Source organism: Dendropsophus ebraccatus, chromosome 9 (assembly GCF_027789765.1).
Source record: "Dendropsophus ebraccatus isolate aDenEbr1 chromosome 9, aDenEbr1.pat, whole genome shotgun sequence".
NCBI classification, from domain to species: Eukaryota; Metazoa; Chordata; class Amphibia; order Anura; family Hylidae; genus Dendropsophus; species Dendropsophus ebraccatus.
This window is the reverse complement of record NC_091462.1, coordinates 110,456,066-110,527,298: the sequence shown is the minus strand read 5'-3', so window position 1 is coordinate 110,527,298 and position 71,233 is coordinate 110,456,066. Positions and strand designations below refer to the sequence as shown.

General features: G+C 47.0%; 4 protein-coding genes across 9 annotated transcripts in view; 2 read left to right on the top strand and 2 right to left on the bottom strand.

The window, feature by feature from the left end:
• ATXN2L (ataxin 2 like) overlaps positions 1-8,697 on the top strand; it is a 15,198-nt gene extending 6,501 nt beyond the window's left edge. The window contains exons 4-23 of the mRNA XM_069984374.1: positions 740-811; positions 897-1,047; positions 1,160-1,284; positions 1,383-1,474; positions 1,554-1,754; positions 1,864-2,039; positions 2,223-2,324; positions 2,411-2,578; positions 3,659-3,745; positions 4,156-4,220; positions 4,481-4,740; positions 4,907-4,976; positions 5,261-5,407; positions 5,522-5,591; positions 5,742-5,917; positions 6,533-6,662; positions 6,748-6,860; positions 7,107-7,316; positions 7,404-7,602; positions 8,113-8,697. Coding sequence (XP_069840475.1) covers positions 740-811; positions 897-1,047; positions 1,160-1,284; positions 1,383-1,474; positions 1,554-1,754; positions 1,864-2,039; positions 2,223-2,324; positions 2,411-2,578; positions 3,659-3,745; positions 4,156-4,220; positions 4,481-4,740; positions 4,907-4,976; positions 5,261-5,407; positions 5,522-5,591; positions 5,742-5,917; positions 6,533-6,662; positions 6,748-6,860; positions 7,107-7,316; positions 7,404-7,602; positions 8,113-8,162 — 2,664 coding nt within the window. The 3' untranslated portion in view covers positions 8,163-8,697. The remainder of the gene's footprint in view (positions 1-739; positions 812-896; positions 1,048-1,159; positions 1,285-1,382; positions 1,475-1,553; positions 1,755-1,863; positions 2,040-2,222; positions 2,325-2,410; positions 2,579-3,658; positions 3,746-4,155; positions 4,221-4,480; positions 4,741-4,906; positions 4,977-5,260; positions 5,408-5,521; positions 5,592-5,741; positions 5,918-6,532; positions 6,663-6,747; positions 6,861-7,106; positions 7,317-7,403; positions 7,603-8,112) is intronic.
• A 3,760-nt stretch (positions 8,698-12,457) lies between these two features.
• On the top strand, positions 12,458-19,320 carry TUFM (Tu translation elongation factor, mitochondrial). Its single transcript, XM_069984367.1, has 11 exons — positions 12,458-12,528; positions 13,249-13,286; positions 14,862-15,021; positions 15,356-15,522; positions 15,603-15,707; positions 15,814-15,978; positions 16,948-17,080; positions 17,189-17,293; positions 17,414-17,565; positions 17,646-17,765; positions 18,894-19,320. The coding sequence occupies exons 1-11, from the start codon at positions 12,489-12,491 to the stop codon at positions 19,065-19,067; spliced, it is 1,359 nt and encodes a 452-aa protein (XP_069840468.1). The 5' UTR covers positions 12,458-12,488; the 3' UTR covers positions 19,068-19,320.
• Positions 19,312-40,988, bottom strand: CDKL4 (cyclin dependent kinase like 4). Of its 5 annotated transcripts, none has more exons than XM_069984370.1 (10): positions 40,922-40,988; positions 26,949-27,135; positions 26,628-26,749; positions 26,008-26,080; positions 25,283-25,373; positions 22,036-22,236; positions 21,063-21,151; positions 20,917-20,973; positions 20,579-20,698; positions 19,312-20,142 (listed from the first exon to the last, which is right to left on the bottom strand). In XM_069984370.1, exons 2-10 carry the CDS (start codon positions 27,114-27,116, stop codon positions 20,041-20,043), a joined length of 1,023 nt encoding a protein of 340 aa, XP_069840471.1. In that variant the 5' UTR covers positions 27,117-27,135; positions 40,922-40,988; the 3' UTR covers positions 19,312-20,040. The 5 variants fall into 5 exon arrangements, with proteins under 5 accessions (XP_069840471.1, XP_069840472.1, XP_069840470.1 ...); XM_069984371.1 differs by lacking the exon at positions 40,922-40,988 and adding an exon at positions 30,536-30,555; XM_069984369.1 differs by lacking the exon at positions 40,922-40,988 and adding an exon at positions 29,191-29,429.
• An 8,022-nt stretch (positions 40,989-49,010) lies between these two features.
• HMOX2 (heme oxygenase 2) lies at positions 49,011-61,659 on the bottom strand. 2 transcript variants are annotated; one of them, XM_069984366.1, is made up of 6 exons: positions 61,553-61,659; positions 56,738-56,855; positions 53,454-53,571; positions 52,147-52,638; positions 50,803-50,920; positions 49,011-50,344 (listed from the first exon to the last, which is right to left on the bottom strand). In XM_069984366.1, exons 2-6 carry the CDS (start codon positions 56,806-56,808, stop codon positions 50,220-50,222), a joined length of 924 nt encoding a protein of 307 aa, XP_069840467.1. In that variant the 5' UTR covers positions 56,809-56,855; positions 61,553-61,659; the 3' UTR covers positions 49,011-50,219. The 2 variants fall into 2 exon arrangements, with proteins under 2 accessions (XP_069840467.1, XP_069840466.1); XM_069984365.1 differs by lacking the exon at positions 61,553-61,659 and adding an exon at positions 57,059-57,158.
• Between the last annotated feature and the right edge of the window lie 9,574 nt (positions 61,660-71,233).

The following is a 71,233-nucleotide window of genomic DNA, read 5'->3' as shown; positions in this document are numbered from 1 at the left end:
GGCTGTTCCCTACTCTGTACTATGTCCCATCTGATGGCTAGCCTTTGTGTAGCAGGGCACGTGATCTGTATACTACCTGAAGATATGGATAGTATAGGTATCTCCCCACTGGGAGGCACCTCATTGGCAATAGGCTTTCCTCCCCTGGAGGGATATCTGGCTATTTCCGTGTTTTGGGACTCGTAACTGAGGCTCCACAGACCCTTCTTTTGCATATTTAAATGTATAGGGGGCAATGCATCAGTGGAGACTCTTCAGTGAGTACTCCACTTGATTTTTTTTTTTTTTTTTTTTTTTTTTTGTCGCTGGTCTCCCTGAGCTCAGGGATTTTTAATATGGATAGTATAGGGCCTATTATATTCTATGAAGCAGTGCACATGACTGTGGCTTCCATGGTCTGTATACAGTCTGCAGGTATGGATAGCACAGGCCCCATTGTATCCTATGAACCAGTACTTCATGGGCTGTGCATTTGCCCCAGAGCCTGGGCCACCCCTTATGTTATTATTTGGTGCACATTTTGGTCCGAGCTCCTCTGGTTTGTGTTGTGCTCACAGTCCATGACTGCTGGCAGCCCACAGGGTGACTCGTGAGGCCCGTCCACGCCTACAGGTTGACACACGTGGGGCCTTCCACAGGTCTGTGGTTTTTCCAGTCTTGCACAGGAGCCTATGTGAGTTCTCTGGAAAGTGACTCGCCAGCATCTGGTCGACAACCAATGTACCTTTTCTTCTGTCAGGGCTCTACGTGTGATGTAAAGGTGAAAAGTGGGACCACGTACCAAGGAGTCTTTAAAACTTTGAGCTCTAAGGTGAGAGGCAGTGATGGCTCCGGTCACGTTATCTGTCAGCGAGCCGCTCTGTCGTGTAATTTACACGCTTGTTCTGTGCTTGCAGTTTGAGCTGGCCGTGGATGCTGTACACAAGAAGACCGGTGATCAGGCCTCAGGCCCTAAACGTGAGGACATCGTGGACACCATGATCTTCAAGCACTCGGACGTGGCGCTTGTCCACTTCCATAATGTAGATTTCAGCTACGCTACAAAAGGTAGGAAGACACCTCCAGCTCTGTGTGTGTGTGGGTCCTAGTGATGTCATAGCTGGAAGGATAGACGCTGTGTAGTGGACATGCCTTACATGGTTTTCTGGATCATTTGCAGATAAGTTCACGGATTCTGCCATCGCTATGAACTCCAAGGTGAACGGAGAACACAAGGAGAAGGTCCTGATGCGCTGGGATGGAGGGGAGAGTAACAGCGACGACTACGACCTGGAGTCTGACATGGTAAGTGCTGTGAGGTGGAGATCAGATTGAGTATTACGGGGTCTTCTGCACTACAAAGCGTTTCAGGAGCAGGAGTTTACATTTTAACTCATTTGCAGTCTAATGGCTGGGATCCCAACGATATGTTCAAGTTCAATGAAGATAACTATGGAGTGAAGACGACCTACGACAGCAGCCTATCCTCATACACGTGAGTCACTCTTCCAGGACGGGGATACATAATCATCACTGTCATACCTTGTGTACTACCCTCATTCTCCATCTCACAGGGTCCCTCTAGAGAAGGATAACTCTGAGGAGTTCAGGCAGCGGGAAGCACGAGCCGCCCAGCTAGCCCGGGAGATCGAGTCCAGTCCTCAGTATCGAGCGCGGATAGCCATAGAGAACGACGAATGCCGGACAGAGGAGGATAAGCACAGTGCCGTGCAGAGGCCCAGCTCTGATAGAGACAGCCCCAGCCTCGGCTCCAGGTGAGTGATATCCAGTATAGACACTCTAGGGGAGGGTGAAGGCCATGTTTTCCCTCTTTATGGACACACCAATGATGACAGGTTTATAAGTGCTGTGTTTTTCTTGCAGAGATGGAAAATACAATCCTCTTCCACAGAGGGTCCGGGATGGATCCAGAGGAGCCCTGAGAACAAACTCCTCCAGAGGCGGCAGGTCTGGGATGGGAATTACCTCACGTACGACCCCTCAACATTATCCTGAAACTAGTTCTAGCCCAGTCTCTGAGCAGCGGGGTATCAATGGAGGTAAGACAGGTGACAGATCCGGTAATGGTGTTTTACCTGTGGTTGTGTCTGGTTTTGATGTTCCAGTAATGGCGGGTTACCTGTGGTTGTGTCTGGTTTTGATGATCCAGTAATGGCGGGTTACCTGTGGTTGTCTGGTTCTGGCATTTCAGTAATGGTGGAATCGTCTGTTCTCTTATCTAGGACCTTCCAGGATGTCCCCCAAATCCCAGCGCCACATCCGCTCTACCAAACCTCTGTCCTCTCCGTCCAGCCGTCCTATAGAAGTCTCCACTTCCCCATCAGGTGACTCCTCATTCTTTGCAGAGTTTTTAGTGTCTTCTATTGCTCCGAATCTTATTACTGAATGACTTGTTTCCTTTTGTCCGCAGCCTCCTCCCGCGTCTACACCCCCCTGTCACCAAAGTCTGCCTCATCTGCTAGTTCTCTGGACTCCTCTTCTCAGTCCTCAACTCCAGATCCCCGACCGGTGGCGGAGAGCAGCATCTCCGCTAAACCCGCGTCTCCTAAGAATGTCACTCCCAGCTTAATGGGGGAAGGTGAGGAAACTGCGGTGGCGGCAGCCTGTGACCTGCAGGCGTCTCCTCTATTACACGGCAGCAGGGGGAAATGATATGGCAACCAGTGTGTAGTCTCCATCTGTCCTGGTATCCCTCTACGATGAGGGGTACAGGGTCACAGATGCTTTATAATGTGTTCACATGATGTATGTGTTTTTATACTGTGGGGATGGTTCAGGGGTTACCTTATATTGTGATTCTTATTACGCTTTAATCTATGAATTATATTACACTTTTTTACATGTTGATTATAAACGAATAAAAGTTAAGATGATGTCTATGTTCATATCCCTGAGCTTGTGCCGTGGGAATATTATAGGTGGGGGGAATTATCCAGCTTTCAGAGTCTGACTCCGGACATCCCCACCATCCCCACCAATCAGCTGCTTTAAAGGGACTGTGTTGCTCCGCTCACTTTAGTAGAACGCTTAAAGGGGTTTTCCAGGCTTAGGAAAATGGTGCCTCTCCTGTCCTCAGTTTGGATGTGGGGGTTTTGCAGCTCACACACAACCCGAGGACACGGGTGGCGCTGTTTTTGCAAGAAAGCTGCATTTTCTAAGCCTGGATAATCCCTTTAAGTACCTTGTGCTTCCGCTTATAAAAAGTGATAAGGGTTTGTGTGCCAGTAAACACTGAGGAGGCCACTGCCCTTGCCCGAGGTCCCTACAGACAGCTGGGATGTTGGGAGTCAGATCCCCTCCAATCTAATATTGACGGCCTTTCCTGAGGTTTTTACAAAGCTGGATAACTCCCTCCTTTCTTTTTTTTTTAATGGTGTTGTGGCAGAGCGCCACCCCTGTCCATAGGTTGTGTCTGGCATTACAGTTCGGACCCACTCATACAATGTAATACCAGGTACAAGCCATAGGCTGGAGTGACGCCCCTAGACATAGGTCTGCTTTGCTTTTAAGTCTCTTGGGAAATCTGGTGTTGTCCGGGGGCGGGCTCCGCCAGGTTGATATATTAAAATTTTTTTTTGTCGGTTAGCAGTGTTAAAGATAGAATTTTTATCATGGATTTTTATTTTGTCTTAATTTATTTTCTTTTATGGTTTTTCAGGCAAAGATCCTCAAGCACCTGTGAAAGAGCCAAGCCGGACAGTGGAGCAGAGCTCCCTGTGTGAGGTGGCCAAGGCACCATGTAAAGGTTAGTGTCCTCTTTGTCTGCATGGTATAGACCTCCTCAGGTAGTCTCCCTATGCTGTCTCTGTGGTGTATGACCCTCTGTCTCCCTGTGCTGTCTCTGTGGTGTATGACCCTCTGTCTCCCTGTGCTGTCTCTGTGGTGTATGACCCTCTGTCTCCCTGTGCTGTCTCTGTGGTGTATGACCCTCTGTCTCCCTGTGCTGTCTCTGTGGTGTATGACCCTCTGTCTCCCTGTGCTGTCTCTGTGGTGTATGACCCTCTGTCTCCCTAGGCTGTCTCTGTGGTGTATGACCCTCTGTCTCCCTGTGCTGTCTCTGTGGTGTATGACCCTCTGTCTCCCTATGCTGTCTCTGTGGTGTATAGACCATCCAGCCCCCCGTGTCCTGACACTCACTGATCTGTCTCCTCACAGTGCTGCAGACTGAGCAGAAGAGGAATCAGCTGGATGAACTGCGCAAATTTGGAGCTGAATTTCGGGTGAGTTCTTGCTGGGAGGTGGAGCAGTAATTCTGGGAATATCTAGCGGCCTCATGACCCTTTTTTCTGCCAGGGTTGGCTTGTCCAATGTTTTTGGCATCAGTGTTAACACTCCAGTATGACTGCAAAGTGGACACTCCCTCTAAACTGAGTGAAGCTTTTAGATCTTTGCTCACACTGCAGTTCTGGTCCAGGCTGGTGACTACATTGTAAATTCTGGCTTTTCCTCTGACCTCCCTATCCTCTCTCCCCCTCTTCAGCTTCAGCCGAGTCCGTGTCCAGACGGCCCAATAGAATCTTTCCCATCGAGGCAGAGAGAACAAATAGAGACTAAGATGACTCCACCGGATCCCGTTCACTCTGAGCTCCCTGAATCGCGGGAACTGGTGCCGAAAATTCCTGAGCCGATTGAAGAGACCAAGGAGGAGCGTGTATGTGAGAGCAATGAGCGCCCGGAGGAGGCGGTCAGTCCTGCCAGCAAGACTGAGCCGGAGGAGAAGGAGGAGCAAGTGGTGTGCGAGTAAGTGTCATACTACAGGGGGCAAGGAGCGGCTACCACTATAGTATGGGAGGTTTATAGAACTCCTCCTGTCTGTATGGGTCCGCTCGCATAACCTGACATACTGGAGGGGCTTCTCTGGGGATCAGGGCTGACTCTTATTCTTAACACTTTCTTTCGTCATCAGCCAAGTAAAGAAATCCACTCTGAATCCGAATGCTAAGGAGTTTAATCCTGCCAAGTCCCTGCTGGCGGTGGTGAGTGCATATCTGATCCTCCTCATAAGGAATTGGGGCATGCTGGGAGTTGTAGTTTTGTACCTTCTGGAAAGCCACTGTTTGGGGAACATTGCTTAACAGTCTAAAGAGGAGTATGATGCGTATCCCCCGACCACTCTCGTAGACCGGTATAAGCTCATAGTGTATTGAAGATTCTTTACGTTTTAGTCTAGAAAGATATCATTTATATATTTTTAAACAAACATTATTAGTTTTAGGAAAGTATGACCCCCATGTAAAGTTGGCTCATGTATTTCTTTCAGAACAAAGCGACTAGCACGCCTACATCCCCCGGTCCAAGAAACCATTCCTCCGCTACCACCATCCCGATGCTGACAGCCGGCCAGAGCGGCGTCTACAGCCCGTACATCTCCTACCTCCCCCCTCTTCACATGAGCCCGGCAGTGCAGGTGAGCTCACACCAGGGGGCGCCTCCTACATCTTCAGAGCCCTGTACACACTGGGTCGGTGTGGACTCTGCAGGAGTCTGGTGTATCCCTACCCTCTTCTCTGCTCCATTTCAGGCTCCTCAGATGTATCCATACCCCGTATCCAACTCTGTCCCCGGCCAGCAAGGCAAATATAGAACTAAAGGTAAGGGGTCGCTGTCTGCATCACAGAAATAATCTGTTCATTCTGTACTGTGCTGGTGCATTGTGGGTAAATGCACATCATGTTGGTCTGTGGCATCACCTGACACATAACATCTTCCTCTACATGACTTTTCCCATTTCCTTCTTACAGGTCCCCCACAGCGATCCGACCAGCCCAACTCCGCACCCCCCATGATGCAGGCAGCGGCCGCCGCCGGTCCTCCCCTCGTGGCTGCCACTCCTTATCCTTCCTACATCTCCTATAGCCCCCAGCAGTTCCCTGGACAGCCGACTATGATGCAGCCCATGGCTCATTACCCTTCACAGGTAGGTGGGACCACGGTGTGGAAGACAAAGTGGAGAAGACTATAGATTGTATATGAATGTGCATTGTGGTAGACCATAGACAGAATAACTGTATATAACATGGTGGTACAGGTACATCACAGTATCTAATCTGATAGTACATAAGAGAATAGTTGGTATACTATGCTGTGTATATAATGTGCCCTGTGCCATTGCTTCTCAAACTTTCTACTGGAGCCTCATCCAACAGACAAAATGATTGCTGGGCCTCACCAGACTGACCAAGAGGATGCAGGGGCCTCACCATCTCTAGTAGAAGTCCATGCAAATGTAAAACCTATCGCTCAGTCGGGGTATCAAACTGTCTCCTAATCTCTAAGTACAAAATGAGTCAATAATGCTCCTAAAGCAGAGATTGTTGGAGTCAGGGAAAGGATTGTGCAGATCATAGTCACTTCTGTGAGAACTGCCTCCCCAGCAGCTAGGGGGCGCCTCACAGTTTGAGAAGCACTGCACTATGCTATACTGTGATGAAGTATATTATGAAATAGACATAAGTATATTGCGTCATAAACCCTATATAACCCCATTCTTCAGCCCTATGTGTCTTATTCACATGACTTCTTGGTCTTGCAGCCGGTATTCGCCCAGATGCTGCAGAGTAATCCTCGCATGATTGCGTCCGGAAGCCATCCCCAAGCCTTAGTATCTTCCTCCAACCCTCAGTACCAACCCACCGAGCAGCCTACGCCCCAGACTCTATATGGTGAGTGCCCACACCCTGACGTGCTTCTATAAACTGATAATATACAGAAAATGTATCCTGTTTAAAACCCATGTTGTCATTTCAGCAACTGTCCACCAGTCGTACTCCCATCATGCACCTCAGCTGCACCCACAGCCTGCCAGCACCCCCACCCAGAGCCAGCAGCAGTCTCAGCATGCCAACCCCAGCCCTGTGCAGGTGAGGCCTCAGGTTTTTATTATAATGGGTACAGATGGCACCAGTGTTCTGGGTTACGATTACATGGGGAATCTGCAGCGTTTCAGCTTTTGTAAAACTACAATTCCCATAACGTCTGGCCAGCTAAGGCTTTGGTGTTCCGGGCATGATGTAGTTTTGCAAGAGCTGGAGGACTGCCGCTTCCCCAGCCCTGACTTGATCCTGTACATGTACCCATCCTGTATCTGACATTGTTCCCTTCTCTAGCACCAGGGTGGACAACCTCCGCATCTAGGCAGCGCTCAGCCCCAGCAGAACCTGTACCACACAGCAGCCTTGACGGCGACGCCACCCTCTCTGACTCCTGGACCCACCGCACAGTCCCCACAGAGCAGCTACCCACAACAGGCAGTGTATGCAATCCATGCCCACCAGCAGCTGCAGCACGGCTATACTAATATGTCTCATGTGGCCCAGGTTGGTATCCTCACCACTCCTTACAGGACACTTCTCCAGTCCTTACATGAGTCCCTCAGAACTGAATGTTTTGTATTTGTTTCCCAGGCACATGTACAGACTGGTATAACTGGAGCACCACCTCCCCACCCCGGAGCCCCTCACCCACAACATCCCGGTGCCCCCCACCCTACACCAGTCATGCTCCTGCATCCCTCACAGACTCACGGCGGCCCCCCACAAGCAGCAGTTTCACAGACCGGTGTATCCACACCTTCTCCGTATACATATATACCACATCCCCAAGGTAAGTAAAGCTTCAGCATCGGGGCAGATAGACTGAATAGAATAATAAACAGAATAAACTCTTCCAGCGTCATCTTGTGTCTAGAAGTCTGTGTGGTTTAGAGTTATAATTAAGATTGCTCTATAATCACCATGGTAACAGACTACAAACAAACCCTGTGTAGTCTGATCCTGCACCCTGCGAAGAGTCCTTTTACTCAGATTTATTTGACAGATTTTTTTTTTTAAGCCAAACCCATGAACAGACTATAAACAGGGAACATGTCATAAATGAAAGATTGAGATTTCTCCTTTTCAAATCCATGCCTGGCTTTGGCTTCAAAAATCTGTCAGATTAATTTGTGTCAAAGGACCCTTAATCATAAGACATGACTACAGCATCAAACCACAGTGTAGTCTGTTACCATGGAAACACATAGGCTTTCATCGCTGCTAAATAAATTACAAAAATCTCTTGATACCATTGTTGGATTGTGTGACGTCATGAATTCCTGTATTCTTCTCGTTCCAGTTCAGTCTCATCCGTCCCAGCAGCTCCCATTTCATCCTCCCGGTAACTGAGCATCTTCCTGAACTGTGATTCCAACCTCCACGCAGTCATAACCCTATAGCCGCCAGCCCTGCCTCCGGCCGTCGCCCCCGTCCACGCTGTCCAGGACCCGGCTGAGGCAGAGCGCCGGGGGTCCAGGGCCCCGCACAGAGACTTCCTGAAGCGCTGGATGCAGCATTGTGGGGGTCTGCACCCTGAGTGCGGGGGGAGGATGGTGCAGCTGGAGGCAGCCTGTCCCCGCACGGCAAAGGTTTTAGTTTTTGGTTTAATAACGCAGCGGAGGGGGGAGGGGCGGCCCCTTCCTCTCATAGAGACTGGAAGAAAAAAAGCAAGATTTTATTTTTTATTTATAACCAAGAATCAGGCAAGTTTTCAAGACAGTCCTCTTCCATCTCCCGAACCCTTCTCCTTCATCTCCCCCATAACTTGAACGGAGTGATGGACTACTTTTACTTTTTATTGAATAAAATATTTAAAAAAATAAGAAAAAAACTTCCAAAAAAAACATAAAATACCAAAAACAAAAAAATAAAGTTTTAAACTAAACTTCTGCATCTTTTTGATTTGTGAAGAGTCCGGCAGCAACACCTGGATAATAGTCCACAGCGGCAGGTAAGGCTGCTGTCAGCTGACTGTCCGTTATACACGAGGCCTGGCCAAGCACTCCTGGACTTTCTATGGGGAGGGGGGGAAGCTGCAGCCGGACTGCTCTGGTGGGGGTGGGTTATCTACTACACGCTTCACACACCAATCCTAGGGTTAATAGAAATTAGGAAAACTATAGCTAAATTCTTCTAAAAACTGCTCGGCCCTTGTCCTCTGGCTGTGTGTGGTATCGAGGCTCAGCTGTACCGAAGAAAATGGAAGAGAGTTGTAATACCAGCAAGTTATGCTCCTTCATGGGGGAGGGGGGGAGGGGGCAGCATTTATCAAACATGGCACATATGCAGTGAGGGACCCCCCCCCCCCCTCGATGATCATACATCTATCACCTATGTGTTAGTAAGCTTACACCTGCAAAAAAAAAAACAAAACTTTTGCCTGAACTTGCATGCAGCATTTCAGTCATGACAATAGCCGCCATGTGAATTGTGAGATTCTAGAGAAGCTTTTCCCCTTCTAAATCTACTGTTAGAAGTAAATTACAAATCTATATAAATTTCTATTTAAAAAATCTCAAGTCTTCGAGTACCTATCAGCTGCTGTATGTCCTGCAGGAAGTACTGATAAGTACTGGATGACTGAAGAGTTAGTAGTATATTATAAATCTATATAACTTTCGGACGCGTTTATTTTGTCAAATTATCTGGAGTCCGCCTTTAATCTTACAAACTGTACATACATTGACCTGTGGTGCAGATTTAAGAGTCTTCCCGCTTAAGACGCCTACCTCATCCACTGTGTAGGGGTTGTCTGGTTTGGAGAATGGAGACCTGAGCCTCCTCTGTAAAGGAACAGGTTGTGCCCAGGCAGGGCTGCTCCATACGTTCTCTATGGTGGCAGGTAGTGAGGCACTCTTGTGGCTCTGCCCCCATAGACCATAGTGGTGACCTGCTGCCCCATTTTTAGATGCTGCTCGGGAGCCTAGGATTTCAGCAGTCTGACCCCCATCATATAACACACCTAGGGGGAGATTTATCACACATGGTGTAAAGTGAAACTGGCCCAGTTGCCCCCAGCAACCAATCAGATTCCACCTTTCATTTTCCAAAGAGTCTGAGGAGTGAGAGGTGGAATCTGATTGGTTGCTAGGGGCAACTGGGCCAGTTTCACTTTACACCATGTTTGATAAATCTCCCCCTAGTGTATAGAGGATAAGTGTGTACATTAGAACTCTGGTGGTTTACTTTTTCTGCCTAATTAACACACCGTATATAGTTATATAGCGCTGTAATGTATGTTAATGAGCTGTCTGGCCCTGGCAGGCACATCCCGGCACAGCCATACGGTTCTGATCTGCACTTAGGCTCTTTCCATGTACTGGAGTCAGGCCCAGTGTACTGTGCTGCACCCCCAAAAGATTTGCGTCTGGTTGCGGCACTGAGGGGATATTGAGGTGACCTGTAGACCAAGAAACCAGCACTGATGGGGGGGGGGGGGTAGAATAAACCACGCCGGTGCTCACCAGGTAGTATGTAAGTGTTATATTTGCTTAAATGGAAACTGATTTCTATTTAAAAAAAAAAAAAAAAAAAAAGATCTTCCTTGGTGCATTTGGCTGCATTAGGATCTGTATGTTACATGTCGTCATGTATTGTGAGGCCTTATAGTTGCTGTAGCCCAGACCTGGTTACATCGAGACTTGTACACCATACCCGGTGGGGAGACCTGCTCCTCTGTGCACAAATACTGATGCACACCCCATCCTTGATATCTATGAAGGGAATCTGTCACTAGGTTTGTGCAGTATAAACTAGTGACAAATGCTGAACAGATCGGTGTATTACTTACATCATTCTGTTCAGCCGTTCTCCTAATATGCAGGAGAATAGGATTCTTGCCACACCCCTCCCCCCACCCTCCAGCTGCTGATTGACAGGGGACTGCCTATACACAACATAGATGGATAACTACCAATCAGTAGCTGGTGGGTGGAGTTTTCTGCTCATGAATATCCAGGACTACTGAGCTCATGCACATAATGGAGAGGACTACTTATTGTCAATGTTATTCAGGAGGACATCTCTGGATCAGCTGTAGTGTCTCTAAAAGGAATCTCCAGAGATGACAGCTACTATTAGCCACAGGCCAGGTGTATGTGATTAGTGGGGGTGGATGAGTACATGCTATCCCTTCATTCATAGTCTATGGTCTGCTGACTATCCTTGGCTGTCCCATGGGTTCCCCACCATTGCTTTATCCACATGGGGCACTCGGGACCCCAACCAACCAGTCCTACCTGTGCTGTGGATAGGCGATGTTTTCATATCAGGATAACCCCTTAAAGAGAACCTGGCATCACTTTAGGGCCGTGTTTACACAACATAATTTTTATGCAAAGAATGGCTGGTTTTTTTTCTTTAATTTTATAATGCAAGAATTTTCATTGAGGTCAATGCAAACAGCCGTTGTTCCACACAGTGTATAGAACAACGATCGTTGTTTGCTACGACCGTCAAAATAACAATCTTGTCAATGATTTCTGCCCGTTGTCCATGTCCGTTGTGTGAAGCGCACGTCGTCATGATGGTCCCCACCAGCTCCAATGTCTCCCTGCCCAGAAACTGATAGATGAATGACGGCTGAGGTGTCAGGGATCATCCCCATGACTGGTGGCTGAGCGGCCATGGGAGGCGACTTACTCCCCTCTCCCTGTTCCCCTGCACAGAGCCCGGTCATACAGCACAGTGTATATACGGGAGAGAGATGGCTGTCACATAGTCTCTGTGAGGTGTATGGCGGCTATAGAGAGAAGGCTCAGGTCACACCCCAAGCATCTGATGTCCTGTGGGTAATGGCCCTATTACACGGGACGATTATCGTGTGAAAAATCGTTAAATCGTTCGAATTTAAACGATAATTGTTCTGTGTAATCGCAGGCAACGATCGAAAAATCGTTCGTATGTCCTTAATCGTTGATTTAGATCTGAACCTAAAATTATCGTAGTAACGATCGTATCTAATGACCATCGTTCTGTGTAATATGGTAAACGATTTCAGGTAACGATAAAAAATCTCGTTTGTAATCGTTAATCGTTAAAAATCGATCCGTGTAATAGGACCCTAAGGGCGCGTCTACGCAGACAGATTTATCTGACAGATTACTAAAGCCAAAGCCAGGAACAGACTATAAACAGAGAACAGGTCATAAAGGAAAGACTGAGACTTCTCCTCTTTTCAGTTCCATTACTGGCTTTGGCTTTAATAATTTGTCACACCATTAGTGATAACACTAATGGTGCGTTTACACAGAGAGATTTATCTGACAGATTTTGGAAGCCAAAGCCAGGAATGGATTTGGAAAGAGGAGAAGACTCAATCTTTCCTTTATGACCCGTTCCCTGTTTATAGTCTGTTTCTGGCTTTGGCTTCAAATTTTTGGCAGATAATCTGTCAGATAATCTTTCTGTGTAAATGGACCCTTATTCTGTGGACAGCCCCTTTAAGAAGTAAAGGTATTGTAAGAGAAATGTGTCGCCCATAGCAACCAGATCAAAGCTTTTCACACACATGAAAGCTGCTCTGTGATTGGTCAGAGTGGATATATGAGTGACGCCACCACCAACATGGCGTCTATGCTCCGCCATTAAGCGGCGGCGGCCATATTACTAGTGGCAATACCAGGCGCTTTATGACGTATTTCCTGTTCTGTGTCGTCACTTCCGCAGTCTAGCAAGATGGCGGGGCGTGTGGTGCTGTCAGCGTGCAGATCTGCCGGTGAGGAGGTGAACGTGAGCCGGGCAGCCCGGGAGGAGGGAGCGGGGTAGCGGACAGGCCGGAGGGGGAGGTACATAGACGGCGGAGCGGAGATGAGCGGCCGGGCTCCCCCCTGCGGCCGGTGAAGGTCATGTGATGCTAGAGGTCACATGTGTGCTGCGGGGAGCCGGTGACAGGTGAGGGGGGATCTGCCCACGTGACCCCTCAGCGCTGCCGCCTCGTCTCTGCAGTCTGAACTGTGATCTATGTCAGCTGTGCGTTTTTGTTTTGTTTTTATAGATAACATTAACTCATTCAGTGCCCGGCACCCTATAGTCTCCTGCCCCCTTCATGGAGAGCACCCCCTCTCCCTTCATCCTTGTATGTACCAGCACTGTTACCATAGTCACCAGAGGCCCCGCCCATTAGCACCTAATCAGTGAGTGGTTGTCATTGCTGAAATACTCTGTGCTGCTGTGTGTGCTGTCGCCCAGTGTCCCCATCACTCACCACTGGTTTATAGCAGCTTATAACCAGATATAATGTCAGTGTGATAGGACCCACAGCTCATGTATATAGATGTCCTGACCGAACTACATCTCCCAGCATGCATCAGTGTGCTGCTTATTCCCAGCCTGTGACTACTACTCTCAGCATGATGTTACAGCTGCCTCTGGGCATGCTGGGAGTTGTAGTTTAGCATTAGCGTCTATCTCCTCACGTCTTCTCTTCTCTCTGCAGTGTTCGGCCGGCTCCCAGCTCACAGTCTGCGCATTGCGGTAAGTCCTCACACTATAGACTGGCTACAATGGTAACAAACCCTCAGCTGTGAGATGGATGGGGTTCACTGAAAGCTAGCAGAGATCTTATAACTGGAAACTCAAAGTACACCAGGAATCACAAAACTTTATTGTTGCCTGTGCTTAACATATTACTTTATCTGATGGCCGGTAATAAATTCAAACCATTGTTAACAAATATATGTTCCTTAAAATCACTCTATTCCCAGGCTTATAGCGCTTTTATCCTTTGGTCTATGGGGCTGTGTCAGGTGTCATTTTTTGCGCCATGATGTGTTCTTTCTATCGGTACCTTGATTGCGCATATACGACTTTTTGATCGCTTTTTATTAAATTTTTTTCTGGTTTTGATGAGACCGAAAATGCGCAATTTTGCACTTTGGGATTTTTTGCGTTGACGCCGTTTACCGTGCGAGATCAGGAATGTGATTAATAGTTCGTACAATTACGCACACGGCGATAGCAAACATGTTTATTTGTTTTATTTATATTTATAAAATGGGAAAAGGGGGGTGATTTGGACTTTTATTAGGGGAGGGGATTTTTTATTAATAAAAACACTTTCACTTTTTTTAAAATTTTTACATTAACAAGAAGCCCCCCTGGGGGACTTGTATATACACAGCAAAGATCAGTCACATCGGTGATAGATTGCACTGGCCTACTGCAGGCCATAGCGATCTATTGCCGAGCCGGGATCAGCGTCAGTGCGACATTGAGGCCCGGCACAGGCAGAAGAACAGATTACCCCCCCCCCGTGATCGCATCGCGGGGGGGGGGGGGGAGATCCGACCCACTGGACACCAGGGAGATTATGTATAAAGCATTTCAGTGCAGCTGTCAGGTTTGACAGCTGCATTTAAGTGCCTAATTAGCCGGTGCGGCAACGGGACCCACGCCGGCTACAGATCACAGCCGGGAGCGGCGCCGTTCAACGCTAAGGGGTTAAAGGGGTTGCTTGCCAAAATTTTTTTTTCCTTTCAAATCATCTGGTGCCAGAGATTTGTACTTATCAGCTGCTGCATGTCCTGTAGGAAGTGTTGTATCCTCTCCAGTCTGACACAGTGCTCTCTGCTGCCACTTCTGTCCATGTCAGGAACTGTCCGGAGGAGAAGAGGTTTTCTATGGGGATTTGCTGCTGTTCTGGACAGTTCCTGACACAGAGGTGGCAGCAGAGAGCACTGTGTCAGACTGGAGAGGATACACCACTTCCTGCAGGACATACAGCAGCTGATAAGTACTGGAAGACTGGAGAATTTTAAATAGAAGTAGATTACAAATCTCTGGCACCAGCTGATTTGAAAAAAAGAACTACCCTTTAATGTATTTCAGCTCTCTGCTATTTTAAGCTCTTTTCATCCTGAATGAGAACATGGTCTATACTGGATGTAATTGTAACAGACCCTCAGATGTGGGAGGCGTTGGGGGGGGGGGGGGGGGGGGGGTCGGCTTCTGATTGTAAGTAGGAATGTTCCCGTTTACTGACAACAAGCACAGATATTTCATAGAAGTCCCTTTAAGGAACTTTAATAAAGGTTCTGGATGTGATTGCAGACATGGCCCAGCCCTGCCACCCGCTTCTGCCCCCTGCTGTACAGAAATTATGCTGTGGAAGCGAAAAAGACCTACACCCGGGAGAAGCCCCACGTCAACATCGGGACAATAGGACACGTAGACCACGGCAAGACCACGCTGACCGCCGCCATTACTAAAAGTGAGTGAGGAGATGTGTGGTTTATATATGTAATCAGCTCTGTACACTGCCCCCCCCCTTATACGCTGACCCTCCCACCCCATACGCTTTTTTACTGACTCACCCGTAGAAGTCAATAGGATCCGCTGCTTTTTTTTTAGATTGTAATTTTTTTTTGTATATTTATTGTCCACAAACAAATGCAGATCAGCAAGGGACGAGCTGGTTACATCTTTTTTTTTTTTTTAACCTAATCAACTCTATTAAACTAGTACAGTAGAGATCCAACAGGACCACATAAATCCAGCTTGACACCTGATCTCGTAGCTGTCGGGTTTCTCTTCTCTTGTCGCAGTCCTGGCAGAGGCCGGAGGGGCGCAGTTTAAGAAATATGAAGAAATTGACAACGCGCCAGAAGAGAAGGCCCGCGGTATCACCATCAATGCATCCCACGTAGAGTACACCACCGCCAATCGCCACTACGCCCACACAGACTGCCCGGGGCACGCGGACTATGTGAAGGTGGGAGCTGCGGGGATGGGGAACGTGGCGGGGTGTGAGCGGTCTCATTCAGGTTATAAGATTACCTTCCCTCCCTACAGAACATGATCACAGGCACCTCCCAGATGGACGGTTGCATCCTGGTTGTAGCCGCCACAGACGGGCAGATGCCGCAGACGCGGGAGCACTTACTGCTGGCCAAACAGGTAGGATGGTGCTAAGCTCTGCGGGTCCATCATATAGGGGGGTGCCAGGCTGTGATGTGGTGGTAACCAGCCTCCATACCCAACACTTATACTCGTCCTGCTGCAGATCGGGGTGAAGCACATCGTCATCTACATCAACAAGGCGGACGCCATCGATGACAAAGAGATGCTGGACCTGGTGGAGATGGAGATCCGAGAGCTGCTGACGGAGTTTGGTTACGATGGTGATAACACTCCTGTTGTGGTTGGATCGGCATTGTGTGCCCTCGAGGTAAGGGGGGGCTGAGCCTGTCTGTATTATTCACCCCATTATACTCGCATTATACGCCATACTGAAATCATTCTCCCCTTATAGGATGTTGCGCCCCTCAGCTTGCCCCATGACTTATTTAACGTGGCACCAGGTGTCCATGGGGTTAGACGCTGGGGTGGCACAGAAGCTGTAATAATGGCATTGCTCACTGGAGCGGCCTGTAGTAGAAAGAGCAGGATCGGAGAATCCAGATCTCAGCCTTTTTTTTTTTTTAATATATTCTTTATTTAGGGTGCGTTCACACACAACGTATCCGGATACTTTCCCATGCATTTCAATGGGCTAACCTGCTCGCAGCCAGATTGTCAGCCCATTGCGAGTATGTTAATTTCAGCGCTGTTATCCCCTGTGGCCCCGGAACATACATTACCTGCTCCACGCTCCTGCTTGTTGCAGGGCAGTGCACTGACTGGCTGACCACCGGGAGGCCCTGAAGCAAGCAGGAGCATGGAGTAGGTTATGTATGCTCCGGGGCCGCAGGGGTTAACAGCGCTGAATTTAACATACTCGCAGTGGGATGACAATAGTATGTCAGCCCATTGAAATGGATGGGCAATAAATCTGCTGCAGATAGGTTGTGTGTGAAGGCACCCTTAAAGAAGATTTCTGCCAGCAGACAGTCAACAGTGCGGGCACGACCCCGACACTACGGATACAAGGATACAGTAGACAGAAAGCACTATACACAATCATGTACAGGGCCAAAGCCGCCCCACTGCCGACCAGCTGTCACACATTTAACCTCCCAAGGTCCATCACACGGGCCGGTCAGGACATATCTCCTCATGTAATAGATCCTGTGATCGGCCAACGTCGACTGATCGCTCAAAGGAGACACATGACCAAAAAACCCAGCTCTCTCAGCTCCATAGACTCCATTCTTCTTAGGGATTCAGCCACATCTGACCGATTGTTTCCTCATTACAGAACCGCAGTAAGGAGATCGGCCTGGATTCCATCATGAAGCTGCTGGACGCCATAGATAGTTATATTCCCATCCCGGAGCGGGACCTGGACAAGCCGTTCCTACTGCCTGTGGAGTCTGTGTATTCTATCCCCGGTATGTAGGGTCTCCCGCTCCTCCTATACCACAGCTGTGCTGCACATGACCCTCAGCTCCTATAGGGGGCGCTGTCCTGGCAGATGACTTATTCTCATCTATTCTCAGGCCGAGGCACCGTGGCGACCGGGACGCTGGAGCGCGGCACAATCAAGAAGGGAGACGAATGCGAGTTTGTTGGACGCAGTCGGCAGATAAAGTCTGTTGTAACAGGTAGGAGCCCCACGAGCCTTCTGCAGTGTCTGAGGGGTCGTCTCACCTCTGTGGCCTGTTTGGTGTGCGGCCTTGGCCACCTTTCTGGGGTATGTCTGATCCAGTGCCCTCTCCTCACAGGCATTGAGATGTTCCACAAGAGTCTGGACCGGGCAGAGGCTGGCGATAACCTCGGGGCTTTGGTCAGAGGATTAAAGAGAGAAGATGTCCGGCGGGGGATGGTGATGTGTAAGCCAGGCTCCATCCGACCTCACCAGAAGGTCCAGGCACAGGTACGGTGCTGAGGCAACATGGCAGCTGTGCTATAATCTGCCGCAGGCTCTGGTAGTAACAGGTTATGTTCTCTCTTCAGGTGTACATCCTCAGCAAGGAGGAAGGGGGGCGCCACAAGCCATTTGTCAGCAACTATCTGCCTGTGATGTTCTCCCTGACGTGGGACATGTCCTGCCGGATCACGCTGCCAGAGGGAAAGGTTTGTCATGTTTAGCGTTTCTGGGCCTGTGAAGACTGTAGTGGTGGCCATTTTTATGTGTGTGATACTTGCCCATCCTCTGCACTTGCACTACAGCAATTTCCAGCTTAAGGGTGCGTTCACACCTACAGGATCTGCAGCAGATCTGCAGCAGATTTGATGCTGTGTTCAGTTATTTAAATGAAATCTGCTGCAGAAAATCAGCTGCAGATCCTGTAGGTGTGAACGCACCACAAGGGTATATTCACACTGAGTAAATCAAGCGAATTCCGCGGCGGAACTCTCCTCTACGGAATCCCGCCTGCCTCAGTGTGACACTACTTCTCTATGGGAGAACATGCGCTCCTCCGCTCACATGTCACTTCTTTGAGCGTAGGGCAGCAGAGGAGTGCGCTCTCCCAAAGACAGGCTACGGCACACTGAGGCAGGCGGCATTCGGAATTCTGTCTGATTTACTCAGTGTGAACATACCCTAAAGGGGTGTCTACACTGAAATGACTGCTGGCTCATCCTTAGGGTAATCAATCAGTCTGTTCAGCCTGGAGGACCCTTTTAGGGCTACTTTCAGAATATATACTGGCAGGATAGCATGCCGATGTATACCATGGCGCACTTATGCTGTGTTTGAGTGGCTATAGGTGACAAGTTTACTCTTTCTGAATGTACAGTGTTTTTCTGTTAGGCTGAAAACATGTCTGCCTGTGCTATGCTGTACTGCAAAACATAAGTGCTCGGAATTGCACTAGACATGGTGGTGGTAGTAGTAGTTTACCAAGTCAGTAAACCCAATATGGATACATAGCACTATAAACTGGCCAGCATGCCAGTGTTAAAGGGATGATCCAGTCACATGGCCGCTTTCTTCTAGAAACAGCGCCTCTTGTCCTCAGTGCAGGTTTTGCATCTCGGTTCCATTGAAGTAAATGGAGCTGACTTGTAATACCACATACAGCCTCAGGACCAGGTGGTGTTTTTGAAGAAATTATAGTTTTTTCTTATTATTGGTAAGCCCTTTAAGCTTAACCTAATCTGACATGGCACTGGGATTGTCAATGCCAGATTAAGAGCATTTATACTCCTGCGGCCTCCCATGTCCACATGTGCTGATGTTAACCCCTTCCGCTCCAGGAGATGGTCATGCCCGGGGAGGACTCCAGCCTCATCATGACCCTGAGACAGCCCATGGTACTGGAGAAGGGACAGCGCTTCACCCTGCGAGATGGCAACAAGACCATTGGCACCGGGATTGTGACAGACATCTTGGAGATGACAAAACAGGATGAGGAAGGCTGGATTTCTTGAGGATCCTCAGTATGGACTTGTATCATGTGGGGGGGGGGGGGTCCTACTAAACTGAAGATGAAGCGAACAGTAACAGCAGCACTTAAGCCTCTTCCCTGTGTGCCTGTGAATAGGCTGCAGGGTTACTTCTGTGTCCCATCATGTCACCATCATGTCCTTATACTGTCAGCGCAGGTTCTGTCACATGTATATTCTTCCCATACTTTTCATTTCAATTTTTTTTTTTTATTAATAAATATATTTGGACAGAGAATGGATCAATACATAAGAGTAATTCTTATCAAATGGGGACAATAAAGCTACAAAACTACTAAAATACAATGCTGGGCTCTGTTCACACAACATTTTTTTAATGAAAAGAAGGAACGTTCTCTTAATATTGAAAGTGTCACATCGAAGTCAATGTCAAATATATTTCCTGCCTTTCTGCATCGATATTAATGCAACAACGGCTGTTGTCCGTATCGTGTTAGAACATAGCCTCATGGTGGAAGGTCCCCAACCTGTGGGTGTCCGATGGTGGCAAAACTACCTCTCCCATCATGCCATGGCTGTCCAGGCAGGATGGAAGTGGTAGTTCTGTAACCAGTGGAGACCCACGGGTTGGGATCAGTGATTTATATCACAGGTGTCAAACTTAGGCCCTCCAGCTGTTGCAAAACGACAATTCCCATCATGCCTGGGTAGCTAATGCTTTGGCTGTCCTGGAATGATGGGAATTGTAGTTTTGCAACAGCTGGAGGGTCTCCCCTGATGTATATGTTGTCTTCAGGTCAGAGCTGCTGTTATCCTGTTAGCTCTCAGGGTCCGTTACGTCTCAGCCTTGTGGTGGCATGCATATATATATATATATATATATATTATATCCACCAGGTTCTGTTCTTTATCCTGGACCACAGCCCGTTCATATCAAAACAGTCATGATGTCCTAACACTACCGGACCCTCTCTAGTCCTGAGGTCCCCTCCATGTGTTATATATTAGGGAAGTAGTCAAATTTCTGAGCCCGAGGCTTGTTCTTGCCCTCTGGTGCTGGCGAGGCGCCGTTTCCTGGAATCTGAGGCAGCAACTGAGTCTGAAAGAAGAAGAAATAGTGTGAATTGCTGCAAACTGCACAGCTAAAGAGGTGGTCCAGGGTTGGAAAAACATGGCTACTTTCTTACAGAAAAGCGCCACTTGTCACTAGGTTGTGTGTGTGTGTTGTGGTATTACAATTCAGCTCCATTCACTTCAATGAAACTGACCTGCAATACTGCACACAAACTGAGGACAATAGTGGCGCTGGTTCTGGAAGAATGGAGCTTTGTTGTATTTTACGGTATTATCTCTCTATAGAAACACTGGGTTATAGCAAGAATGGGGAACCTTTGGCCCTCTAGCCGTTGCAAAACTACTATTCCCATCATGCCTGGAAAGCCAAAGGCTGTCCAGGCATGATGGGAATTGTAGTTTTGCAACAGCTGAAGGTTCTCCATCCCTGATTTTGTTGAGGAAGGCTCTGGGTTATGTACCTGTCTTCGTCTGCCTTTGCCTTTCCTCTTCTCGGGCTCCTCGCGGGCGGGGTTTAGGTAAGAACTTTCGAGGAGCTGCTCACAGGTGAGACGATCATCGGGATTCATGCGTAGACAGGCCTAGGGGGAGGAGCCAAAACTATGAACATAAGCAAGGAGGCGCATGTAAAACTTAGATGGCGCTAAGATCTTCCGTGCTGGCTAATGTCTGGTGTGTAACAATAGTGTTTCAATAAAGTAACACTTGACAAGAAGCAGGTTTGTTCACAATGACCCGATGTAACGTGTGGTTTATAGATAACAAATGTAGACGTTCTCCCCAGAATCCTCTGTTTTACCTTCATGAAGGTCATAGCCATTGGCTGAATATTTGGGAATTTCTCTTCCAAAGTTTCCTGTAAAAGAAGAATATGGAGTCATGACAAATATGGATTAGTGCCCCCCCCCCCCCTCCCCCAGTACACGGCAGGCAGCAGGCACTCACCACATCATCGGGGTCAGGCTCAGGAATACTGGCACCATGGAAAAACTGGTTACTGTGGAAAATGTACTGGTGTCTGGGGATCAGGTTTCCTGGAAGGAAATACATTAGTTTTTATATACATCCTCATAGGACTGAGAACCAAATATATACACACTGCCATAAAACTCTGCACCACCAGGGGGCGCTCATTCTATCCAATTAGTCATACGGTTTACAGGTTAGATCGTCTCCACAGCGGCTGGTCTTATTAGATGTTCTGTTCAATCACAGGTGTCCAAGAAAGGACAACCAGGGATGTGGTGATGGGGCGCAAGGTATTGTGGGGGGTGAACGCTAGCCCATCTGGTCTCATCCCTCACAAGAACTTCTGTAAAGCAAACTGCTGAACAACTTCCAGTCAGATCACACAGAGCATTACTGACTGGTAAGAACCCATGTGACCATGGCACAGGGCATCAGAACTGGAGCATGAAGCAATGACAGAAGGCATCGTGTCCGATGGGTCACGTCTTCCATCATGTGGACGGCCGGGTGCATGTGTGTCACTTACCTGGGGAGCAGATGGCACCAGGATGCACTATGGGAAGAAGACAAGATGGCAGGGGCAGTGTGATGGTCATTGTTTTGCTGGAGACCTTGTGTCCTGGCATCATGTGGATGTTACTGGGACACCGACTACCTACCTAAGCACTGTACTTACTAAGTCCTCCCCTTGATTGCAGCAGGACCCCCCTGGCAGCGGACAGCAGGATGATGCCTCGGGGGCCACACTGCTGACATGGGGAGTGTCAGGGACAGGAATGAGGAACATGACAAAGAGATAGGTGGTGACTCCAGATTCCTCAGAATCCAATTGATCATCTGTATATACTGGAAAAACAAACCCCATCCATGGAGGCCGCACCTCACAGGATCTGCTGCTGATACCACAGGGACCACTGATGGACCCCCAAAATATATAATGTGACCTCACCCAGGGTTCTTATGATGAGGTAGAGTTGGTCCATGTCTGATTTCCCCGGCCACACCGGCTGTCCGGACAGCAGCTCAGCAAACACACAGCCTATAGCCCAGACATCCACTGCTGCTCCGTACTGTGTGTCCCCGACCAGCAGCTCCGGGGCCCGATACCAACGAGTGGCCACATAATCCGTGTAATCATCCCCCGGCCGAGCTGTGGAGACAAGAGAGGAATGACCAGAGACCGCCGGAGCCCGATCACAGTCACTGATGATACTGCTGTCAGTAATCCAGTAAGGGTGACAATACCAGCTATCACAGTCACTGATGATACTGCTGACAGTAGGGACCCCAGCTATCACAGTCACTGATGATACTGCTGTCAGTAATCCAGTAAGGGTGACAATACCAGCTATCACAGTCACTGATGATACTGCTGACAGTAGGGACCCCAGCTATCATAGTCACTGATGATACTGCTGTCAGTAATCCAGTAAGGGTGACAATACCAGCTATCACAGTCACTGATGATACTGCTGACAGTAGGGACCCCAGCTATCACAGTCACAGGTGATACTGCTGGCAGTAGGGGCCCCAGCTTTCACAGTCACTGATGATACTGCTGTCAGTAATCCACTAGGGCCCCAGCCAGGAGCGGACACAGACTACAAAGGGCCCCTGTGCAAAAAATGTGTTTGGGCCCACATAACCTATTCGTCTCCACCTTTCTGCCGTGAAGGCGCACACATATGTACACCTGGGTATCCTATACATGTGTCCTGGCTTCTCGGGACAGCCCTACAGCACAGATGCCAGGGCCCACTAAAGGACTGTACTGTAGTGTGTGCAGGCCCCAATGTGGGATTGGGATACCTGTGGCCACCAATAGAACTGATCATGGGGGGCACCCAAATAAAGAACCCTGGTGCTGACCTGGTCCTATACTGTACTGATGTATCTGTGACCACAACTCCCAGAATAACAATAACTACAACTCTCAGAATCTGTCTTACAGTTATGAAACTCTCAGAGAATGATGGGAGTTGTAGTTTCTGAGGGACAACCCCTTGAGTTGTCTGCTCATTTGTACTTCAAATCCCAGCACATCCTGAGGGCTGCAGATTGTAAATGCTGGGAGTTGTAGTGTTTGCAGCTGTTGTACTTGGAGGGTCCTGGGTGCATTGTACACTGGATGCTGTGTGGGGGGTGAGAGTTTATAACTCAGAGTGTGGAAGTGACCCCAGAACAGAACTAATAGGGGATAAACCAAAGGGGCACAGGTGGGATAGATGTTCTATATGTGGCTGCACAGGTGGGATACATGTACTGTATGTGGCTGCACAGGTGGGATACATGTACTGTATGTGGCTGCACAGGTGGGATACATGTACTGTATGTGGCTGCACAGGTGGGATACATTTACTGTATGTGGCTGCACAGGTGGGATACATGTACTGTATGTGGCTGCACAGGTGGAAAACATCTACTGTATGTGGCTGCACAGGTGGGAGACATCTACTGTATGTGGCTGCACAGGTGGGAGACATCTACTGTATGTGGCTGCAAGGGTGGGATACATGTACTGTATGTGACTGCACAGGTGGGATACATGTACTGTATGTGGATGCACAGGTGGGATACTGTATGTGGATGCACAGGTGGGATACATGTACTGTATGTGGCTGCACAGGTTGGATACATGTACTGTATGTGGATGCACAGGTGGGATACATGTACTGTATGTGGCTGCACAGGTGGGATACATGTACTGTATGTGGCTGCACAGGTGGGATACATGTACTGTATGTGGCTGCACAGGTGGGATACATTTACTGTATGTGGCTGCACAGGTGGGATACATGTACTGTATGTGGCTGCACAGGTGGAAAACATCTACTGTATGTGGCTGCACAGGTGGGAGACATCTACTGTATGTGGCTGCAAGGGTGGGAGACATCTACTGTATGTGGCTGCACAGGTGGGAGACATCTACTGTATGTGGCTGCAAGGGTGGGATACATGTACTGTATGTGACTGCACAGGTGGGATACATGTACTGTATGTGGATGCACAGGTGGGATACTGTATGTGGATGCACAGGTGGGATACATGTACTGTATGTGGCTGCACAGGTTGGATACATGTACTGTATGTGGATGCACAGGTGGGATACATGTACTGTATGTGGATGCACAGGTGGGATACATGTACTGTATGTGGCTGCACAGGTGGGATACATGTACTGTATGTGGCTGCACAGGTGGGATACATGTACTGTATGTGGATGCTTAGGGGGGAGATGAAAGAGAAAAACAACCATGCTGCAGGGGGGCACAGATATTGTCTAAGAGGGCATAAACTTACAAAAAAACTTACAGCACCAGAGAGGGGGTGTGGGCTCTGTGCTTTCTCTTACACCAGGGATGTCAAACTCGGGCGGCAGGCCCTCCAGCTGTTGCAAAACTACAAATCCCATCATGCCTTTGGCTGTCCAGGCATGATGGGAATTGTAGTTTTAAAACAGCTGGACGGCCTGAGTTTGACACGTTTGTCTTATGCTGCGTTTACACGAAACGATAATTGGCCCGATCATACGATTAACATTGTCAGAGTAACGATTTTTTTTTTCATAACGATCAGCGTTTAGACGGTACGATATATGGTACGGAAAATTCGTATTGCGATCGCTTAAGTCTATCTGGCACATAGAAAAAATCGGTGAACGACTGTTTACACGGAACGCTATGCGAACTTTTTGCGAACAACGATTTGAGAACATGTTGTAAGATCAAAATGACTGATGTCTCGTTCGTCGTTTGATCGTTCGCTGCGTTTACACGTACGATTATCGTTTGAATTCGATCGTTATGGCGCAAATTCGCACGATAATCGTTACGTGTAAACGCGACATTACACAGTCCACCCTCTGTCTCTCAACTGTCAGTAATCCAGTACAGGTGACAATTAGAGATGATCAAACATCGGAAAATCTTAGGTTCTATAGAACTCGAACCTTGTTGAACCTTCCGCATTTGATTCTTGATACCTGCCCGGGCCGTGGGGAAGGAGGAGCTGAATCCCGGAATTCCAGGCGGTACCCGGACTGTCTCCTCCTTCCCCACGGACCGGGAAGGCATCAAGAATCAAATGCAGAAGGTTCAACAAGGTTCGAGTTCTATAGAACCTAAGATTTTCCAATGTTCCATCATCACTAGTGACAATCCCAGCAGTCCCTGCAGCATTAGACATAAACCACTCACTTAATATCCGAGCAAAGCCGAAGTCACAGAGCTTGATCACCCCTTGTTTGGTGAGCAGAATGTTCTCAGGCTTTACGTCTCGGTGGATACACTGGAAGAGATTGTGTCCATTATAAGAAAAATGTGAACAAAACTGATCCATTAAAGGGGGACTCCACCTCCTAATATCTTCTGATGTCATAGGTAACATTAGTAGGGGTGCATAAGCTGGGACCCCACAGATCCTTCTAGTCTGTCTCAAATCTATCTACCTCACAGCTGATCCATTACTCTGGATCAGGTAATCATGACTGCTCAGCTCGGGGCTAGTTTAGGGTGGAGTTCCTGATTAGCCTCTCTTTAAAGGGGTTATCCAGCTTACCTAGCCTAAGTTCTGTTTTTGCAGTTATTTCTGTCCATCATCTATTCCCTCTTCAGCTTTCATTTCTGAGTCGCTATTCTTGTTTCCGTTACCTTCCAATACTGATACACGTGTCATTTCCTTTTTATACAGTTTGGCCCCCACTGTAAGTCCTGGGGGTATCTGAGTTTTAAGAGATACAGTTAGGACCCAGAAAAGGCCACTGTTATAGTCCATTTCTCAGTACTTGACCCAGGTGTTTGGAGGTTTCCCTATGGAGCCTCAGCTCATAGCCCTATGTGTTTTATTGAAATGTCACATGACTCCTGAGGTGGAGTTCCCCTTTAACACTCCGGTTTCTGTATCACTTTAGTTTAATCCTTACACTGTTCTTGTGGCAGAAGTTCACAGCTTGCAGGATCTGCTGCACAATGTTTTTTGTCATCATCTCGGGGACTCTGAAATAGAAATCGTGTAATGGTTAAAGGGTTACTCCGGTAAAAATCTTTTTCTTTCAAATCAACTGGTTTCAGAAACTTATATAGATTTGTAATTTACTTCTATTTAAAAATCTCCAGTCTTCCAGTACTTATCAGCTGCTGTATGTCCTCCAGGAAGTAATGTATTCTTTCCAGTCTGACACAGTGCTCTCTGCTGCCACCTCTGTCCATGTCAGGAACTGTCCAGAGCAGGAGAAGTTTCCTATGGGGATTTGCTACTGCTTTGGACAGTTCCTGATATGGACAGAGGTGGCAGCAGAGAGCACTGTGCCAGACTGGAGAGAACACACCACTTCCTGCAGGACATACAGCAGCTGATAAGTATGCAAATACTTGAGATTTTTAAATAGAAGTAAATTACAAAGCTATATAACTTTCTGAAACCAGCTGATCTGAAAGAAAAAGATTTTGGGCAGAGTGCCCCTTCAAAGGGGATATCACACAATCCTCTAGAGGTTAGGGTGCACTGTTCCGCAGACGGAGAGGCAGTATCACGTGGACCTACCCATTGGGGTGTTTCTCCAGCTCATTGAGGACAGTGTGATCACAATATTCAAAGACCAGATGGAGCTTCCTCTTCCTGCGGAAGACCTCCAGCAGGTTGACCAGGTTACTGTGCTTCAATTGCTGCAATAAATGAGACCGCAGCGGTGAACGGACAGTCAGGATGAAATGCTATAGGTTGACATTGTTTTCTGTAAAAGGTCGAGAGCGCAGATCAAATTCTGCCCTGGAAACCATCAGCATGGAGACTGTTTAGACTTCCTCTAGCATTTCAATAGAACATAGCCCTGACTTATACAGAGTTACATTACAGCGCAGTCACCTTTAACATCCGTATCTCACGCAGCGCTATCTTTTTAATGACGGGGTCATCCTCAGACTCCACAAACTTTTTGATGGCCACCACTTGTCCTGTCTCCTTATTCCGACACTTGAAGACAACCCCGTATGATCCTTCTCCGATCTTGGCCAGCTTTTCATACTTCTCCATCACTGGACGTCAGGTTAGTCTGTTGTAATTTATAGAGATAGTAACCATGAGTATAATATCTATTCTGTAATCTCCCAGCATCCCCTGCTTGTTCAGTGTCTGCACACTATAGTGATTTGCATTCTGCGAAGCGTAGTCATCTGATGTAGGACAGGCTGGCTGCTCCTTGTATTTTGGGAGCATGGCTTAGATTTATCTGTCAAAAAAATTACTGACTGTTTCCATTAAAATCCAGCAGAATAGTGAGTGCAGCTCTGAAGTATAATACAGGATGTAACGGTGCGTGCACACTACGGAATCCGCATGTATGACCCGCAGTGGATTCCACTGCTTGTACCCGCACGTGGCGGCGCGCAGCTCTTCCCGTGCCATAGACACTATTCTATGAACGGGCGGATTCCCCATTCCGCCGAGAGAATTGACATGTCAGTTCTTTCGGCGGAATGCGGAATCCGCCCCTGCATAGAATAGTGCTGATCCTGAGTTAGGGTGCGTGCACGCTACGGAATCCACGCGTAGGACCCGCGCAGATTCCGTCGCTTGTACCCGCACGCGGCGGCGCACATACAGAAAAAGCAATGTATATACACAGTGACCCCACCAGCATAATAATGAGCGCAGCTCTGCAGTATAATTAATGTGACTATTTTGGGCACATTCCAGACCCTCCGGGTTCAGCCTGAGGATGTTTAAGAAATAAGCAAACAAATGATATTCTCCGGGATTTCCAGGAACACAAGTATACACAGGGATCAGAACTATGCGGCAGCCATTGGCGTCAGGCCTGCTATATCTCTCACCTTGCGCCATCTCACATACACATCTGCTAATCTCAGGTCAATATTTACCACGGCTCAGCACAGACCGCAGGCGGCTCGCCGGGAGATATAGCGATATATAATGGTTACATACCTCTCAACATTTTGGACGGCCAAAGAGGGACAGTTGTGGTTCATGCTAGGAAAATTTTATGGGCATTTCTTTTTAATTTAAGGCTGCATTTACACATCCATGAGCAAATCCTGTATGTGTGACTGCATCCTTAGGTCCCAGTCACACATCAGTAATCCTGTCTGTAATTACGGACCCAAAACTCCGGACAGGATTACAGATGTGTTTCAGTTCCTGTCGGCATTTGCAGGGACACCTGTCATATAGGTGACACAGACGCACAATGGCTTCATCGTTTTGTTGCAGCATGGATCATGTCCTCAAATGGATCAGAAACTCCTACAGATGTGTGTATGGGGCCATAGAACTCAATGAGTCTGCATGTGTGACAGCGGCCATAATGTCACATGATTCATGTGAATATAACAAATTTTTAGGATCCAACTTGCACCACATGATAGAATAATATGCAAGTTTGGGTCTATTATACAGTAAGAAACCAGACACTTTCTAGAGAAACAATGAAGGTTTAGTAATGCAAATCTAATTCCCAGGTCAAAAAGAGGGACATGTAAGGGGCAAAGAGGGACATGGGTCAAAAGTAGGGACTGTCCCTCCAAAAGAGGGACACTTGGGAGGTATGTGGTTATTTATAAATGTAGTGACGTCACTGATCCTTATTCACTCGACTTGTTCTTAGGAGCTGACAATCTACCCCCAGCAGACAATTACGCCAGTGATTGCCAAACCCAGATCAGCAAAACTAAAAATCCCATCATGCCCTGAAGACCGAATGGTGCAAAACTACAACTCCCAGCATGTCCTGACAGACGAATGGTGCAAAACTACAACTCCCAGCATGTCCTGAAGACCGAATGGTGCACAACTACAACTCCCAGCATGTCCTGGCAGGCGAATAGTGCAAAACTACAATTCTAAGCATGCCCTAAAAGCCGAATCTTGCAAAACTACAAATCCCATCATGCCCTGACAGACGAATGGTGCAAAACTACAACTCCCAGCATGTCCGGCATACTAGGAAATGTAGTTTTGTAAGAGCTGTAGAGCCTAAGGTAGAGGTGGCTTTATTACAGTCTCAGTTTCCCTGTCTCCTCATCTGTAACCCTAGATCTGTGACACAGTCCTCAGGACATTATAACGTATAACATTACGGGGTATATACAATACATCACCGCAGACTGGAGCGATCTCAGGAGACGGGCGAATATTCCCAGGATCCCGGAGTCACCTGCTGCATTTCCAGAGCTCGGTGGCCACGTACAATAAAGTCTCCCCCACCAGTAGTAATAGGAGTCTATGGGTTGCCAGGGGCAACCATTCACAGGCTGCAGAAGGAAGCACCATCAGGGCCCGGCCTCCCTCCCTCCCCTGCTATTTGTTTGCAGTCAGAGAAGGCGTTGCCATGGTGACAGCAGAGCTGCAGGCCTAGTGACTGTCTGCCGTACTACCGCCACCCTTGTGTCTCTACTGTAATTACTACTATGGGACAAACAGCTGACAATGTATAATAGTTTGGAGTAATGGATGACCCCCATTATAATAATAATAATGCTTTTATTTGTATAGCGCACACAGATTCCGCAGCACTTCACATAGTTTTATCCCATCCTGTTATCATTACCCCCTATGTCCCTTTCTATAATCATGACCCCTTTATATCCCATCCTTTAATCATGACCCCCTAATATCTTATCCCGTAATCATAACCCCCAATATCTTATCCCGTAATCATGACCCCCAATATCTTATCCCGTAATCATGACCCCCCCAACATGCCATTCTGTAATTATAACCCCCATTATCAGTTTCTGTAATTATGGCCCCCAATATCCTGTCCTGTAATTATGACCCCCTTATATCCCGTCCTTTAATCATGACCCCCCCTCCATATCGTATCCTGTAATCACCCCCACCATCCCTACCTATAATCATGTCCCCCAATATCCCTTCATGACCCCCTATTCTCTATTATTATTACTGTCCAAATCATCATTATTATTATTATTAAGTCCCTATTCATGACCCCCAATATCTCGTCCTGTATCCATTTCCCCCATTATCCTGTCCTGTAATCATGACCCCTAATATCCCATCCTGTAATCACCCCCATTATCCTGTCCTGTAATCACCCCCATTATCCTGTCCTGTAATCATGACCCCCAATATCCCGTCCTGTTATTATGACCCCCAATATCCCGTCCTATAATCATGACCCCCAATATCCTGTCCTATAATCATGACTCCAAATATCCCCTCCTGTAATCATGACTCCAAATATCCCCTCCTGTAATCATGACCCCCAATATCCCGTCCTGTTATTATGACCCCCAATATCCCATCCTGTTATTATGACCCCCAATATCTTGTCCTGTAATCGTGACCCCCAATATCCCCTCCTGTAATCATGACCTCCAATATCCCGTCCTGTTATTATGACCCCGAATATCCTGTCCTGTAATCATGACCCCCAATGTCCTGTCCTGTTATCATGATTAATTGCCACTCACTATTGACCATACTGCAGCCATGTCAAGTAACCGACAGTGTACAGGCCACGCCCACTGCGCCAGCTGCTATATATAACCAATTTAATCAGCAGAGTTGGGCCCCATTTTGTTTTGCCATATAGTTTACGATGCTGTATATAATTAAGTAATGACGGCATTTATACACATAACGTAACGTTACTGCCAGTGGTGAGTAGCAGAATAGTCCTGAAATGACAATAACGATGGCAGTCCTCTAACTTGGTGCGTAACTACAACTCCCAACAGGCTCTAAAAGCCTAAAAGAGGCTATCAGATCCCACTTGGAGTTGTAGCTTAGACAATGGCAGTGACCCCAGTCTTGAGCAGGAATGCCTCACCAGCCCCTTCACATCCAGTGCCCATTTCTTTGCCACTTACAGGAGCTTCCCTCTGCCTGCAGGTGGCGCTACAGCCTCACACGCAACAGTTACTTGCTCATTAAAGTATATGGCCCTGGGGGAATTGTGATGTTCTCTCCATAGCGAGTAATGACTGAGGCGGACATGGTTATGATACAGATCCCTGCTGGCCATGGTCATGCTTTGTGTTGCATCATCTCCATGTAATTCTCATTACATCTAAGCAACACTGCCATAAATCATTCTCTTCTGTCTTTTCTATTGCCCTCTGGGAAAGTTGGGTGGCAGCCAATACAGCCATCTACAGTTCTGGTACCCAGCTTTCTTAAAGTGTTACTGTCATTTGCAATAAACTTTGATATGTCATCAGACATGTAAAAATTTACTGATCGCATCGGGTCTCACTCCTGAGACCTGCTGCAATCCCTAGATACACCCATCAGCCATGAGAAGTGTGCTACACTCCGACTTCTTTGGTCCATAGATTGTAATAAAGTGAACAAGTCGGATTTGATTGACAGACGGAGAAAGACGCATACTGCTCATCACTTTCCTTGGCTGTATCTCTGGATTGCAGCAGGTCTCAGGAGTCAGACCTGGTGCAATCAGTAACTTTTCCGTTTCAATGTTTTTATTGAAGTTAACAAATGTACAATTTATAACAAGTTGATCAGTATGCAGTAAATGTTTTAAGAGATGACAAAGACCCTGCGTTTAATTACACACAAAGGCAAAGAGGCAAGAGTCTAAGTAGTTGCGTCCTAAACAGTACCAGGATTAACAATTAAAGGACAACTCCAGACAAAAGTATTTTTTAGTATGTTATTACTTATGGAAAGTTAGACAAATTCATAATGTACATTAATTATGGGAAATGCACATATAGTGCTTTTTCCGTTAATTTAGTAGATCGGGAAAGCTTCAGATTCCCTAAAATAACGTGACGTCACGAATCAGGTGTAATTCATATGGAGTGTTCAGCAGGGGGCGCTCTATATGTAGAAGTCTATAGAACTGTAATGTCTATGGAAGTGTATATAATGTAATGTAGTGTTATGCACACTGCTTTATTGATTGAATATGTTTATGGAATACTTTGGGAAGCGAGGACACTTGCTCCCCACAAGGACAGCACCGAGCATGGAGGGAGAGAGGTGCCCGTGCATCTAACTACCTCCCCCCCTCTCTGCTTGGTGCTGTGGGACAGATACACACTACTCCTCCTCCCATCATCTGCTCATAGTATGAGCAGATGATGGGGGAGTAGTACCAGGGCCATCCCCATCACTAGCAGCCACCGCTGACACTGCACAACTATTCACATCCCGTGCCGGGTGACTGCCAAGCTCACCGCCGCCCCCGAATCCTGTCGACTCGTTCCCTGATGTCACCCCCGGCAGCTCAGGTGACATCAGGGAACGAGTTGGCAGGTCGCAGGGGTGGCGTTGAGCTTGGCAGTCGCCCGGCAGCGGATGTGAACGACTGTGCAGTGTCGGGCGGGGGATGCTGGTGATGAGGATGGCCCCGGTACTAAACTATACTATGAGCACAGGATGGGAGTAGTAGTACAGTGTATATGTGGCGGCGGGGGCTGGGCGTAGGGGTGGGGTGGTGATGGGAAGGTTCTGGTACTACTCCCCCATCATCTGCTCATGCACTGGGCACTCCGCTGAGAGTAGTGGTAGATGGTAGTACCGGGTAGGATCCCGGGCAGCTGCCTGCCAGATGTTATGTCACGGTTATGGCACGAGGGAATGCAGCTAACCAGCAGGAACCTGACCATGCGGAGCCCGAGCAATTCTTCGTTGTCCTTAGTCAGGGCACCAATAATTACACCAATGCCAAGGTTCAGAAACAACGGTAGTTGTGTATTTATTATAACGGTGGTAACTAGTAGCAACAGTCTCTCCGGATGCAACCGGGAATAAGGCAGACTTGGATAAGGCAGAGTAATGGGTGATGCTGCAATAGGCTGTGATGATAGCGTACTAAATGATGGAAGTAGTAGTGAGACTGAGGATAAGATGCTGGGCGGTATGAAACTGAGATGAATACTTGCTGTTGATGATTAGAGAACATGATGAGAGGAATGACTGAAGAACGGCACCCAGATCTTGTGGTTAGGATGAGAATCTTGAGGACTTGAGAATAGAACACAGCCAGGAACACTTCTGGTGGAACTGGAGCAGCAGAGCACACATACCTCTCTCCTGACAGGGGGGAGAGGACACACACACAACCTGTCCCCCTGAAGGTGGAAGACAAGACTCAGGCAGACAGGAAGTCACATGGTATCCCCCCAGCCATAGCTCGATGGCCATTGGGATTACCATGGAAGCAGGGGCAGTCACGTGACATCCAGCCATTGCATCATCACACCATTAGGACATATAAGACCAAATATACATGAGAAGTACCATACTTGAACACTGGGGGGGGCGACATAATACCCTTAGGCACTGATAACTGAATATGCATAAAAGAAATGAATGGAATTGCAGACCTGAATACTGAGAGAGGTGACACAATGCACACAGTTTGCAGTGGACCATAGCTTTCCAGAACAGAACTGGCTACAATAAAGGTGCAGAGACAAAGTGGCAAATAAATACTCTGTTCTGGGACACTGCATACCTCCCCACTAAGAATGAGCCGACCTTGGCAAACCACAAGTTGAGGTAGATGTGGCTAAGGGAACATAAAGGATCAAGACAACAAGACAAGAGGAAAGAATGGGAGTGTGAGTGAATGTGTAGGTGTATGTTTCCCACGCTCAAGGCACAGGTGACAAGAGAAACTATGAAGAGAAAGAAAAACCCTAGTGGCTGGACTTCACCTAGGGGTGCCTAACGTACTCTGGTTACAGGTAGTTAGCGCGTGGACCATCTGACATAGAAGTCAGGACAACTTAACTGATGGCGGGTGACCCTCAAAAGAGAACACGTGAAGACCTGTGTACTGCCTTGGGTGTCTGTGTGAAGTGTCTTGGACACCTGGAAGACAAAAAAACAAAATAATAAAAGCAAACACACTCATTCGGAGGCCTCCATACGTACCAATCAATCATACAACACAAGTACTCCATAGCCCAAACACACGAAAAGTTATCCAAGGTGCAGTATGTATGGGCACGTGTAAATGTTGAACGACTGTGTAGCAACTACTGTGTGTTGGGACAAAACAGGGATAAACAAACAATGGAAACACAAGTAAGGGAAACATGGAGGACAAACACTATGAGGTCTTGAAGAACACTGGCTCAAGGAATCTTTCCAGCTGAGAACACAAGAATACAATATACGAAGGAAATAGAATACCCTTTTGAGAAAATACACTCCTCTATATACTCTTTAGAAAATAGACTTTCTCTGAAGCTATACATACATGAACTAGCTTCTTACTCAGAGGAGGAGAAAAATATCTGACCTTGGCACGAAAACACACTCTATGAGAAGATAGACTTTTTCAAAAGACACACTTTACTCTGAGTCTAATCTAAATGACTTTCCTGCTTACTCAAAGTAAGAAAATATATATATCACTCTGGTATGAAAATAACCTTGGACTACTGAAGTGCAATAATAAACTTCTGACAATCACATAATCATGAAAGTGCTTTAGGAAGAACTAAGTAAGTGTCTCTGCTTTGGTGGAGTCTCTTTCTAGCAATGTAGACCATCTCCATATGAAAGGCTCTGGGACAGGCACTGAAGAACTTAGTAACAACTTAGTGTCCTTTCAGCACACAGCTGGGTGATGAAATAAGGAAGCTTGGTCAGGAGGACCAGGTACGAACCTTAAACGTTGCAGAGGAACTTTTCAAACTTGGAACATAACAGCAAACAAAACAAGAAGAACAGTCAAGGGTTTTGTTCTCTATAGCGAACTCAATAAGAGGGCGCAGGGGAATCCTCAGTAGGCTTCTTCTTTTGCCAAGGGTAGTAGAAGCGAGGAGGGCCTGAAGCAGAAGTATCACTGGATGTGGTAGTGACCACAGTATTAGGCGTCACTGTGGTGATGGGGGGAAATGATGGGAGCCACGTGGTATGTCACTGAGGTGGTCGAGCAGGCAGCTTTAGCCACGGCAGTGGGAGTAGTAGAAGTAGCTACAGTAGGGGTTGAACCCGCAGCTTTGGAGGTAGCCTTGAGAGAACCCAGGGGTTTGAAATCCTGCCAATCTTCATCCTAATTCTCTGACAGAGTTGGTAGGAAAGGCCGTTGTATTGGGTTTTTAGGCCTGGTAACCGCTGCAGCCCATGGGCCTTTTGGGGACCCTCTCAGGGGGTATTCAATGACTTCCCCAGGGACGAGATTGTTTAGATCTGGCTGGTAATCCCGCATCACTGCCCGTCTGTTGACCAGCGCCAGCAACCCGTGTATGAATCCATGACCAAGCCGTACCCCCACTGCTTGTCGAACTTGGTCACAGTTCCTCTCCTCCTTTCTAGGGGGGCCGCACCTGGTTGGGGTTTCTCCAGCTTACGGATGAATAGCCTCTCAGACGCAGCATTAGAGTCCAGGTAAGGGGTATACGGGTGACCCCATAGTGGTGCATAATCCGGATAGGGCACTGAAAGAGGTGGGTCCGGCGCTAGACCGGCCTTGGCAGGGAAGGTATCGCTGGCAGTAGGGGCTGTGGTGGACTGCCAGGCGGTAGTGGAGGCTGCAGGCGCAGTAGTAGCCATAGCAGGTGCAGCTTTAGTGGCGGGGGGTAAGAGAGAGAGAGCCTGCTGGATGTCTTCCACCAGCTGCATTACTTTGGGATCCCGGCCGAATACCCATTGCAGCAAAGGCGGGGAGTCACGCCCAGGAGGCCGCCATAGGCCTGAAGATATAGGGCCCTTAAGGAAAATCTTACCACCAGGTTCAGGATCTGAAGGTACTGGTGAAGACTCGTCCAAGATTCGGTCGTCTTCGGAGGTGAGAGACGGTCCGGTGGAGAAGGTATACTTCGAGGAGCCGGAATGATCGGGACTCGAGGGGCCACTAAGGCCGGAAGAGGTCTCCTCACTTACGCCAGGGGAGCTTGAAGTAGAGGCCCAGCTTTGATCCCTGTCTTCGGACCGGACGGATCCCCAGCTGCTATCACTATCCGAGGGCAGTGGAGCCAGCAGGCATGCCGGATCGAACGCTGGCAGAGAGGAAGGAGGCACCGGTAGCACGGGTACAGCAGTAGCAGGTGTGCACTCCTTGCAGGACGCCATCTTGCTGTGCACTGGCGTGGTCTTGAGGACCTGAGAGGAGGCAAGTGCTGAGGCTGAAGTTCCGGTCCGGCAATCTGCCCAGCAACTGTGACGTCACTCGGCACGGGCAGCCAATGAGGAGGAATTACAGCAAAGTCTATGGCGCTGGGCGATTCCCGCGCTTCGGCGGCGTGACGGTTAACCCTGTCCAGTCTGGGGTATGGCGCAGCAGGAAATTCCAGAACAGTAGGCCGCAGTAAAACACAACAAACGTCCTCCACACTGACGGGGAAATAGGGCACATCCCGAAAGCCCATGGCGCCACAGTGATTAGTCCCGGTCAATCACGCCACTTTGAATAAAGTCTCTCTAGGGGTTGCAATACTGTTTTATGGGTGTTTGCAGCTGGCACAACACAGTCCAATCCTGTTCGTGACGCAAAAATTGCGCTGGGCACTCCGCTGAGAGTAGTGGTAGATGGTAGTACCGGGTAGGATCCCGGGCAGCTGCCTGCCAGATGTTATGTCACGGTTATGGCACGAGGGGATGCAGCTAACCAGTAGGAACCTGACCATGCAGAGCCCGAGCAATTCTTCGTTGTCCTTAGTCAGGGCACCAATAATTACACCAATGCCAAGGTTCAGAAACAACGGTAGTTGTGCATTTATTATAACGGTGGTAACTAGCAGTAACAGTCTCTCCGGATGCAACAGGGTATAAGGCAGACTTGGATAAGGCAGAGTAATGGGTGATGCTGCAATAGGCTGTGATGATAGCGTACTGAATGATGGAAGTAGTAGTGAGACTGAGGATAAGATGCTGGGCGGTATGAAACTGAGATGAATACTTGCTGTTGATGATTAGAGAAGATGATGAGAGGAATGACTGAAGAACGGCACCCTGATCTTGTGGTTAGAATGAGAATCTTGAGGACTTGAGAATAGAACACAGCCAGGAACACTTCTGGTGGAACTGGAGCAGCAGAGCACACGTACCTCTCTTCTGACAGGGGAGAGAGGACACACACACAACCTGTCCTCCTGAAGGTGGAAGACAAGTCTCAGGCAGACAGGAAGTCACATGGTATCCCCCAGCCATAGCTCGATGGCCATTGGGGTTACCATGGAAGCAGGGGCAGTCACGTGACATCCAGCCATTGCATCATCACACCATTAGGACATATAAGACCAAATATACATGAGAAGTACCATACTTGAACACTGGGGGGCGACATAATACCCTTAGGCACTGATAACTGAATATGCATACAAGAAATGAATGGAATAGCAGACCTGAATACTGAGAGAGGTGACACAATACACACAGTTTGCAGTGGACCATAGTGTTCCAGAACAGAACTGGCTACAATAAAGGTGCAGAGACAAAGTGGCAAATAAATACTCTGTTCTGGGACACTGCACTCATACTATGAGCAGATGATGGGAGTAGTAGTAGTGTGTATCTGTCCTAAAGCACCGAGCAGGGAGGTAGTAGTTAGATGCACGGGCACCTCTCTCCCTCCCTGCTCAGTGCTGTTCATTTGGGAAGCAAATGTCCTTGCTACCCAAAGTATTCTATAAACGTATTAAATCAATAAAGCATAGTGTACATTTCACTACATTACATACACATTCCATCGACAATACAGTGCCATAGACGTCTACATTATAGTGCGCCCCCTGCTGGACACTTCATAGGAATTACAACTGATTCGTGACGTCACTTTTTTGGGTGAATCTAAACCCTGTTTTATCTACTAAATTAAGGGAAACAGCACTATATGTGCATTTCCCATAATTAATGTACATTAGGAATTTGTCTAACTTTCCATAAGTAATAACAAAATAAAAAATACTTTTGGCTGGACTCCTCCTTTAACAGCAACAAACCACCTGTACATAAATGCTGTAAGAGTATAAGCCAGAAAAGGGGGATAGCTTGCCAAACATACTGCTAACGGTCAGACAGGCCACTATGGCGGTGAGGAAAGCTATCGTGAGGGGGAAGTCAAGGGGAGATCCAGAGGGCCAACCAAAGAGGGAAGAACTGCGGCAATGCCACCGCTCCACTGAAAGAAGACATACCTCTTATTGGTCGTCCAAGTGAGGGAGTGGGTCCTCGTGAAGCAATTGTCTATAATCGCCTGTGTCCTGAAACTCAGTCCATGCAAGCCACATGCTCATGAAGCGTTCTGTATTCTTTACCTGTAACACCACACAGCACACTGCATTCTCTACCTGTAACACCACACAGCACACTGTATTCTCTACCTGTAACACCACACAGCACACTGTATTCTCTACCTCTAACACCACACAGCACTGTATTCTTTACCTGTAACACCACACAGCACACTGTATTCTCTACCTGTAACACCACACAGCACGCTGTATTCTCTACCTGTAACACCACACAGCACGCTGTATTCTCTACCTGTAACACCACACAGCACGCTGTATTCTCTACCTGTAACACCACATAGCATGCTGTATTCTCTACCTGTAACACCACACAGCATGCTGTATTCTTTACCTGTAACACCACACAGCACACTGTATTCTCTACCTGTAACACCACACAGCACGCTGTATTCTCTACCTGTAACACCACACAGCGCTGTATTCTCTACCTGTAACACCACACAGCACACTGTATTCTCTACCTGTAACACCACACAGCACACTGTATTCTCTACATGTAACGCCACACAGCACACTGTATCCTCTACCTGTAACCAGGGCCGGTTTTAGACTAAATGTGGCCCTGGGTAAAGTTGAAGGTGGGGCCCCAAATGCTGAAATATTGTAGCAGCAATTTAAGGTTCCCATACACTTTTTGGTGGTACCTGCTGCTCGTGGTGGGTTCGGCCATCAGTGTAAGGTGAATGGGGCTCTTTGTACAGTCCTCTGACATGATATCAGTGGACATATGGGATTGGGCTTGATGGAAAATCAACATCCAACCTCTTTGTTCTCAGAGAGACAAGCCGTCATCAGATTTGTCTGGCTATGGCTTACCCCTCCTATAGAGAACACAGAAACGCTCAGCTGTGCCGAACATTCCTGTGTATGGGGAGGATGGGGCCAGATGAGATTTTATATATATATATATATATATATATATATCATTAGTGATGTGTGTGCAGCCCTTGCTGTATATAGTGAACAATGAAGATATATACTACCTGACCACATTCCCTGGTGTCCTCAGGCCTTGTCTGTGGGATCCCCCAGTCCCAGCTTTCACTTCTGGTCCTCTCTCTGAAGTGATCGGCCGTTCAGCCAATCACTGGCCGTAACAAACAGACAAGGCCTGAGGACACCGGGGAACGTGATCAGGTAAGTACCAGCTTTATTATGTTATACGCACAATCAGCAGACAATGATTTTTACACTTGCCAAAAGACAATGATCATTTGATTACTGTTGTCTCTATATACACAGAGCGATATCGGCCAGGTTAGGACAATTTTTCGCTCCGTGTATTATGGCCCTTAGTCACATTGAGTCAATTCAGAAGGTTACATGCCGGGACTGCCGCTACATGCCGGGACTGCCGCTACATGTCAGGACCGCCGCTACATGTCAGCACCGCCGCTAGTGGTGTAAACACAAAAACTATCTATATGCATGGTTTTAAAAAATAAAATAAAAAAAAATCACTATATCAGGACCAAATATTACCTCCATACCGTTATTGATGAAAACATACTATGTATAGGCCAATATTACCACCATAAAGTGACAGCCCCATAATGACACTATATACACGCCAATATTAGCACCACACCATGACCGCAACATAATGATTCTATACACACTATATACAGACCAATATTACTACTATAGACTGACCGCCGCATAATGACTCTGTATACACTATACACAGACCAATATTACTGCCATAGAGTGACCACCACATAATAACTCTATATAAACTATATACAGACCAATATCATGTGGCGGTCACTCTATGGCGGTTATAATGGTTTGTATAGTGTATATAGAGTCATTATGCATTATGTGGTGGTCAGTCTATGGCTGTAATATCGCTCTGTATATAGTGTATATAGAGTCATTATGTGGTGGTCACTCTATGGTGGTAATAATGGTTTGTATATAGTGTGTATATAGAGTCATTATGCATTATGTGGCAGTCAGTCTATGGCAGTAATATTGGTCTGTATATAGTTTATATATAGAGTCATTATGTGGCGGTCACTCTTGTGGTAATAACTCTCTATACACACTATATACAGACCAATATTACCACCATAGACTGACCACTGCATAATGACTCTATATACACTATATACAGACCAATATTACTGCCATAGACTGACCACTGCATAATGACACTATATATACACTATATACGGACCAATATTACCACCATAGACTGACCACTGCATAATGACTCTATATACACTATATACGGACCAATATTACCACCATGCAGTGACCGCCACCTTATTTTTTTCTCAATAAAATACACTGTTACCTTAGTGACATCATCATACACTATACATAGGAGGAGCAGCCAATCAGCGGCCTCAGTGGTCACCAGAGAATGGCTGCAGCTCCTATATACAGTCTATTCACCTCAACACTTGGAGTCAGCAGTGCTTCTTATACACACACACACTAATATATATATATATATATACACACACACACACACACTCTAACACATCCATAAAAAAAACACATTATGCAAATCCAAACCATCCAGCCCACACACTACACACATGACATGTAACACACACTACATTCATCCATTATACACCTACATTCATACACACACTACATGTACAGTATACTTACCCCCTCTAACAGCATGCTGGGTGTAGTTGTCCTTGTCCATGGCAGCAGTAGCAGGAGGTTCTGCTCCTTACACTGCAGCCCTCTCCTCTATCGTCCCGACAGCTCCACACCAGGAGGAGAGAGGAAATCACATGGTACAGAAGGGAGGGGGAGGGGGAGCTACACACTCGGGAGCAGAGCGTCCTGTAGCCTCTGTGTGACCCCTGATAGCAGCCATAAGCTGCAGCCAGAGATCACTGACAGAGGCTGCAGGACGCTGTCTGTGCGCTCCTGCACCTAACACTCACTGTAACTGGGGCAGGGGGCCCCCGGGGGATGGGGGCCCTGGGCAACTGCCCTCTTTGCCCCCCCCTAACGCCGGCCCTGCCTGTAACACCACACAGCACACTGTATTCTCTACCTGTAACACCACGCTGTATTCTCTACCTGTAATACCACACACCACACTGTATTCTCTACCTGTAACACCACACAGCACGCTGTATTCTCTACCTGTAACACCACACAGCACACTGTATTCTCTACCTGTAACACCACACAGCACGCTGTATTCTCTACCTGTAACACCACACAGCACACTGTATTCTCTACCTGTAACACCACACAGCACCCTGTATTCTCTACCTGTAACACCACACAGCACCCTGTATTCTCTACCTGTAACACCACACAGCATCCTGTATTCTCTACCTGTAACACCACACAGCACACTGTATTCTCTACCTGTAACACCACACAGCACACTGTATTCTCTACCTGTAACACCACACTGTATTCTCTACCTATAACACTACACAGCAGGCTGTATTCTCTACCTGTAACACCACACAGCACCCTGTATTCTCTACCTGTAACACCACACAGCACCCTGTATTCTCTACCTGTAACACCACACAGCACACTGTATTCTCTACCTGTAACACCACACAGCACCCTGTATTCTCTACCTGTAACACCACACAGTACCCTGTATTCTCTACCTGTAACACCACACAGCACACGCTGTATTCTCTACCTGTAATACCACACACCACACTGTATTCTCTACCTGTAACACCACACAGCACACTGTATTCTCTACCTGTAACACCACACAGCACACGCTGTATTCTCTACCTGTAATACCACACACCACACTGTATTCTCTACCTGTAACACCACACAGCACACTGTATTCTCTACCTGTAACACCACACAGCACTGTATTCTCTACCTGTAACACCACACAGCACACTGTATTCTCTACCTGTAACACCTCACAGCACACTGTATTCTCTACCTGTAACACCACACAGCACACTGTATTCTCTACCTGTAACACCACACAGCATCCTGTATTCTCTACCTGTAACACCACACAGCACGCTGTATTCTCTACCTGTAACACCACACAGCACACTGTATTCTCTACCTGTAACACCACACAGCGCGCTTTATTCTCTACCTGTAACACCACACAGCATCCTGTATTCTCTACCTGTAACACCACACAGCACGCTGTATTCTCTACCTGTAACACCACACAGCACACTGTATTCTCTACCTGTAACACCACACAGCACACTGTATTCTCTACCTGTAACACCACACAGCACTGTATTCTCTACCTGTAACACCACACAGCACACTGTATTCTCTACCTGTAACACCACACAGCACTGTATTCTCTACCTGTAACACCACACAGCATCCTGTATTCTCTACCTGTAACACCACACAACATGTTGTATTCTCTACCTGTAACACCACAGAGCCCGCTGTATAATCTACCTGTAACACCACACAGCACGCTGTATTCTCTACCTGTAATACCACACAGCACACACTGTATTCTCTACCTGTAACACCACACAGCACGCTGTATTCTACCTATTACCACCACACAGCACCCTGTATTCTCTACCTGTAACACCACAAAGCACTGTATTCTCTACCTGTAACACCACACAGCACCAGGGGCGTAGCTAAAGGCTGATGGGCCCTGGTGCAAAATTTTAGCTTGGGGCCCCCCCATCTCCCCCCGATCAGGCAAAGTCATATCTAACATTATATCCAATTACTCTAATGTGCCACCATGTTCTAATGCACTGTCACTGCCTCCACCTCATGTAGGTTCCCCCATGAACTAATAATGCCCCCAGAGGTGCTGACAGCATGTGCCAGCGGGCGCAGCGGGACAGATTAGTGCAGTGCTTCCCAATCTTTTCCACCTCGGGGCACCTCTACTAAATAATGTTCTACAAAATAAGAAAACCGTCATACAGTGACTCACAGGTGACGTCTTCTTTGATCTGAGGCGTCACTTTCCCTTTTCCTCTCCATCCGGCCCAGACCTCCATGATGATTCCTTCCAGATACATTTCATCTTTTCAGAACCTGCGAGACAAACAATTTAGGCTCCGCACATTTCTAGCAGCTTCCTTTCCCTTTCTCCCTCCTGTAGGCTCCCATAGTAACTGCGCTGTTTGGTGTTATGTGCAGTAAAGAGAGTAGGAATGTGGGATGCCCCCTGTATGTAGGATCCCCTGCTGTGCCCCCTGTATGTAGGATCCCCCGCTGTGCCCCCATGAGCTAATAATGCCCCCAGAGGTGCCCCCATGAGCTATTCATGCCCACAGAGGTGCCCCCATGAGCTAATAATGCCCCCTGCTGTGCCCCATGAACTAATAATGCCCCCAGAGGTGCCCCCATGAGCTAATAATGCCCCCTGCTGTGCCCCATGAGCTAATAATGCCTCAGAGGTGCCCCCATGAGCTAATAATGCCCCCAGAGGTGCCCCCATGAAATAATAATGCCCCCAGAGGTGCCCCCATGAGCTAATAATGCCCCCAGAGGTGCCCCCATGAGCTAATAATACCCCCAGAGGTTCCCCCATGAACTAATAATGCTCCCAGAGGTGCCCCCATGAACTAATAATGCCCTCAGAGGTGCCCCCATGAGCTAATAATGCCCCCAGAGGTGCCCCCATGAACTAATAATGCCCCCAGAGGTGCCCCCATGAGATAATAATGCCCCCAGAGGTTCCCCCATGAACTAATAATGCCCCCAGAGGTGCCCCCATGAACTAATAATGCCCCCAGAGGTGCCCCCATGAGCTAATAATGCCCCCAGAGGTGCCCCCCATGAAATAATAATGCCCCCAGAGGTGCCCCCATGAAATAATAATGCCCCCAGAGGTGCCCCCATGAACTAATAATGCCCCCAGAGGTGCCCCCATGAAATAATAATGCCCCCAGAGGTGCCCCCATGAGCTAATAATGCCCCCAGAGGTGCCCCATGAGCTAATAATACCCCCAGAGGTACCCCATACACTAATAATGCCCCCAGAGGTGCCCGCATGAGCTAATAATACCCCCAGAGGTGCCCGCATGAAATAATAATGCCCCCAGAGGTGCCGCCCATGAAATAATAATGCCCCCAGGAAATATGAATGCCCCCAGAGGTGCCCCCCATGAAATAATAATGCCCCCAGGAAATAATAATGCCCCCAGAGGTGCCCCATGAAATAATAATGCTCCCAGGAAATAATAATGCCCCCAGAGGTGCCCCCTATGAAACAATAATACCCCCAGGAAATAATAATGCCCCCAGAGGTGCCTTCATGAACTAATAATGCCCCCAGAGGTGCCCCTAAAAAAACAAACATCCTACTCACCTAATCTGCGCTGTGGCTGCAGGCAGCAGCTCTTCCTCCTCTTCGGGCTCCATCTTGCGAGCCGCAGGGACGGCACCTCCGGCAGGCGTGATGACGTCACATCATCACGCCTGCCGGAGAGGTCACGTCCTGGCGTCCCATAGGCTGCTGGTATGAAGTGCCAGCAGCCTATGGGAGGGAATGGAGGAGGAGGACGCTGACAGGTCCTGCTCCTGCATTCTGCTCGCTTTAATGTTCCGCCCGCTCAATGTGCGGGCGGAACATGAAAGCGGAACATGAAAGCGATCTGTGCTTAAAGACACAAGTGGCAAAGGGGGCCGTGTGGGCCCTATAGCTACGCCACTGCACAGCACGCTGTATTCTATACCTGTAACACCACACAGCATTGTTACTACCTGTAACACCACACAGCACACTGTATTCTCTACCTGTAACACCACACAGCACACAGTATTCTCTACCTGTAACACCACACAGCACACTGTATTCTCTACCTGTAACACCACACAGCACACTGTATTCTCTACCTGTAACACCACACAGCACACTGTATCCTCTACCTGTAACACCACACAGCACACTGTATTCTCTACCTGTAACACCACACAGCACTGTATTCTCTACCTGTAACACCACACAGCATACTGTATTCTCTACCTGTAACACCACACAGCACACTGTATTCTCTACCTGTAACACCACAAAGCACTGTATTCCCTACCTGTAACACCACACAGCACACTGTATTCTCTACCTGTAACACTACACAGCACACTGTATTGTCTACCTGTAACACCACAAAGCACTGTATTCTCTACCTGTAACACCACACAGCACACTGTATTCTCTACCTGTAACATTACACAGCACGCTGTATTCTCTACCTGTAACACCACACAGCACGCTGTATTCTCTACCTGTAACACCACACAGCACACTGTATTCTCTACCTGTAACACCACACAGCACGCTGTATTCTCTACCTGTAACACCACACAGCACACTGTATTCTCTACCTGTAAGACCACACAGCGCTGTATTCTCTACCTGTAACACCACACAGCACATTGTATTCTCTACCTGTAACACCACACAGCACACTGTATTCTCTACCTGTAACACCACACAGCACACTGTATTCTCTACCTGTAACACCACACAGCACGCTGTAATCTCTACCTGTAACACCACACAGCACACACTGTATTCTCTACCTGTAACACCACACAGCATGCTGTATTCTCTACCTGTAACACCACACAGCACACTGTACTCTCTACCTGTAACACCACACAGCACACTGTATTCTCTACCTGTAACACCTCACAGCACACTGTTACTACCTGTAACGCTGATATTGGAATAAATAAAAAGCTTATCATTGGGGGACCCTGTTACAAATTCTGGCTGTCCAGGGGGAACTTTTTGGCACTTGCAATTGGCCATACTGTAAGTGACATGGTAAGGTTATGTCTACTGCACCAGCTGTGATAGATCTACTCCATTTTGTATTTAAAGCAAGATTCTTCACTATTAAATGAACTCTTAGGCTGGGTTCACACTGCGTTTTTGCAATCCGTTTTTTTCATCCGTTTTTTTGCAAAAAAACGGATGAAAAAAACGAATTGCAAAAACGCAGTGTGAACCCAGCCTTAATAAGAGCCTCATCCTTTACTGCTGTATGAACTCAGTTATTCAGCTTAATAGCACATTGATATTTAGTGTTTAGTATATTGTTGTTGACTTATTATATATGATTTATATGACATACTGTAGAATACCAGAGTGCAATTCCTGCAGCTGGACGGCACCTGTCCACAAGTGGTTTATTATATGTTTAATAAGATAATGTATTTAACTGAAACTATCCTATATATTCTGGGTACCAGTGTAACTGGCGGGCAGAAGATGGGTTACATTGCCTCAACACACACTACACAAAGTGTTAGGCAACAGTGACACCTGCAGTCCTTAGTGGGTACTGCTTAGGTAGTGTAGACTTTTCATCTCTTTCCAGAACCTGCTAGAAGATAGGTGGAGCAGGCTCCTCACAAAACCCTAGCTGTAACAGGAAGTAGTGTTCAGTCTGGTCAGTTCAGTGCAGCTAGTGGCTGATCTGTGAGGCGGCTAGTGGCTGTTCTGTGAGGCAGCTAGTGGCTGTTCTGTGAGGCGGCTAGTCAAGGTCCGGTCAGCGAGACAAGCCTGTCTGATGCGAAACTGAACTAAAGACGGAGAAAAGCTGGAAGTGAGATTTCTGCAGGAGTATCTACAGAAACACAAGGTACGTCTCTACTATTAGTGGGAATCCTAAGGACAGGAACCCTAAACAAGGAGACTTGAGTATGTTGGATAGTAGAGATAACTGAGGCCTCTAAACCGTCTCTTTCCAGGATTCAATGGGAGGTTGAATACTTATAGGAACTGAAAGTAGTGGCCTACGGCCCGGGTTTAGATACTAAAGCTGAAAGCTCCCAAGCTGACAGGGAGGGAAAGGCACAAGCACCATTGGGGAAAGGATCACAGTGCTCACCAGCGCCCCACACAAAGTGACAGACCAAGGTGTGAGGCAAACTATCTCTCTACATCATCCTCACAAGGACAGCAATCCATTCAAGGCTGTCAGTCTTAACAACTGTATTCAACTGGACTGTACAAGTGTCTGTAGGTTCTTCATTAAGGGAGTTATTGCTACACCGCCTCCCTCCTTGTCTCCCTGTTGTCTGGTCCTCCTGCACCACACCACCATCATCAAGGGCCACCTTGGCGGACAGCAGTATTTGGGGAACTACAGGTCCTCACCCCTGTCCACCTTACACACAGGTGCGGCCCCCCTAAAACCTCTACAGCAGCCCATAGCAGAGAGAGAGAAGACAGGGAAGCACCAGAGACAAGAACGTACCTCAGCACTACACGCAGGTAAGGTGTAAACCAGGGCTGTGGAGACGTAAGCCGCAGCTCCAACTCCTGAATTTTATCAGAGACCGACTCCCGACTCCAGCTCCTTCATAAATGGCCAATCAGACACCAGGGAAGTTATAACAAGCCAGGGGAGTGCGGGTGATACAGTCAGAAGTTCTGTACCTGTGACCAGCGGATGCCCGGCACAGTTTTATCCCCCCAGGTGCCTCTGTCCTCACCAGTGGGCTTCCCATGGCTGATGTCTCTGGACAGATGAAGTATGAAGCTCCCAGTGATGATGTAAGTTCTTCTCTTTTCTATCTAGTATTATATTCCTGTGTAAGCAATATCACACTCTTTCTTATAACCAATTTAATATATTTATTTTCTCATAATTAATCTTTCATCATACAATTTTAAAGGGGTTATCCAGCACTACAAAAACATGGCCACTTTTCCCACTACTGTTGTCTCCAGTACAGGTGCAGTTTGCAATTAAGCTCCATTTACTTCAATGGAACTGAGTTTTAAAACCCCACCCAAACTGGAGACAACAGTAGGGGGAAAGTGGCCATGTTTTTGTAGCGCTGGATAATCCCTTTAAAGATGTATCCGAACCTGTTTGTTCTTATTAAGGTGAGGAGTCTCCAACACATATGCTGCAATCCCATGCCAGCCCAGTGCCCCGTTTCTTTGCCAGTTGCAGGAGTCTCTAGGTACCTGTAGATGGTGCTGCAGACTCACGTAGAACACAGTGACATTGAAACAGGTGGCCACTAGAGGGAGCTGTGGTATCAATGGCTGAGGCAGGGCACTGTTATGTGGTGCAATGGCTGATGTTCTCTAGAGCAGTGCTTCTCAATACCAGTCCTCAGGCCTCACCAACAGGTCATGTTTTGAGGATTTCCTTAGTATTTCACAGGTGATATAATTATACTCAGTGCATCAGGTATTATCACAGCTGTTCTTTGTATGGGATATCCTCAAAACATGACCTGTTGGTGAGGCCCGAGGACTGGAATTGAGAAGCACTGCTCTAGAGGGAGCTGTGGTAGCATTGGCTGAGGCAGGGCACTGTTATGTGAAGCAATGCTTGATGGCCACTAGAGGGAGCTGTGGTAGAAATGGCTGAGGCAGGGTACTGTTATGTGGTGCAATGGCTGATGGCCACTAGAGGGAGCTGTGGTAGCAGTGGCTAAGGCAGGGCACTGTTATGTGAAGCAATGCTTGATGGCCACTAGAGGGAGATGTGGTAGCAATGGCTAAGGCAGGGCACTGTTATGTGGTGCAATGGCTGATGGCCACTAGAGGGAGCTGTGGTAGCAATGGCTGAGGCTGGGCACTGTTATTTGGTGCAATGGCTGATGGCCACTAGAGGGAGCTGTGGTAGAAATGGCTGAGGCAGGGCACTATTATGTGGTGCAATGGCTGATGGCCACTAGAGGGAGCTGTGGTAGCAATGGCTGAGGCAGGGCACTGTTATGCGGTGCAATTTTTAAGAAATTTTGATGACATGATACTGGAGCTCACACGTCAAAGTTTTTAATATAATTTATTGAGTTACACAAAAACCCCATCGTATCATCTCCTTACAGGACGGGTCAGGCCGAGATGAAGTGTCCGCCGTACGGTGAGGCGTCTGAGCGCTGAATAACCGCAAATAACATGCTCAAATACACAACCGTTGCCTGACTGGGTGAGCAGCCTGAACAGGGGGGCGGCCATTTTGTCTGATGATCCCTTATCTAGCAGTAATGAGGTGTGAGGCACCACGTACCTCAGTGGTTTCACAAGTTATAATATAAGTTCTAAGTGACCAAGATGGCCGCCTCCGCTATATGTCGGTCACTGGGGGGATATACAGAGCCCCCACTACCATAGTAACAATAAAACCCTTAGTTTTACATCCAATATGGCTGTCATACCAGCACCCACGGGGGATGTCACTCAGACTCCTGTCTAGGGACACAGGAGATGGCAGTACCACTGAAGCCCCAGTGACGGCTGTGATGGCGGCCATATTGGCAGTCACCCATATTTCAGAATAGAATACGTAACAGTATGAAACAACCGTACATTACACAGAATGAAATCTAAAATGAGTTAGTAAAATATAAACAATGGATTCCAGCTTTAAGCACGAAATTCCAGGTTGCGAGGACGGCCGGCACTGATGATAATGATGAAGGAATAACGGGCGGCCATATTGTCGTCATAGTGCAAAAACCTCTGAAATGGGGAAGATACCTACAAAATCTACGCGGAATCTCAGCTCCGTAACACAAGATGGCTTCCTCATGTGGCAGCACCAAACCGTAATACTTGTGAAGTCATCTTTGGGAGCGTTGCATATACTGATTCTATATGGCTACATCCTCTCAGTACATCGTGTAACACAAGCGGGGGGTAGGCCCCCTCTGCCACCACCACGCTTACTATATGAAGTGCAAAGTATGGCGCCACAACGGCGACTTCTAAGGTAAAACCTAATGTGTGCTTGTGGCTGTGCTGACCCCATAGGGTTAATGCTCCGTGGTCTGAGTCCCCTGACGTTCACTTACGTCAGTCTATGGATTTAGCATTACAAGTTCACAGCATTGTAAAAATGCGCCATGGGGGAGGGGCATTATGGAGGATTCTGGGAATGGGAATGTCTGTGTAGTGAAGACCATAAGATCTGGGATCTTCATACAGAGTCCTGGATTTACTGAAAGCCCAAAAAGTGATCGTGTGCCGTAATCTGGATCACATGAGGTACCAAGCGAGGGTGGCAGCGATGGCGGCTGCAAAGGCGGCGAGTACTGCTTTTACTTCTGGGCGACCTGTAAGAGCCATCGCTGCGTGGAGAGGACAACCTGAGGCCGCAGCTCCTGTAGGAGAGAATGACAGAGATATAAACTCCTGCACAAGTCTGCACACCGGTATACATATAGGGGGGCATTTATTAAGTCCGGCGTTTTTTACGCCGGACTTAAAAATGCCCCCGCAGCTCCGGACTGCCTCTACATAAATCCCGTGCGCGCCGGTGCTCACCGCCGAAAACCTACGCCAGCTGAGGACTGGAGTAGGTTTTCGGCGTATATTTGGGCGGAACGGATGGTAAATCGCGTGGACTCTGAGTCCGCGCCCTCCGTTCCGCCCACTACACGCCCCCTTTCCGCCCCCCTGGCGTACTCGGCAGAAAGTGCCGATTTGCAAATATTTTATTCGCAGATCGGCCATTTGCGTATAAAAAAATTCGCAAATCGGCACTTTCCGCCAAAAATCATCCGTACGCTGGATGATACATGTGGCCCATACTGTATATACATGTGTTCTCAACACCCACCTTTAGCGGCATAATATGGACATTTACGAAGATCTCCCTTCCCATCATGTACTGGGAGGCCACCGTCTTGTGGTTCATCAGGGATGGTGGCTCCTATTTTATCCAACTCCTCAAATACCTGCAGAAAATGAAGAATAATAGAACTTAAGTTATTTTCTTTCACATTCTTGTATATAGAAGCAGTATTATAGTAGTTATATTCTTGTATATAGGAGCAGTATTATAGTAGTTATATTCCTGTATATAGGAGCAGTATTATAGTAGTTATATCCCTGTATATAGGGGCAGTATTATAGTAGTTATAGTCCTGTATATAGGGGCAGTATTATAGTAGTTATATTCCTGTATATAGGGAGCAGTATTATAGTTATATATTCCTGTATATAGGGGCAGTATTATAGTAGTTATATTCTTGTATATAGGAGCAGTATTATAGTAGTTATATTCCTGTATATAGGGAGCAGTATTATAGTTATATATTCCTGTATATAGAAAGCAGTATTATAGTAGTTATGTTCGAGGAGAGAAACACGTAGTAGCACTCACCCTTTTCTTCAGCTTAGCGGCTTTATTACATTCACAAGTTGCGGGGAGGGGAAGGATTCAGGTGTGTGCGCGTCCTGGGACGGCCGTTTCGGGGATACGGGTGTCACCTGGTCGACAAAGGGGGTGTATCCCCGAAACGGCCGTCCCAGGACGCGCACACACCTGAATCCTTCCCCTCCCCGAAACTTGTGAATGTAATAAAGCCGCTAAGCTGAAGAAAAGGGTGAGTGCTACTACGTGTTTCTCTCCTCGAACTTTGGTATACCTTGCCTCTGTAGTTTGCACCCCCACCCAGCAGCCACATTCACATTTATTGTCTGGCTCAAGACCGATCCACAGATCCAATCCACATAGTGCACATTTGGAGCGGTGCAGGTCTTGTATATAGGAGCAGTATTATAGTAGTTATATTCCTGTATATAGGGGGCAGTATTATAGTAGTTATATTCCTGTATATAGGAGCAGTATTATAGTAGTATATTCCTGTATATAGGAGCAGTATTATAGGAGTTATATTCCTGTATATAGGAGCAGTATTATAGTAGTTATATTCCTGTATATAGGGGGCAGTATTATAGTAGTTATATTCTTGTATATAGGAGCAGTATTATAGTAGTTATATTCTTGTATATAGGAGCAGTATTATAGTAGTTATATTCTTGTATATAGGGAGCAGTATTATAGTAGTTATATTCCTGTATATAGGAGCAGTATTATAGTAGTTATATTCTTGTATATATGGATTATAGTAGTTATATTCTTGTACATAGGAGGCAGTATTATAATTCTGTGAGTTACCTGCATATTAAACTGGAAGGCTTTGTTTGCCTCCTCCACGATGTTCTTCTTGATCTCAGCATCCAGTTCCAGGGTGTTGAGTCGGGCCCTGTAGAGTTGCTTAAATTGCTGGGCATTTGTGACATTATCAAACATGTAGAACTGTATTCCTTCCCCGGTGCTGGGTAGGTGCAGGGCTCTCTGGGCCACCTTCTTCAGCACTTGTCCTCCTGACAGATCCCCCATGTACCTGGTGTAGGCGTGAGCCACCAGAAGCTCTGGCTGGTGACGACCCAAGTGGTGGATACGATCCACATATGCCTGTGTGGCCTCAGAGCACTGGATAGTGTCCTCCCAGTCTTCCCCATAGAAGTAAGCGACATCTTTCTTTAGATTTTCTGCCCTGTGTAGCTCCAGAGGGAAGTACAGGGGAGCAATGGCTGGGTTCTCTTTGTTCCGGTCAAGCTCCTCCTCCAGTGCAGAATATGTGAAGTACAGAGCCCCGGTGGCCAGCTGTATACAAGAGACAGACAACAGCGGTGTAAATGGTTTACAGGGCATCAATCCACGTCTCGCTAACTACAATGATAGGACAATCCCTGTGCCATATACATCTAGAGAGACACTCAACCTTAAAGGGGCAGTCTGGTTTATTAGCATTTACAAGCATTCTCTTTCTTTTAAGGCAGCACCTCTGGTAACACACACTGGATTGGTGCACTGCCAGGCAGTATTCCCACCACCAAGACGTATAGTTAGCCGAAAGATTAAACTACTAATAGCACAGAGATGGCACCAAGGTGAGAACTTTTACCTTCATCCTCAGCGCCCCGTGCACTATAGAGAGATATCAGCAGGTTAGATTCTTCTAACTTGCTAATAGTTTCCCTTTAAGACATGTATATTCCTGAGTCAACATCTGTATAGCACTGCTCTCTAGTCACAATTATATTAATTGGAGAGGAAAAGGACGCATAGAACCTGCTATACAGGTCTGATCATCCCATCATCGCTCTGGGATGTGCACTAATCCTCTTAACTACAGGCAGCCACGTGAGGTTTATACATGGATGAGTAGAACCGAATAACACAGCTGTATCACATACTGTAGTGTATCATCCCCGCTATAATGCAGATATAGAAGACCTGGGATAGAACTGCTATTTAGGCATCTAAGAAAGTGGGTGACAACAACTTTGGAAGTTGTAATGGCAGCCGTATTGGCTATTGGTGGTCACCCAGCTTTCCCAGAAAGAGAGGAATTACGTGGTGCGGGTGATCTAATGCTACAATGAGTTCTTCTTACATTACACTCTGCCTCCACCCACCTTGAATAATTCTCTCTTGATCCGACCCTTCAGAAAATCCTTCACAAACTTGGTATTTTCCGCCTTGTCGTGAGATTCCTTGGTTCCCTCCTTAAGAAGCTCAGACAGATCTGTAGGCCTAGAGAGACACAGGGAAGACAAGGTGCAACGTTATATATTATTAAGGGTTCTTACTGGATCATTCACGTACACCCTTTCTTGTTATCAGCCGTCAGCTACACTTCTCCCATTACACAGGGAGATGTGCGGCTGACAGCCGATGATTGTTTCAGCGAATCAGAATGACCCGATGTAACAGAGTCTTTAGGCTGCGTTCACGAATAGCAGATTTGTTGCAAATATCCCTGCAACTTAGAAACAATTCATCCTAAAATAATTCTCAGCCTACTACTGAAGCTAGCTATATGAAATCGAGCAACTGTGAATCCTTTACTTCTACTTCTTGGATTCTGAGTCACATTGTGGTTTCTTCCCCATTCACATTCAGAGCTAAATTCAGAATTCTGCTAGTTTCCTGTCACCAGAGAGCAGAGCATTGTGGAAACTCAGGTGACTAGGGCACAGCTGGAGCTTAAAGAGAAGTCACATGACTGACAGGGTGGAGCTAAACCATAGCTTTGTTTCCATGCATAGTCAGCAGAATTGTGAAATCCGCTCCGGATTCAGCTAGAGAAAACTAAATCAAAATCAATACATAAGCAATAAAGCAAAGTCACAATGCTACATGATCATGTAACCACTGGAGAATTCCCCCCCCCCCCCTTCCAGGACCCAATTATTTTATTTTATTTTTTTACTTTTGTATATTAAGGAGAAAGTAGGAAAATAGATTTCTATTAAAATAAAATTACAATTATTTTACTAGCCCAAATAAGTTTTACAACTTTCTACCATACAGTACTTTCAGTTCCCATCATCTCCATGCGTTTTGGGTTGCAACCAGTAAAAGGGAAGATTTTTGGGGACAAAAAAAACCCTAAGACTTCACAGCATTGGCTATAATTGTATCCAGATAATCCTATGGGCTCCGGACTGATACACTGTAACAAACAATCAGTGGGGGTTGAGAGTTGTTGTGTTCATATATCCAGCTGATAGAGGATTTGTAATGCTCACAGATTCTACAGAAGCTAAAAAATCTGCACAACAATAAGCCGCTCCAGACCGGACCAACAATCAAAGAGATGCCAGCTTTGTGACCAACAACCAGAGTACCAGAATCAGGACCAACAACCGAAGAGTAACCAGCATCAGGACCAACAACCAAAATACCAGAATCAGGACCAACAACCAAAGAGTAACCAGCATCAGGACCAACAACCAAAGAGACACCAGCATCAGGACCAACAACCAAAGAGACACCAGCGTCAGGACCAACAACCAAAGAGATGCCAGCATCAGGACCAACAACCAAAGAGACACCAGCATCAGGACCAACAACCAAAGAGACACGAGAGTCAAGACCAACAACCAAAGAGACACCATCATCAGGACCAACAACCAAAGAGACACCAGCATCAGGACCAACAACCAAAGAGACACCAGCGTCAAGACCAACAACCAAAGAGACACCATCATCAGGACCAACAACCAAAGATACACCAGCATCAGGACCAACAACCAAAGAGACACCAGCTTCAGGGCCAACAACCAAACAGATGCCAGTGTCAGGACGAACAACCAAAGAGCCAACAGCATTAGGACCAGCAACCAAACAGATGCCAGCGTCAGGACTAACAACCAAAGAAACATCACTGTCAGGACCAACAGCAGAAATGATGCTGGGTCAGGACCAACAGCCAAAGAGATGCCAGCATCAGGACCAACAACTAAGCAAATGCCAGCATCAGGACCAAAAACCAAGGAGACACCAGCTTCAGGACCAACAACCAAAATGATGTTGGGGTCAAGACCAACAAGACCCGGACTGGACCAACAACTAAAGGGAAGCAAGCGTCAGTACCAACATCTAAAGGGATACCACCGTTAGGACCAACATCTAAAGAGACACCACTGTCAGGACCAACATCTAAAGAGACACCAGCGTCAGGACCAACAACTAAAGAGACACCAGCGTCAGGACCAACAACTAAAGAGACACCAGCATCAGGACCAACAACTATAGAGATGCTGGCGTCAGGACCAACAACTAGAGAGACGCCGGCATCAGGACCAACAACTAAAGAGCCACCAGCATTAGGAGCAACAACCAAACAGATGTCACAACCAAAGAAACATCACTGTCAGGACCAACAGCAGAAATGATGCTGGGGTCAGGACCAACAGCCAAAGAGATGCCAGCATCAGGACCAAAAACCAAGGAGACACCAGCTTCAGGACCAACAACCAAAATGACGCTGGGGTCAAGACCAACAAGACCCGGACTGGACCAACAACTAAAGAAAAGCAAGCATCAGTACCAACATCTAAAGGGATACCACTGTTAGGACCAAAATCTAAAGAGACACCACTGTCAGGACCAACATCTAAAGAGACACCGGCGTCAGAACCAACAACTAAAGAGACACCAGCATCAGGACCAACAACTATAGAGACGCTGGCGTCAGGACCAACAACTAAAGAGACACCAGCATCAGGACCAACAACTATAGAGACGCTGGCGTCAGGACCAACAACTAAAGAGACGCCGGCATCAGGACCAACAACTAAAGAGAGCTTTGATGTACAACATGAAAAAAACACATGAGAAAAGAGTGAAAGGACCTGACAGTGACATCCCGAGATGTGTCGGGACATGTATGCCTTTTACAGGTTGTCTCCTCCGCTCCCTAATCGCCTGTTCTCCCGTTGGGCGATGTATTTTGGTCAAAACCAGGACACAGAAAAAGAAGGTACAAATCTTTTCATTATAGTTTCTCTTTGCTGGTTTCTCCCCTCGTTATGGCTAAAAATACAAATGTTGACCATAAAACTAGGTGTGAACCCAGTCTTATCAATGCATTATCATAAAGCTAACACTGTACAAAAGCCAATGCTACTGTGTGTATGAGGCTCACCAAGGAGCGGGGATACAGGGAATAGGCTGCCATCTGTACCGGATATTTATCACCATTTGCCCCATAAATATCGACTCCAACTCAGGACACATTCACGTGAACCGCATCCACTGCAGATTGGGTAAGAGTTGACCTTGATAGGTCCACAGAACCCGCAAAAAAACAGCAAATCCATCGTCAACAAGTAGCAAAAACCGCAGCATACCATCACGATGATATACGACCCTCATATATATGTCACCGCTATATGGCGGATCTCTCACTCACCTCCGGGGCTGATCTTCCACTTCTTTGTACGTGTCTCCATAATGCCCGTTCTCTCCCTGTGCGGTAGACATGGCTTCTGCTGTAGAGTTTTCTATGCGAGGTGATAAAACTTTCAGACCTGCAGTGGAGACAAAGAGCCCGAAGTGAGCACAAAGCTTGGACACTCCAGTAAACAGCCCGTCCCCTCCTCCTCTACTGCACTTTTTTTCCTCTGACCCCTCCTGCAGCGACCCCCCCCCCCTTGTTATTGACAATGCTGAGCTCCTATGTCACCCTATACCGACAGTCCTCCCTGTGCCATCTGCTGCTGTCCTCCATTACCTTCTCCTGCGTGTACAGCGCCGAGCAGATGAGCAGCAGCAGAGGGACCTGTATATATGCGATCCCAGCAGCTGCAGTCAGTGATCACTTCCGTATTTCCGTCCCATAGCTGCTGCAGTCAGGACTTTTTTTTTTTTTTTTTTCTCTAAATGTGACTCAGCAGATTCTCTGCTTGTGGAAAACAGGAAGTAAGTGATTGTACCGTGACTCAGCAAAAGAGCTGGACGACATGACCGAGCAACGCCAGGGTGTTATGTGCTGGCACTGATTCCTGCTCATACACCGGCCATTGCCAAGGAAGGTTGGCGCTTCTGCTTCGGTGCTCGCCCAGGTTATTACCACTGCGGCATCGCTTCTTCTTCCACCGTTTTAATTGTTGACCGGCTTATTTTCCACAGCTTACATGCCGGCAGAATATTCAGCAGCCATCATGCTGTACAATGACTGTACAATGCTGAAGGGTCATGTGACATAAACTATAATATAAGCCCTTGAGCCACAACTAGAGATGAGCGAATCTACGATAAGATTCACCAAATCAGAATCTAACAAATTGGCCATCAATTCGTTTAGGGTCCTATTACACCGAGCAATTTTTAACGATTAACGACTAATGATAAACGATCGCAAACAAGCTTGTTTATCGTTAACCTGAAATTGTTCACCATATTACACAGAACGATGGTCGTTAGTTACGATCGTTACTACGATTGTTATTGCGATCGTTACTATGATCGTTTATTCCTTCTGATCCCAGCAAAACAATGAACAATGTGCAATTACACTGAACGATTAGGGAACAAATGGCGAACTTGAGCGAACGAATGTGGAATTACAGCAAACGATTAGCGATCGATTAACGATAATTTTAGGTTCAAATGTAAATCAGCGATCAAAGACATGCGAACGATTTTTTGATCGTTGCCTGCAAGTACACAGAACGATTATCGTTTAAATTCGAACAATATTACCATTTTTTGCACAATAATCGTCCCGTGTGATAGGGCCCTTAGGGTCCTATTACATGGAGCGATTTTTAACAATTATTGTTTAACAATAAACGAACGCAAACGAGATTGTTTATCGTTAACCTGAAATCATACACCATATTACACAGAACGATAGTCGTTAGTTACAATTGTTATTGCAATCGTTACTACGATCATTTACTCCTTCTGTTCCCAGGAAAACAATGGACAATGTGCTATTACACTGAACGATTAGTGAAAAAATGCGGAACTTGAGCGAACGAATGTGGAATTGAAGCGAACGATTAGCGAACAATTAAAGATAATTTTAGGTTCAGATCTAAATCAACGATCAACGACATACGAACGATTTTTCGATCGTTGTCTGCAATTACACAGAACGATTATCGTTTAAATTCAAACGATTTTTCACACGATAATTGTCCCGTGTAATAGGGCCCTTAGTCTTAAAGGGAACCAATCTGCAGGACTTTGCTGATATGGTTCCCAGCTGTACAGTATAGATCTACTGTGCAGTTCCCAGAGGCTACCAGCCGTATCTGCAGCAGTAGCTTTACACCGGGGAAAAGGGAGTTTTACTCCGGCGCGCGCCGCTGGTAACGGGGTGGCAACTAGCCATTTTCAAAAGGCAGATGCAGGCAGGCAGAGAGACCCGTTGGATGGGAACCATGTCAGCACAATCTGCTGATGGGTTCCCTTTAAAAAAAAAGTCATTTGAAGTGTTCTGTTTCCTTAGAGTCCTATCAGTCAAAGCGATCTTTAACAATTAATGACTAATGATTGCAAACGAGATTGTTTATCGTTAACCTGATATCACTCACCATATTACACAGAACGATAGTCGTTAGTTACTACGATCGTTTGCTCCATCTGATCCCAGCAAAAGAAGGAACAACGTGGAATAATGGTGCGTTTACACGTAACTATAATTGGCCCGATCGTACGATTAACGATGTCGGAGTAACGATTTTTTTTCACAACGAGCAGCGTTTAGACGGTACGATATATCGTACGTAAAATTCGTTTTGCGATCGTTTTGCGAACGCTTAAGCCTATCTCGAACATTGGTTAAATCGTCGAACAACTGTTCACACGGAACGATTTGCGAATTTTTTGCGAACGACGATTTGATAACATGTTGAAAGATCAAAATGAGCGATGTATCGTTCGTCGTTTGATCGTTCGCTGCGTTTACACGTACGATTATCGTTCAAATTCGATCGTTATCGCGCAAATTCGTACGATAATCGCTACGTGTAAACGCACCATTACACTGAATGGTTAGCAAACGATTAACAATGATTTTAGGGTCAAATCTTAATCAACCATCAATGACACACAAACCATTGTTACCTGCAATTACACAAGACAGAACGATATAACGATTTTACGATAATAGGGCCCTTAGAGGGGTCTGGTGTGTAACCGTCCTGAGACACTGAGGTCTCCTCAGGGCACTAGAAATACAGAATACATTTATCAAGACTAAAGATGGAGCAAGTGAGGGTCAACCTGTTAGGTAAGCGCTCACTTGCTTCTTGCTCGCTGCCGGCACTATTACACACGCCGACAGCAAGCGGGCAAATGTGTGTGCGTTCTAGCTGCGGGGGTTTGCTGCTGCACAACTTGCTCACAGTTTCAGCTTTAAAAAAAAAAAGTCGCAATCAGCCGCAGTCACAGTGAGGTCAATCTTAGCAGCGTCATATACAACTTGTGGCTTGCAACCAAATATCCATGAATGTTGGACGACTGCTGCATTTCAGTCACATTGTGTCGCAAATCCGAGCGTGACCACAGAGACAACCATTAAGTGCAACGTCACATGTGACAATGGGATTTTCATATGGCTGTACAGCACAATCAGGAGTCTGGGAAAGCTGGGTGGCGGCCATTGTGGTTGTCATTTACCCAATAAGAAGATTATTCACTATAGCTGTGGCGTACGTTTACACAGCGTATATATAGGTATGTCCATTGGAATAATTTGCAGCCAAATACAGTTTTCTGCAGAGTATCTCACTCTCACATGGATTAGTAAAATGAATAATCCGCCATCCGTCATGCATGACAGTAACCACACGGGGCCCCGAGGTCACAGACGGATGGGTTGTGACATGATGTCTATATACACAATGAGGGAGACTCTATAGCACATAACACATTCAACTCTGCTGTTAACACCGTATACACTGTATACATCAAGACTACTGCTACATATAACTGCACAGCAGGAATAGAACACCCATCATCATAACAATCAACAATAATAACAGCAGAAGCCAGATGAGTAACTGCACCTAAATAGTGGATAATGTGCCGTATGTGGTGTCTGCAGGATGTGAGTATACAGTGAGTGTAAACACCAGTATATAATGTGTGTATATGACTTATTACATAACAGGGTTGTTTTCCTGCATGCCCTGTGCTGGCATTGTTGGCTCATGACACCATGTGTTGGTATTATTTGGACATTATATGGTTGTAAGTGTGCACTACATGGTGCTAAGCTATTTGGGCACTGTTATTAGGGCTCACTTTTTTCTGGTAGTATTATTTAGGTGGCACTATTTGGGCATTATATGGTGGTTTTTAGCCACTATTATTTCAGCACCATATGGCAGTAGTATTTAGAAACTATATGATGGTATTAGACATTGTACTCTTATTTCAGCACTCTATGGTGGTATTATGTGGTCACTGCACTGGCATTTGGGCTCTGCTGTTAGGGCTTTCTTAACTGTCAGTATTATTTGGGCAATTTATGATGGTATTTAGACAGTTTTGGCCCTACTCTTTCAGCACTATATGACAGCATTATATACACAAAGTAAGCTGGCTTTTGGGAACGGTCATTAGGGCTCCTATTACAGTATTATATGACATTATTATTATTTGAAAACTATATGGTGTTATACTTTATGTACTATTATTTAAGCACTATATGGTGGCATTATTTGAGAATTATATTAAAGAATACTTTCTGTGCTATGATTTTAGCACTATATGGCAGTATTATTTGGGAAATGCTATTAGGGTTCTTTTATGTGTCTTATATGTTATGTTCTCTTACGTTGGGCACTATTATTAGGGCTCTTTTATTTTAGTACTATGTGTCAGTAATATTTAGGCACTATATGATGTATTTAGGGAATGTTTACGTCATTATTTTAGCACTACATGGCAGAACTTTGTGGGCACACCCTGTTAGGCAATATTATTGTGACGCCCTGCGTATATATATATATATATATATATATATATATATATGTATATATATATATATATATATATGTATATATATCTATATCTATCTATCTATATATATCATGACAACACAACTCTGTTGTTTCATGTAGTCTGCGACTTCCCAGGAACTATAACCCTCAGCATGCATCGGACCACATTTCTACATCCGCCATGGTTACTTTACACCACGGCCATAACCGGCCGGGCTCACATCTCATACACAGGAAGAGTAATGGTGTCGGTCAGAGACTATCCTCACCAGAACCGGCTTCGGTGGGGGTCTCCCTCTGTCGCCTTATTCATCCACTATAAAGGCTTAGCTTGACTTAAGCCTGGAACAGGCCGAAAACAGGAAATGCTGGTTCCCATAGCAACAGGCAGCGCGGCCAGAGACTGCAGTCACAAGACTGCTTACGAGGCAGCTTTTTTTTTTCTTCTAAAACTTTATTAACAAAAAAAAGAGGAGGAGACGTACAGCGCAGAATTTTTTTTTTAGCTCACAGTTTATTAGACAGTGAACAAAGGTTTCCAAAAGAGATAATCCTGTGACAATGAGAGGGGGCAGCCATGGCTTCTTGCTGGTGGTCGTCATGGGGACTCTCTAAAACAATGGGGCAGATTCATTAATCCTGGGTAGTACTATAGTGTGAACATAGACCAGGCCGTCTGAAGATGTGCCACAGGTATCACAGTGCCGTAACAGTAACAGTGGAGTAACAGGGGTCCGTCCAGGACAGCATGGAGTGAGAGGGGTCCGTCCAGGACAGCATGGAGTGAGAGAGGTCCGTCTAGAGCAGCATGGAGTGAGAGAGGTCCGTCCAGGACAGCATATGCAGTGTCCCAGAACAGCCCTTCTTATGCTCATACTTTTATTATAACCAGTTCTGTTCTGGAAAGCTATGGTCCACTGCAAACTGCGTGTATTGTGTCACCCCTGCAGTATTCAGTTCGGCTATTTCATTCATTTATTGCATGTATATTCAGGTATCAGTGTCTAATGGTATTATGTCGCCTCCTAGTGTTCAAGTATGGTACTTCTCATGTATATTTCTCTGTATATGCCTAATGGTGTGATGATGCAATGGGTGGATGTCACGTGACTGTGCCCTGCTTCCATGGTAACTCCAATGGTCATCGAGCTTTTGGCTGGGGTTACCATGTGACTTCCTGTTCTACCTCAGTCTATTCCCTACCATCAAGGGAATAGGTTGTGTGTCTGTCCTCTCTCCCTGCTAAGAGAGAGGCCTGCGTGTGTTCTGCTGCTCCAGTCCACTGGCTGTGTTCCTGTCTCAAGTCTCAAGATTCTCATCTGGGTGTCGATTCTTCAGTCATTCTTCAGTTCCTCTCATCATCATCTTCTCTAATCATCAACAGCAAGTATTTCATTCAAGTCTCATTCCACCCAGCATCTCAACTTCAGTATCATTACTACTCCCATCATTCAGCATGCTACTCTCACAGCCTATTGCAGCATCACCCATTACTCTGCTTTATTCAAGATTGCCTTATTCCCGGTTGCATCCGGAGAGACTGTTGCTACGAGTTACCACCGTTACAATAAATATACAACTACCGTTTTTTCTGAACCTTGGCATTGGTGTGATAATTGGTGCCCTGACTAAGGACAACGAAGAATCGCTTGCCCAGTATTCCCGCATGGTCAGGAGCCCGGTTTCCAGCTGTATCACCCTCGTGCCTACACCGTGACCACATTATCCTACAGCTGCCCCGGTTCCTGCCTGTTAGCACCATCTATACTGCGGAGTGGCCCCTAGGGGCCAGGGCTTAGCACATGGAGTGAGAGAGGTCCGTCTAGAGCAGCATGGAGTGAGAGAGGTCCGTCCAGGACAGCATGGAATAACAGGGGTCCGTCCAGGACAGCATGGAGTGAGAGCAGGGGCTGGCTGGCAAACTTTAGCCTGGGGGGCAAGTACACAGCAGTGGCCCATGAGTAGCGGATATTCGCCAGGGCCGAACCTAAACATCCCAAGCTGGCCGGGGGTGAGGGGAACATAATAAAGAATCCATACTTGTCCCAATGCCTCCGCAGTGCAGCATCACTGCTCACAGACCGGTTCCTGCAGCTCCTGGTCCTGCAACGTCACGCACTGGGGCGAACGGGTACTTCCTGCCGGACTTGACAATGCAGGAATGGGAGGAGCAGGATAACAGTAGCTGTGAGAGAGGTGGTGAACCTGTACTGCAGGGGCACAGGGACGGGTAAGTATATTCTTTTTTATGTTCCTCCAACCTCTGCCGTCCCAGGATTTTTATGTAAGGCCAGAGTTTAATCTGCTCTGGCTTGGATTATACCTTGTATGGACATGGACATCATACTATTACTGACCAAATCCTGTATACTTATATAACCAATAATATCAGTATACAAGGGGCAAATAATACCACCATACCATGACCACATACTACAATCACATAGTAACTACATTATAAAAGGTTACCTAATACCGTCACACCACGAGCATTACTACTATACTGGTACTACACTCCACCACACAGGGGCCAATATTACCCCATACGGTGACCAAATAGTGGTAGATACCAGCTGTACACAAGCTCTGTATACCATATAAGTACAGTGCAAACACATCCAGTGACTCACAGATGACGTTTTCTGAGTCGGTCAGGTTTCCTTTTCTTTTCGATCATGAATAATTCTTCCAACCACAAATCATCTCAGCAGTATCTGCCAGACAAACATCTTCAGCACCTTACTTTTACAGCACCTTTACCCACTTTTATACAAACTCTCCATCATAGTGCCCCTAAACAGTAACAGGAACTTCTTTAAAGACCAATCTGTAGTCACTTCCCTTTTCTGTGCCTCTTTTTAAAGTTAGGTCCCTTCTTCATGCTTGTATCTGTAATGAGACCCCCTATTTGTTCCCCATCTGTAATTGTGCCCCCTGTCTTTGCCCTCATCTTTAGTTAGGCCCCCCTTTGTGTCCCCATCTGCAGTTAGCCCCACCCTCTCCTTGTGCTAAGTGAATAGCACCCATTTGTCCTAATGAACTGTACTACTGTCCCCTAGATAAACTGTGCCTCTTATGAACTGTCTTTAATAAATAGTACCACTGCCCCCCACAACACTGTCCTCTAATGTACTGTACCGCTGTCCTCTCTAATGTACTGTACCACTGACCCCCCCTAATGTACTGTACCACTGTCACCTCTAATGTACTGTACCACTGCCCCCCCAACTATCCTCTAATGTACTGTACCACTGTCCTCTCTAATGTACTGTACCACTGACCCCCCTAATGTATTGTACTACTGTCGCCTCTAATGTACTGTACCACTGTCCTCTCTAATGCACTATACCACTGTCCCCTATAATGCACTGTACCACGGTCCTCTAATGTACTGTACTACTGTCCTCTCTAATGTACTGTACCACTGTCCTCTAATGTACTGTACCACTGTCCTCTAATGTACTGTACCACTGTCCTCTCTAATGTACTGTACCCCTGTCCTCTAATGTACTGTACCACTGTCCTCTCTAATGTACTGTACCACTGTCCCCTCTTATGTACTGTGCCACTGTCCCCTCTAATGTACTGTACCGCTGTCCTCTCTAATGTACTGTGCCACTGTCCTCTAATGTACTGTACCACTGTCCCCTCTTATGTACTGTGCCACTGTCCCCTCTAATGTACTGTACCGCTGTCCTCTCTAATGTACTGTGCCACTGTCCTCTAATGTACTGTACCACTGTCCCCTCTTATGTACTGTACCAATGTCCCCTCTAATGTACTGTACCACTGCCCCCTCTAATGTACTGTACCACTGTCCTCTAATGTACTGTACCACTGTCCCCTCTAATGTACTGTGCCACTGTCCTCTCTAATGTACTGTCCCAATCACCCCCTAATGTACTGTACCACTCTCCTCTCTAATGTACTGTACCACTGTCCCTTTTAATGCACTATACCACTGTCCTCTAATGTACTGTACCACTGTCCCCTCTTATGTACTGTGCCACTGTCCCCTCTAATGTACTGTACCGCTGTCCTCTCTAATGTACTGTGCCACTGTCCTCTAATGTACTGTACCACTGTCCCCTCTTATGTACTGTACCAATGTCCCCTCTAATGTACTGTACCACTGCCCCCTCTAATGTACTGTACCAATGTCCCCTCTAATGTACTGTACCACTGCCCCCTCTAATGTACTGTACCACTGTCCTCTAATGTACTGTACCACTGTCCCCTCTAATGTACTGTGCCACTGTCCTCTCTAATGTACTGTCCCAATCACCTCCTAATGTACTGTACCACTCTCCTCTCTAATGTACTGTACCACTGTCCCCTTTAATGCACTATACCACTGTCCTCTAATGTACTGTACCACTGTCCCCTCTAATGCACTGTACCACTGTCCTCTCTAATGTACTGTACCACTGTCCTCTCTAATGCACTGTACCACTGTCCTCTCTAATGTACTGTACCACTGTCCTCTCTAATGTACTATACCACTGTCCTCTATGTACTGTACCACTGTTCCCTCTAATGCACTGTACCACTGTCCTCTCTAATGTACTGTACCACTGTCCCTGTAATGTTCTGTACCACTGTCCTCTCTAATGTACTGAACCACTGTCCCCTCTAATGCACTGTACCACTGTCCTCTCTAATGTACTGTACCACTGTCCCCTCTAATGCACTATACCACTGTCCTCTATGTACTGTACCACTGTTCCCTCTTATGTACTATACCACTGTCCTCTCTAATGTACTGTACCACTATCCCCTCTAATGCACTGTACCACTGTCCTCTCTAATGTACTGTACCACTGTCCCCTCTAATGCACTATACCACTGTCCTCTATGTACTGTACCACTGTTCCCTCTAATGTACTATACCACTGTCCTCTCTAATGTACTGTACCACTGTCCCCTCTAATGCACTATACCACTGTCCTCTATGTACTGTACCACTGTTCCCTCTAATGTACTATACCACTGTCCCCTCTAATGCACTATACCACTGTCCTCTATGTACTGTACCACTGTCCTCTCTAATGTACTGTACCACTATCCTCTCTAATGCACTGTACCACTGACCCCTCTAATGTACTGTACCACTGTCCCCTCTAATGTACTGTACCACTGTCCCCTCTAATGTACTGTACCACTGTCCTCTCTAATGCACTATACCACTGTCCCCTCTAATGCACTGTACCACTGTCCCCTCTAATGTACTGCACCACTGTCCTCTAATGTACTGTACCACTGTCCCCTCTAATGTACTGTACCACTGTCCTCTCTAATGTACTGTACCACTGTCCTCTCTAATGTACTGTACCACTGTCCTCTATGTACTGTACCACTGACCCCTCTAATGTACTGTGCCACTGTCCTCTCTAATGTACTGTACCACTGACCCCTCTAATGTACTGTGCCACTGTCCTCTCTAATGTACTGTACCACTGTCCTCTATGTACTGTACCACTGACCCCTCTAATGCACTATACCACTGTCCTCCCTAATGTACTGTACCACTGTCCTCTCTAATGTACTGTACCACTGTCCCCTCTAATGCACTATACCACTGTCCTCTATGTACTGTACCACTGTTCCCTCTAATGTACTGTACCACTGTCCTCCCTAATGTACTGTACCACTGTCCTCTCTAATGCACTGTACCACTGTCCCCTCTAATGTACTGTGCCACTGTCCTCTATGTACTATACCACTGTCCTCTATGTACTGTACCACTGACCCCTCTAATGCACTATACCACTGTCCTCTCTAATGTACTGTACCACTGACCCCCTAATGTAATGTACCACTGAGCCCCCTAAATCATTGTTTCCCAACCAGTGGCTCCTCAGATGTTCGTAAACTACAACTTCCATTATGCAAGCAGGACATGATAATAGTTGAAGTTTGGTAACACTTGAGGAGCGCCTGGATAGGAAGCAATGATTTATGGGTACAGTTTATTTAGTGTAATTTCTCCAACATCTGACCCTTCTGCAGTTATTAAACTACAACCCCCATTATATTTTGCCAGCAGGGCATGATAGGAGTTGTAGTTTTGTAACAACTGAGGAGCCACTGTTAGGAAGCAATGATTTAGGGGTACAGTTTATTTTGTGTGGTGTTCTCCAACATGTGACTCTCCTGCTGTTCCTAAACTACCATCCCCATTATCTCCTGCTAGAAGGGCATGATGGGAGTTGTAGTGTTTCACTAACTGAGCAGTCACAGGTTGGAGAACACCTAAACTCTACCTAAATTATTGCTTCCTAACCAGTGACTCCTCAGCTGTTGCCAAACTACAACTCCTATCATGTCCTGCCACCAGGATATAATGGGAGCTGTAGTTATGCAATAACTGGAGAGTCAAATGTTGTAGATAGGACAAAGCACAATGCACAATGCCCCCCCCCCCCCCATGCTTACTTCACTAGCAGGTCCGTGCTTCTCTGCTGCTCTGGCCTCTTCTAGTTAGGTCTGACCAGAGCAGAGAGGAGCAGGCAGTGCTAATCACACTGCAGAATCACGGAGGAAACACTGGCTGCCCAGACAGGGAGGTGAGTGTCCCCTGCTCCAGCCAGCCCTAGGCTACTGTCAGGGGTGATTCTAGCCTCTCTGCTGCCCGAGGCGAACTATAGAATGACGCCCCCCCCCCCCCCGTCAATCCGCCCACATTATAATCCACTACTGCCCCCCCCCCCACTGCTGTCCCCAATAAACATAATGTTTGGTCCCTTGCTGCACAGAGGATGTCAGGAGAGGAGGAGGCTAATCCTATAGGAGAGGTCCCAGCAGCACAGAGGATGTCAGGAGATGAGGGTGCTAATCCTATAGGAGAGGTCCCAGTGCGATGCCCTGGCCCCTGGGGGCCACTTCCGCAGTGCTGGTGTTATGAGCGGGCAACGACCGGGGCAGCTGCAGGGGTTATACTTGTCACGGTATAGGCCTGAGGGCAGCACAGCTGTAGGGCCGGTCTGAGGAATCTGCGGGTGATGATGGGCATGCGATTCTTCGCTGCACTTAGTCAGGGCACCAGTTAGTGGACACCAATGCCAGGGTTCAGTAACAGCGGTTTTATTATAGATGAGGTAACTAGTAGCAACAGTTCTGTCCGGATGCAACCGGGTATATAGCAGGCTTTGACAAATAAGGCAGGAGTGGTGCTGCATAGGCTGTGAGAATACGTGCCGGATGATGGGAGTAGGAGTATGAGAGGAATAGCAGTGCTGGGTGGATTAGCTTGAGAATAATACTTGCTGTGAATCCTTGCAGCGATGAGGAGAAATAACGGAATGACACCCAGATGAGAGAAAAGAATCCGGTCACTTGAGCAGGCAGATACAGCCGAAGACTGGTATATAGCAGCAGCCTTAGTCACTCTTCTGTGGGAGAGGACAGAACCACACAACCTCCTTGCTTGGAAGCAGGGGGAAGACTAACTTGTTAGGAGGAAGTGGGAGGTCACATGGTTGCTCCTGGCCAGAGCTAGTCGGCCATTGGAGGAACCATGGTTACAGGTCACGTGATCAGCAGCCTTGCATACCACTGTACACTGTAATACACAGGAACACATGAGAATACACATGAAAATGCACAATACCAGAGAATACTAGGGGAAAACCAGCAACAGTTGCAGTGCAAACACTTACCAGAACAGGCATTGACACAGAAATAGAAATGGCCATAATAGGAGTAGTAGTCTGCATGTTCTGGGACACTGCATACCTCCCTAGCAAATTTGAGCCGACCTCGGCGAATCTAGAAGGCAGCAAACATGAATAGACTGGACAATCAAACAACAGGAATGAATGATGAGAGTGAGTGTGATGAGGTGTGTGTTTCCCACGCCCAAGGCACAGGTGAGAAGAGAGAGAGAATGAGAAACCCTAGTGGCAGGACTTCACCTAGGGGTGCCTAACGTACTCTGGCGACCAGGTAGCTAGTGCGTGAACCATCTGACGTGTAAGCCAGGACAACTTAACTGCTGGCGGGTGACCCTCCATATTCCAGCCAGTTAGACAGTAGGTTTTCTGTTAAATGTGTTACCCTACTGGAGGAGAACTGTGAAGACCTGTGTACTACCTTGGCGTGTCTGAGTAGTGTCTTGGATACCTGGAAGAGAAAAGAACAAAATAATAAAAGCAAACATACATGGGGAGCTCCCTTTCATACCACTCAATCACACACACAAGCACTCCACAGGCCAAACACACGAAAAGATATCCAAGGTGCGATATGTATGGACAAGTGTGAAGGTTAGGTATGACTATGTGTGATAACTATTGTGTTGGGACAAGACAGAGGTGAACAAATACTGGAAACAAAAGGAAGGGAAACACAAAAGACAACAAATATTGCGAGGTCTTGAGGAGAACTGGCTCACATGAATCTGAATGAAACCTGAGAGAAATCTGAATGAAAATCTGAGAAAAATCTGAATGAAAATCTGCATACGAACTGGTTCAACTAAATCTTTCCAGCTATAGATATGATAATAATACACAATAATGAGACTGGATGAGAAAATACACTCCTACATAAACTGGACTTTCTCTGAGGTATATGTAAACTGACTTCTCTTACTCAGAGGAGGAGCTATCTGACTTAGACACTGGAAAATATACTGTTTTACAAAAGAGGCACTCTACTCTGAGGCAATCTAAGTAACCTTGTGCTTACTCAGAGGAGGAAATACAAAGACTTTGATAACACTGAAATGCCATAGTAGAAAAAGTACAATAATGAAATAAGTGCAATAATACCCTGTGTGGAACACACAATCACAGGAAAGTGCATTAGGAAGGAATGGGTTAAGTGTCTCTGTTAGGTAGAGTCTCTTTTAGGCAATTAGACATCGTCCATGTAAAAGGCTCTGGGACAGGCACTAGAGAACCTTTTGTTATGGTAAGTGTCCATCAGCTCATGGCTGGTTAGTACAGGGAACTTGGTCAGGAGGACCAGGCACGAACCTTGAACGTTGCAGGAACTGGAACAAAACAGTTAGACAACAAAACAGTTTAAGGGCTCTGGTCTCTGTAAGGATACTTAGCAGAAATGTCCTGGAGGACCCTGAGTAGGCTTCTTCTTTTTCTTCTTCCACGGATAGCGATAGCGTGAAGGGCCTGGAGCAGAAGCATCACTGGATGCCGTAGTGACTACAATGCTGGGCGTCACCATGGTGATAGGAGAGATGATGGGGGCCACATGATAGGTGACGGTAGTGGTGGAGCAGGCAGCTTTAGCCACGGCTGTAGAAGCGGCAGTGTTAGCTGCTGTGGACTGCCCCGCTGTAGTGGGGGCTGCGGGAACAATGGTGGGCATGGCAGTCGCAGCTTTAGTGGCAGGCGGCAGGGCAGAGAGGGCCTGCTGAATCTCCTCTATCAGCGGCAGGATCTTTGGCTCACACCCGAACACCCGTTGTGGAAAGGGCGGCGACTCACGCCCGGGAGGCTGCCACAAGCCCGGAGATATGGAGGCTTTGGCCGAGTTCTTCCCCTTAGGGTCGGGGACAGAAAACAATGGCGTCGGTCCACTTACGATCGCAGCGACCTCCGGTGATGTGGACCCTGCTGCGGAGGAGGCGGAATCAGAGGAGCGGGATCGGCCAGGTCCCGGTGAGATACTGGTGTCAGATGCGGGAGGATCCGGTGGCACTGGTACAGCAGAGGCAGGTACGCACCCCCTGCAGGACGCCATCTTGCTACGCACTGGCCGGAACTTGTAGCCGGAAGGGGAGGAGCGCCAGGCTGGAGGATCAGGTTCCAGAATCTGCCCAGCAACAGTGACGTCAGTGGAAGCGGCCGGCCAATCAGGAGAGACACAGTCATTATCAATGGCGCCAAGCAATTCCCGCTTCTCGGCCGCATGGCAGTTAACCCCCTCGTCACTGGGGGATGGCGCAGGTAGAAATAACAGCAAGAAGCGGCCATTTTGTGTACAGT

Excerpts from the sequence above, each read along its gene's own strand:
- TUFM (XM_069984367.1), top strand. The coding sequence starts at position 12,489 with ATGGCGGGGCGTGTGGTGCTGTCAGCGTGCAGATCTGCCG. Across the intron at positions 15,022-15,355 it reads GACCGCCGCCATTACTAAAA|TCCTGGCAGAGGCCGGAGGG; the intron begins GTGAGTGAGGAG and ends CTCTTGTCGCAG. Across the intron at positions 17,081-17,188 it reads GTCTGTGTATTCTATCCCCG|GCCGAGGCACCGTGGCGACC; the intron begins GTATGTAGGGTC and ends ATCTATTCTCAG.
- HMOX2 (XM_069984366.1), bottom strand. The coding sequence starts at position 56,808 with ATGTCTACCGCACAGGGAGAGAACGGGCATTATGGAGACACGTACAAA. Across the intron at positions 52,639-53,453 it reads TCAAGAGAGAATTATTCAAG|CTGGCCACCGGGGCTCTGTA; the intron begins GTGGGTGGAGGC and ends TCTTGTATACAG. Across the intron at positions 50,921-52,146 it reads CCTTCCAGTTTAATATGCAG|GTATTTGAGGAGTTGGATAA; the intron begins GTAACTCACAGA and ends CATTTTCTGCAG.
- CDKL4 (XM_069984370.1), bottom strand. The coding sequence starts at position 27,116 with ATGGAGAAGTATGAAAAGCTGGCCAAGATCGGAGAAGGATCATACGGG. Across the intron at positions 26,081-26,627 it reads CTGGAGAAACACCCCAATGG|AGTCCCCGAGATGATGACAA; the intron begins GTAGGTCCACGT and ends TTTCTATTTCAG. Across the intron at positions 20,974-21,062 it reads AGCCTGACCCCGATGATGTG|GAAACTTTGGAAGAGAAATT; the intron begins GTGAGTGCCTGC and ends CTTCTTTTACAG.